Below are 70435 nucleotides of genomic sequence, written 5' to 3' on the forward strand. Positions count from 1 at the left end.
TTGGGCTGGAGCAGAGCCTGGCCCTGAACCAACAGCTTTTCAGTATTTAGACCAACCCCCACTTCTCCAGGGCCAGCCCCTTGAGGCTGGGCTGTGAAAGGCTGTGTGGTCAGCCAGGGTCAGAAGTGGGAGGTAACTTGGCAAAGAGCCCACAGGAGGCAAAATCGGACAGAGAACCAACAGGGAAGAATAATTAAGGACCCTGGACAATAACAAGATAAAAATCATAGACCCACAAAAAGCCAGAGCTGGGGGGCAGGCAACAGGAAGCTGTGTGAGAGCCGATGCCTAGACCTGTCAAAGTCAACAGACCCCCAAATCCAGATTGGGGCACAGAGTTAAAAACCACTAAGGACTCCAGCCTCTTCGTGTTTTTATGCACTTCTAACGTTAAAGAGATCTTTTTGGAAATACGTATCATCTGGTAAAATACTTATGCAAAGTTCAGCAGTTGTTTCAGTTTCATGAAAAATTATTAATGCACAATTAACATTAAAATTAGCTTCAAGAAAAGGATTCCATTTTTATAAAATATCTTTTATCTGTTCTATGTTATCTGTACGTTGAAAGATGTCCACCTAATGCCACCATTGCTGGTCTCTGGGTGACGGGACTGCACTGACTTCTTTTACATTCATATGTGCACTTTTCAGTACTGTTGGAATTCACTTATAACAAGCATGCATTATTTTTACAAAAATATTTGTGATTTTTTTTCTTTAAATAAAGCCAATATGCAAAGACCTTGCAGTGGTTAATGCTGAGCAGAGGTAATCTGCATGGATTCTCCTCTTGTGTTTTTCTGTATTTTTTTTTTCAGTTAAAAAAAAAAAAGGCTCATGGAGCAGCAGGTAGGGTCTAACTGGTAGCATGAGCTTAATTTTATGATTTTTATTTCCAACAATGCTTCTTCAAACAAAGCCGGGGTTTGGGATGGGAAAGAGGAAGGGGCGGTGCAAACGCCCCTCAAAATGGCAGAGCGGGGGCTTCCCGGCCCTGCCCCCTGGCGGCTCACACCTGCTGGTGTCCAGCAGCCGGCACTGACCTCCTGGCCTTGTTCTCCACTGCAGCAAGTGGGAAAATCCCCAGGCATGGGGGTCAGACCAGGCCTTGCATTGTCGTGCCCTCCGTCCCTCTGGTGCCAACAAGAGTGCCGGCCCCTGACATGGCTGGACCACCGTCCACTGCACCTGCTGCCCCGGCCCGCTGTGAACACGGAAGATCCCGTCTCCCCTAGAGGTGAGAACACACGTTCCCCTCTGGCTGCCACACTTGCCTCATCCTCCGCCGTCCAGCCTCCCCCACTGGCCGCCCTGGCTTGGAGAAGCTCTGTGGGCACGCCCATGGAGACCTCGTGCCCCCAGGCAACCGCTCCTACTCTCCCCTCCTCACCCAAAGACACCACGACTGGGGTCCTTCAGGCTGCCTGTTGTCCCATGAGCAGACTGCCCTGAGCCTCTCAGTGACTCACCCCCAGGTCCCTGCTGGGGGGGGTCGTGGGTGGGGTGTCTTCCCTGGGTTAGCAAGGACATGGCTCTGCTCGGCCCCTCCTTCGGAAGCAGGAGATACAAGTGTCCGGTAGACCTGTGGACGACGACACTGGACAACCCCAGAGTTCTGCCAGCTGCAGTTCACAGTTCTCGCCCTGCTTTCACAATTTCATTCACACATCTGAGCTAAGCACCAGAAACACAAGAACTGAGTAAGGCACATGGAGTCTCTTCCGTTGGTCCTCAGCTAGACAGGTGAGGGCGGACGGGGAGCCGTGGGTGAGAGAACGGGCATCCAGTGGAGCCACGGCCACACTGTCCCCTTCTGCCAGGAGCCGGCCAGGCAAGTGGCACCCTCCAGGGCTCTGGCAGCAGGTCCAGAGAGCTGGCAGGAGACTCTGGAGAAGAACTTTAGGCCAGCGGTTCCCGAGCTTGTCCACCAAAAACTCCTTTTATCATTTTCACAATCCCTCCCTTCCTGCCCTTCTTTCTGTCCCTGCTTTTCAAAACTTTCGTCAATCAGGAAAACGGTCCAAATTAAGCAATAAGAAAACAGCCAAAGGCATACAGCACTGGACCAACCAGAGCTGCCCACACAGACTGATGAAACCCGGCCCCAGATGGAGAGATCGCCCTTCTGACCAGGCCGGATCCCCTCTCAGGTCTGTGCCTCCTGAAATATCTAACAAGCTCTGGGCTCTGATACCTATGAAGTTTCCGTCACAAGTTACAGCCCGACTCTAACGAGTTCAAGCACCTATAAATGAGTGGTCAGCAGGCAGACTTGTGGTGTGAAAGAATCTGGTCCTGGGGATGGTTCCAGAACAAGCTATCCTTGGGCTCTGCTCTCTCCATGTCGCCTCATTCTCAGGCTTCCTGTGGTGCCGAGATGGCTCCCAGTTGCTCCAGGGCGACAGAGCCTCAGGTTTGAGTCCAGAGACATGGAGCATCTTCAGCCCCCATGTGTGGAATCACTGATCTGACCGACTTGGGCCACGGGCCCTCCTGAACCAATCACTGCAGCTGTGGGCATCCATCTCCTGACCAGCCAGAACCCTCTAGAACACAAGTACAGGGAGGCTCCCCAAAGGGGGACCGGGTACCAGTGACCCTTCAGTGAGCCTTGGTGGACACTAGCTGGGCCCCACAGTCTCAAGTCTCAGGAGGCTGTGAGCCCACCTCGTCATGCTTCTGCGAGGACACACAACCAATGGCCACCCCCCAGAGAAGCGGGAGTCAACCCTCATTTCTCCCCAGTTCTGGGCCACCCTCCCAGGAAGCGTGTTCTCTGCTGCTCCCGGGCTGCGGCCCGACCCAGTGCTGTGAAGGCAGCCTCCGGTTCCAGGCTTCATGCTGCCATGGGCCCTCCCTGCTTCCCAAGGGGGTTCTGGGTGTGTGTCTGTCACCTGCACCCTGTGGTCCCTGGCAGATCTCACCCCTTCTGGGTATGAAAGCTGCTCTTGTCACTGCCTTGGGAGGTCACCAGATCTGCTTGGGTCCTGCTCACTGTTGGTGACAACCAGCAAATCTCTGGCTCCTGTACCCCAGAGGCCCTGTTGATTTTATTTGATTCCCTATGACCCTTACGTTCCTGGGAACATGACACAAGCTGGGGGTGGGGATCACGCAGAGAACTCAAGAGATGGCATCAGGCACTGGTGCTTTCAAAGACACTCCCCTCCCGGCCTTTCCCTCTCAGAGAGCACGATACACTCTCCCCATCCTGAGGGCTGCCAGGGAGGTTGGGGGCAACTTTTCTCAGGTTGTTTGGGAATCTATGAACTCTGGTCACCTTGCCCACGCTGCCTCTCCCAGGAGGCCCACGGGCCCTTGAGCCAATGGAACACAGCTGCACTGCTCAGACATCTCCACATCTGCAGTCAGGAGGGGACGCGGTCCACACCAGGGCCTTCCTCTACCTTCCCTCCTCCGAGAACACACCCAGTACAAGGACAAGGCCCACAGCCCCCACACTCCATTTTCCAGAGAAAGAATGAAAGCATGAATTTTGGCAAAACCATTTTATTGTTTAAAAAATAAATGTTACATTTGACATACAAAAAGGCATTTTAAAAACAGTTCTGAATGTGTCTCATTCAGAGGCATTCAGATGTCTGAGGCATCTTTGAGTCCAAGATTCCCATAAAAACTAGGGCAGTTTCTCACTGCAGAAAGGCAGGGCACATTCTTGCTGCAGGGCAGGGGGTGGTCTGCATGCCCTCTGTCTCCCCACCGTACGAGGGAACGGACGGTCCCTCTGAGAAAGGAGTTTCCCCATCTCTCCTCTCCTCGCTTGACAGAAGCCCAGTCCTGAGTTCCCAGCAGGGGACAGAGAATGCAGGGACACTATCCAGACTGCAGCACATTCTCACTTCAGGGCTGTCCCCACACTCCCCATCTAGTCTCTTGCTGGCCACAGCCCCTAAGCACTGTACCAACTTGGCCTTCCTGGCTGGAAACAAGGCCCTTCACTCAGGCACGGGCAGTAACAGCTCGTGGACCCAGCAGAGGCCCTGCTGTGTCTGTTCTCACTGGTTCTTCCAAATGACGGGACTGGGAGGAACAGACTGTGCAGGTCACATCTCAGAGAAGTGGATGCAAGCTGGGCCCTTGATTACCGGCTAGTCCAGGGTCCCTTCCTCTTAGAGCTATGGACCTCATGTTTCATACCTGACCCCTCTAGACTTCTGTGGGGGTACCGCTAAGGACTAAAACTGACAAATTCATGTAGTTCTGTTTATTTCCACTATCAAAGCTAACTACTAGCCATTCAAATATATTCCATACAGCTTTCAGCAAATGAAAATGTGTTTATCCCTCCGCATGCCAGATGGACAGAAAAGATGCAGAGAAGAGATGCAAGTCTTAACAAAGGCCATCCTTGGGAATCAAATAAGCAGAAGCATAACTAATTTAGATCTCCACCCTTTCCCGTCTATGGCTCACACACAGACATACACATCCCCAGGGACCTGCTTTGCAAACAAATGCACTCCCAAAATTGGCTGGAGAGGAAGCTTCATCAAAGAGATCATTGTCCCCCAGCTTGCTATAATCTTAGAAATGCCTCCTTGAATCTCTTGCCGTTTCTGTCTTGGGCTGATGACAACATTAGTAAGTTTGCACCTTGCTCAGCAAGGAGCTGAGGAATCCTCAGAGTCTCTCACTCATGCCCCCACCTTGAGCTGCTGACTGGAGAATGCCTGAAGCGCACGCCCCTGGAGGAGGGTCTGTGGATGCTCCTGGAAGACATCTGTGATCGCACGTCTTCCAAGAACACATGCTGATTTGGGTTCCTGCTCCCTTCACGCTGTGTAGGGAAGGCAGATCTAAAGGGAGATAGCGTTCTGCTCTAGAGCAGAAGGGGCAGGAAGGGCTTTTCATTTCATGGAGACTGCGCGGCATGCAGCAAGGGAAGCAAAGAACATGGCAGCGCCCAACTCAAACCCTCCAAGCGAGCAACGCAAGATGGACATTGGACCACACAGGCTGACACCTGCGGAGACACTTGCCGATCGGTAGGCAGGGCTATTAAAGGAATAAACCCACACTTCCAACCACGATCCTCCAATTACTGCCACTAAAGTGCTCAGGGGCCCCGAGGGCAGGGCAGCACCACCAGAGCCGTCCTTACTGTGACCAGTCCAGATGCCCTCGGATCTATCAGCAGCTGAATGCTGATGAGGCTGGAGGACCTACCCTCTGCCTCATGGAAATGTCCCCTGCACAGTGCAGGCAGCACCTTAGCACGGGCTGCAGCTGCAGGGTCTGCAGTGCCCAGCGGAGCGGCCATGGGGGAGCTGTGGGGAGCAGGTACACTGCAGTAGACACACGTTCCTCAGTTCAGCAAGCAGACAGCTGGGGAGAATGGCGCCTCGTGGGCCTCACGGCCTGTGACGCTGGGAGGCAGCAGCCTCTCGGGAGTCTGTCTTTTGCAGGGCAGGCAGGTGGGTGCTGATCGTGTTGGCCTGCCACCATGGCCACCTCGCCCTCATGTCACCAGTCTCCAGTGGCATTTCCTGTGACTTGTTCATTCTCTGACGCTGACATGCTGCCAGGCAGCTTCTCTACAAGTGGACCAAGGTCTGCAGGGCCCCATCTGCTTAAGATAAAAATAAAGCTGGGTAAGCTGATGCAGAGGCTGCTTGTGTGAGACTGCATATATCTTTGTAGAAAAAAAATTTTTTCCTAAAAACTAAATTCTAGGAAATCGCCTCTTTTGTGGAAGCTTCTCCTTCCTTTCTCTGCCATAGTCCCCAGCTCTCAGCATGGGCTCTCTGTACAAACAGGAAAAGGAGGGAGCCCCCAGACCAGGGAGACCAAGCCTGTCCATTCTGGAAGGGATATTGTGAAATACTAGCCTACTGGCAGAGCTGTGATGATGCTGCTAGCGTGGAGGCCCGTGAGTGGGAATAAAGCACTGTGTGCACAGAAACAAGGAGGAGGGAAGATCAACGAGACGAGACTCCTCTAACTTGTGGTTAGCAGAAAAGGCTGCTCCTAAATCAAAATCAGAATCTAGCTTACAACAACCTGGAAAGTCCCTCCATTCTTTCCCTACAACAAATGGTAACAACGCTCACTCTAGAGATGCTGACGGGACGAGGCCTCCTGGAGGAGGGCCCTTCTGCCTTTTACCAGTGCTCAGACGCTTCTGACTGGAGTCCTCTCCCCACTGGGGGAGGCTGGCCTCCAGATAACTGCCGTGGCTCCGGCACCCCGGGGCTCCCTGGAAGAAGGGGGCGTGCAGGGTGGCTGGGAACATGCGTCTAGAATCCCAAAGAGCTGGGTTCTAAGCCTGGCTTAGAACAACTGGCCTGCTACCATTAAACAACTTGGGTTTCAGTTTCAAAATCATCAGTAAATGAGGATCCCTCTGTCTACCTCAAAGGGTTGTTGAAAGGATGAGACAAGACCAAGTTTACAAAACGTTTAGTATCAACCTGATGCTTATCAACCCCTCCGGGAAGGACACGCCACAGTCACCCCTGCAAGCTCCAGGCTTCTGATTAGTCTCTTCCTCGCCCACTGCTCCCCCTCCCTCATCACGAAGGAAGCCGACTGCCCCATCATGGAGAAGCAGCATCCACGCTGGGACCAGCGCGGCCCTCCTGTGCTGGATGAGCCCGGGGGGTGAAGCTGCAGGAATGGAAAGCCCGGGTTCCCGTCCCAATGTGGTCACGAGCGTCCCCTGTGTGAGCTGGGCACATGGGCTCCCCTCCAAGCCTCGGGGTCCTCAGATTACATAACAAGGCAAAGTCGGAGTACAGCAGCATTCTTCAAACTATGTATCAACTCAATTTAGCAGACTACAAACAACATTTTTTAAAAACGTGAAAAATAGAAAACAGAGGGTATCTCACATTTTAAGGGTAAGAATTCTTTTACAAAACTTTTGCTTGAGACAGATTTAAGCACAAACGAGAGCACTGACTCATGATATAAAGTGTTTCCTGCTGTGGATCATGATTTTAAAAGTTTAGAAACTGCTAGCCGAGGTGGCCCGGTTCTGAGACTCTCTCCTCCGCAGCAGAGGACATGGGAGGGAAGCAGAGGAAGATCGACGATGTCTCCCAGTGGACTTCCCCAGGTGATTTTAAGGCAGCACGAGATTCTGGAAACTTCATCTTTGGCACTTTTTGCCCCCACCCCTACCCCCACACACACTCTCCACACAAGAAGGGCACATTCTGAGGCCAGGCACCCCTCTGAGAACAAGACATCCAGCTCAGGCCCACAGTGACTCACAATTATTCAGAAACCGTGACATCATGGCCTGCTTGCCCTTTATCCTAGAGTGATACTTGGGCACGGGGTGGAAGGGGCCCCTTTCTCTCTGGAAGAGTTCCTAAACAACAGATGGGGGGGTGCTGGGGGCCAAGGCCTAGAGAGGCAGAACACGGAAATGCAAGAAATCCAACACAGGAGCCTGCCACAGAGGGGAGTCCTCCGCAGTCAGATGTGGAGACCACAGGGATGGTGCAAGAGCGCCCCCATGTGGCCACACGTGGCCCCCAGACTGCAACCACCTGTGTCCATTGGCGAGCACCGGCCACCAGATGCAAAAAAGGGAAACGCTGACCCCTCAATAGGGAGGAGACCGCCTAGCCCTGGCACTGCGGTCAGCTCTGCCAAGGTTAGCTCTCTTGGTCCAAAGAGAGAGCTCCTGTCTGGGCCGGGTTGTTGGAGGCCAGAAGCAGAATTTTAACAGGAGTGCCTTCATATGGAGAGCCCCTTCTTCAAGGGTTGAAGGTGTGAACAATCAAAGGTAGAGAAATTGATTCCGTGATGCTCCTCTCACCAAGGAGAGTCGTCTGCGTGACGGGGGCCCTCTGCATCCGCCTGACACACAGTGTGACTGTAAGACACGGGGAGCAGTCACAAGGAAAAACCCGTCACGCCTTTATAGTCACATCTTGGGGGCACGACTATGGGGGAAGTTGAAATAGAAATTAAATGTGTCTTGAGAACTTGGATTTTATTTTTCAAGAATTTCAGAGACCTCCTTTGAGGGTTTCAGAAAAACAGGTATAAGTGGCCCACAACTTCTCAGCAGAGCACCCAATCTATTCTGAAAGAGAAGCTGCGCCCTTGTTTTCCCCACGGCGTCAGCAGTGCCCGTGGTGAAGTGGGAGGCGGTAGGCTCGATGTGGTGCAAGGTAGTGTGAGAAGGGCGGGCTGTGGTCTGTCCCCACTTGGCACTGCCAATCAGCCAAGTCCCTGAGAGGGTCGTGGGCAGCCACTGCTGCCTATGAGCTGCAGCTGGCCCGCCAAGGAGGCCCGGCTCCCGTCTGGTCAGATCTGAGCACCTGGAGGGTCTGGATGACATGGCATCTCTCTCCTCGAATGAGTTGTCACCATCAGAGAAAGACATAACTGGATCTTTGCTGGTAAAACAAGAGGGGATACTGAGAGTGGAAACGTCCACTGGAAAGTCCCCTGAGACGTAAAGGACCCTCTTCTGAGTGATCCCTGGAATGGCCTGGTCATCGACGCCCAGCGTGTTTCACAGAGGGAATCGGCTAGAGAAAGGAGCGTGGGCAGGGTCAGGGGTCCGCTCTGAGGAAGCCGGGGAATAATGCCTCCTCGCTGCAGAGAAGTTCAGCTCCGGAGAAAGCGAGCTCCCAACAGTCGCAAGATCCCTGAACTGTCTTAACAGCCTAGTATTTGTTGCTGCGTTACTGTCATCACCCTTCATCCGCCTATAAATGGACAGGTTGAAGGACAGCGAAGAAACAGAGACAGGAGGGGAAGACCTCCCCCACCGTTGGGACTGAGCAGAAAGGAGCCTGGAGACACGGAGCAGGTGGAGGCAGCCACGTGGAGGACAGGACAGCAGGCTGAACGTCAGGTGCTCGGGAAGGGGACAGACAGAGGAAGGAGGGGCTCGACCAGCTCGAGGCTCCGGATGGCTCCGGCACCCTGCTCTGCACAGGGCCCTGCGTGTGCCCTTCTCTCTACCGTCCATGCTCTTCTCCTTAGGAGCCAGTTCAAGGGTCTCCACCTCAAGGAAACCTCCCGAGTGATGGCAGCCCACTGCCTTCCTTCTGAAGTTGGAAGCCTCATGCCGTCCGACTCTGTGCCAGGTGATGTCAGTGTGTAACTGCTGCAAGCCTTTTCTGAAGGTGGATATGTCTCTCCTGACTTGAATTTGAAGCTTCTCAAGAGCAGAGATGCCAATTCTCCCTTGTTCTGTGTCTACTCCCGACACCTAGACAGGGACTGTCACAGGGGTTGGGATGAGGCCTTGTCTTCCCTCTCTGCGAGCCTGAGCCTGAGGCAGCAGATTCCAGAGAGCCAGGGCTTTGGAGCAGGGGGCAGGACTAGGAGGGTAGGGGGAGGGCAGGTGAGAGGCGGCCCAGGTGAGAAAAGGGCGAAAGTGCCGTCATCCCAGAAATGCCTCGTAGTCCATGTACCACACCAGCTGGCCAGAAGCAGGCAGGACACCTGAGATGGGCCACTTCTTGGGCTCATAGCCCACACGGCTCACTAGTGTGGTGATCTCCCGCTTCATCCTGCCCATGACCAGGACCGCCACCTTCCTGGCACGGTTGATGAGGGGCAGACTGAGGCTCATGCGATCGTACGGCCTGAAGGGGCTCTTGGTCAGCACGACCAGCTGCTCGCCGTCCAGGCCAGTGGGCGACTGTGGGAAGAGGGAGGCCGTGTGCCCGTCGGGACCCATGCCCAGCAGCACCAGGTCGAAGCTGCTGTTGGTCACCAGGGCTGAAATCTCCTCGGCATAGGTCTGGGCACCCTGGTCCTCCTCAGCACAGAGCCGCTGGTGCAGATGCACGGGCATGGGGTGGATGTTGTAGTAGGGGACCCTGACATGCTGCAGCAGGTGAGCCTGCAGACCCTGGAAGTTTGACTCAGGATCCCAGAGCGGGACGCAGCGCTCGTCTACCAGCCACAGGTGCGTGTGGGCCCAGGGGAAGCCATAGTGCCCCATGGCCAGCTGCTGGAACAGGTCTATGGGGCTTGAGCCACCTGAGAGAGCCAGGTGGAACTTGCCAAAGCGCCGCACTGCCTGCACGGCTGTGGCCTCAATGTCATTGGCCAGCTTAGCGATCAGCTCCTCGGGCCAGGCTGAGATGAGCGGGCTCTCTCGGTACTTGGCCCTGAGAACCTGGAAGTCACTGGGCTTTGGCACAGAACCTGGCCCTGGCACCAGCTGCTCCAGCTGCTGCTGGGAAAAAGATAATTGGTTGCCACTGAACTCAAAATCCAACAGGTGTCCATTCTCAGCTCCTCCTGGGTAGATGCGTGGGACCTCGTGGACCAGGCTGTCCAGCAAGGGAGTCCAGAAGACCCAGGAGGCCAGCAAGTTCTCTGTGGTGATGAAAGAACCCTTTCGGCGGTGGAAGATATGAGATATGAGGATGGAGTAGGCGTCCTGCTCCCTCACGGGGCTGTAGACATAGTAATCGGACAGAGGGCGGCCAAAAAGGCGGAGCCCGGGCTGGCCCTCCACTTCCTTCCAGCTCTTGGAGGGTAGGGAGGGCCTGAACAGGTTCCGGCTGACCAGCACGGCAGGGCTGCCCAGCTCGCCGTGTCCGATGTAGAAGACGATCTGGCGAGGCAGGCACTGGCTCTGGTCTGTGACCCAGTGCTTCTCACTCTGGGCACAATACGCCCGGTTCTTGAACAAGATCCGAACGTAGCCCACTCTCTCATCCAAGGCTTTGCCGGACATCAGGATGAAAGGGACGCCCTCCCAGCGAAGGTTGTCCATGTGAGCGAGGATGCCTGAGGCGACAGGGGACAGTGGAGGTGATGCTCCAGCACAGAGAACCCGGGAGAGAACCCAGGACTTGCTGCCAGCCAGCCCTTCTCCTCTCCAAGCCCCACTCCAGGCCCCCACTGCCTCTGGAGGACCCCTTGCCTTGCTACACTCACCCCCACCTATCACCCCTCCTGTGACCTTCTCCTCCTAGTCAATGCTCCAGAAGCAGCCTCTGCGGCCACCTCAGACTCCACCTCCCTTGAGGCACCTCTTAGAGTCACAGTTCCCCAAGCAAAGGAAAACTGGGCCGAGAGTGTCCAGCCTGGAGACTCTAAGAGAAGTCTTACGGTGGGGCGAGGGGAGTGGTCCTACAGAGAAGGGCACTTCCCTACTGTTTGTAGAGCGTTCAGGACATGCCCAAGCAAGGTCAGGTTCGGGGAGGTGAGGAGGGGGGCGAGCTCTCGGCTGCAGGCCCGCAGGTGGCGGTGTGCAGGTAAGGAGGCCTGGGGGGCCCAGGGGTGAGAGCCAGACACTGAGCACACTCCTCACTAAGTCCCAAGCCTGGTCTTCCCGTGGACATCTCTGCACGACCTCGGGCAAGTTCCTGCAGTTCCAAGAGCCTCTCGTTTCCTCGCCTTCAAATGGGGAGAACAGTCACACCTGCCTCATGGGCCTGTGCGGGTCAGGATCCAAGGAGACAACGTGTACCAAGTGCCCGGACACAGTTAGTGCCTGATAAACGGCCGCAGCTTTGGGGGTGGTTATTACCTGCAGTCTCAGGGAGCAGCCCTCTCCCGGAAAGCTCTGAGCCTAGGGAACTGTGCGGAGGATGGCTCTGGTGGGCGTCTGCCTGACCAGCAGGGTACTTGCCCCCTGGAGGTACCCTGGCTGTGGCCAGGCAGGTTTGAAGCCTCAATGGGGGGCTGTATGTAAGCTCCAGGAGGGTGGGAACCAGGTCTGAGCCCAGCTCAGAAAGCCCTGGAAGTATCTGTGGATGTGGAATAAACTACGACCACCACTGGGGTGTCCTTCACCCAGAGGAAGCCAGCAGGTGACCTGCTGCTTTAAGCTGGTGGAAGGCCAGAGAGGCAGGGCAATTTCTCCCTTGCCACTGAGCACTCTTGTGAAAATCCCACCTCAGGTCCCTTCCAATCCAAACCAAAGGGTGTGTGAGTTTGGAAAGCAGCTGCTGGCCAGGGGGCAGCCCCGCAGCTGGGGCCCGGCTCCAGAGCCCACCTGCGAAGGTTGGCGTCAGGCTGTGGAAGCTGTCTGGCTTCTGCAGCTCTCTGCGCACCTGCTTGCTGTAAGCCTGGTACTGGCCCAAGACAGCGCTGCCCTTCTGCAGGCCCCGCAGGGCTTGGAAGGCCTGAAGCTTGCGCAGCAGCACAGCTTCCCAGCTGCTGACGTTGTGGGGCAGCTCCATGGCCACGAGGGTGAGGATCTCCGTCAGGTGGTTCTGGAGGACGTCGCGAATGACGCCATACTTCTCATAGAAGCTAGTGCGACCTGAGTGAGAAGAGAGGGAGGGAGAGGTTGTGAAGAATTGGCAACATGTCCCACTTCCCCGATGGACACCAAGACTCCCACCCTGCACCTCTGGTCCTGGCATCTCATTCCCCAGTCCAGAGAGCCTATAAAAACAGTTTACGCCACAGCAAACCTCAACAAGAGAAGGAAAGAGTGTGTCTTTGAGACACCTGCCTTCAATGAGAACCATTCCAAGAGAAAGTGTCAAACTCCTTGGGCCTCTCCAGGAATCTGTGTGGGGAAGGTCCCAGTCCCAGCAAAGGCCAGACTGCATTTACAGATATTCAGCTGGACTCTGGCCCTGCCCCTCCCTGGGCCTCGGCCAGCAGGTGTGATGCTGCAGGGACTGCAGCATCGTGGTGAGGGTCTTGCTCTGGGGTCTGACTGCCGCTTACTAGTGTGTGACCCTGGGTGTTACCTGACTTCTGAGTCTCTGTTTCTGCATCCTGCCCTTAAATGGAGCTAACAAGTGCATACATGGGCAACACAACGTGCAGGTGCCGAGGAGTCAGACAGGTCCTCGCCCTCAGGGAAAATGGGAGGGAGAAAACAGTCAGTCAATACAGAAACTATAGACAGAGACTGAGACAGCGGGTAATGGGAAGGCCCTTCTGAGATCTGAGGAGTCAGCCCTGCAAACACCCGGGGAGAGAGCACTGCGGATGGAGGGACCTTCAGTGCAGAAGCCCTGAGGCAGGAAAGAGCTGGGCTGCTAGGGTCTAGATGAAGGTGAGAGGAGGGAGGAGACGGGAGGGCAGGACTCCTGGCACCAGGTGAGGAGGAGGGAGGAGACGGGAGGGCAGGACTCCTGGCACCAGGTGAGGACGCCGGACTTGTTTCTAAGTTCAGGGGAAGCCACTGGAGGGTCTGAAGCAGGAAAAGACAAGATTTGATGCACATTCAGAACAGATCCCCGGCCCGCCGTGGGAAGAACAGCTGAGGAAGCAAGGAGGCCAAAGAGGAGACTCTACAGTCGCACAAGGAGAGACAGTGGGGCCTGGACCAAGGGGCAGTAAAGGAGCCGGAGGGAATGGACGATTCATTCTGGGGTCAGAACTGACCATACCTGCTGACGGACGGGGGTAAGCAAGAACAAAAAGCACAACCAAAGATAACTCCTTGAATTGGGGCCTAAGCAAAGGACGGGCAGTGGTGGCATTTACCGAGATCGGGAGACTACGACAGGAACCGTTGGATGGAGGGGGAACCAGGAGTTCCACTTTAGGTGTGTTTAATCTTAAGACATCCAGGTGGAGACATCAGGCTGGCAGGTGGACAGCGTTATGTGATGGTAAAAGAGAATAACGTACAGAACACAGTCACAGAACGCGGCGATGACAGCACGATGCCACTGCCGGCTGGCATGGGGCTGAGACGTTCCACGTGCCCTCCTATTCACATGCACAGGAACCTAGTCACATGCTGTGCGGGAACCAAGATTATCCCCGCTCACACTGCCAGGTCCTGCACGGCGGCCACCATGATTATCCGCCCTACACAGGAGGGGAGAGTCAGAGGCCGACGGCTAGTACCTGCAGGGTCAAGAGCTGGTTGACCACACACACACTCTACTCCCTCCTCCAGAGCTGAGTGTGAGCTCTGATCATCAGTGACTTGAACACACACAACTCAACAGTCTTAAAACTTGGGTTCAAATGTACAACACCGCACACGATGGGGTTCATATTCTGCTGACTTGCCAACACCCGGGCCAGTTCACAGCCTTACGTACACAGGAAGCCTGAGGTCAGGACAAGAGGAGCAATCACCCCTCCAAGGCTTTATGAGCATTATCTACAACACGGGATCGGTTCTCACTCAGCCAATTCCTCCCCGTCCTTCAGGTCTCAGTTTCCAGGAGATTTTACTGACCTCTCGGCCTCCCCTCCTGGGGGCCCTGTCTTCTGCAAGCCCACCTGACTAACTCAGTGCCCGTTATCTCTCTCCCCTGCTACACCTGAAGCTCCATCAGAGCGGAAGCCACACTTGTCTGCTCGCTGCTGCATGCCCAGCACCTGATGCAGCGCCAGGCACGCCGCGGAACCCTGTACCGCAGAGAAGACACACACGCACGCACCGTCACGGATCAATCTCCAACACACACTGTCGAGAATAACAAACATGGTGGCTTTGATGAAATAAAAATTAACTTTAGAAATAGTATATAAAATGGCCAGAATAAACAAAACTTCGATAAATGAAAAATACAACTGGGAATTAGCAAGTCAATGGATGGGTTTTATGGATTAGAAACAGTTGAAAAGAGTCAGTTATCAGAAGACAAATCTAAAGAGATTATCCTGCAAGTAGGATAAAGGGACAAAAGACGGCCCCCCCCCTCCCCCGCCCCCGCCGAGATACACACAGTAATGAGTCCTCTTCAAAATTAAACGACAGGTTGTTCAAGGAATCGACGGCCACAGAAACACTAAGGAAAAGCAGTGGAATAACCGGCCCAAAACCTGGAGCAGCGAAGGAGAGGAGACAGGACAGAACTCGGGGAGGGACACAAGGAGACAGCACGGCTCTTCTTCAAGAACGGGTTGGTAGGTACACTGGTATTTGTTATATCATAGTTCTGTATATTTTACATGTATTTTGTAAGAATTCTTTTTTATCTAGTCAACATTTAATTCAAACAAACAGAAACAAGCAGCTCCTCGTTCAGCCCTGCTTGGCCCAGCATAATCCTTTACAGCGGCCACTCTGGGTCCTCAGCCCCAGTCCTGAGCCACCTGCCCTGACTGGGCTGCAGTGCTCACTCCGGCCAGCTGGACGGTGAGCAGGACCCAGGCCGTGACTGGCGGAACCCCCTGCCCTGAATTCAGCCCAACATGCCACGCCTGATGGTGGCACCAGGGTTGTGGGGCAAGAATGAAGCTGGGGCCTGCTCGCAGGAAGGTACCCTTGTCCTCAGTGGAACAAGTCTGACTCTTTTGTTCTCAACCAGAGCTCGAGGGTGCAGCTCCAGCCAGGGATGCTAAACCCTGAAAGCGCAGGACAGCCCAGCCCAACTGTGCAGCCAAAATGCCAAAAGTGCCCCCATTGAGAAAACAATGGCTTAGCTCCCCTAGCCCCACAGGGTTCTGGTCTTCAAAGTTCTTAAAATACTGTTGAGAAGACATCAAGAAAAAGATAACAATAACAATGTATGTATATCAGTCCATTTACTCCTCACAATAACGATATACAAGGAAGTCCTACTGTTACCCCATTTTAAAATATAAGGAAACTGAGGTTCAGAGAAGTTAGGTAACTTGCCAAAGGTCACACAGCTGGTAAAGGGGTAAAAATGAGTTTCTAACCCAAGCAGTTGGCCTCAGAGCCTACAATTCTTACCACCAAAACACTTCCCTTTTAACTTCTTACAACTCCCATTTAAACAACCCTAAAACTGAACACTAAACTCGGGTGTGTGCAGAGCTGAGTGGCATAAGCATCAGCGGCTTTCAGAAGTGGTGCATAATAATGGAAGAAGCAAGCTGAGCCAGGCTTTAGGAGGAGGAATCTAGGTCAAAGGTCAGGGACCCCAAGGCCTAGTGGGCCAGAAGTGGGAGGAGGATGGGCAGGGCTTGAGTCCCTCAGTAAGTTTAAACGCTATGGCACCTGTAGTCTGTAGTCAGGTGTGGCCTCGTAGGCGTGTGGGCCCAGAGTAACTAACTCTTCCGATTTTTTAGGAGAACATAAAAATTTGGATCATTAAGTATAATCTCATGATTTTTAAATGTATACAAATAATTCAGATTTCAGAAAATGTTGTGTGTCTCAAAGAAATATCCGTGTGGGCTGACTCTGCCCCTGGGCCACATCCTAGTCGGGATGAACAGCATAAGCCAGAGGGCAGAGGCCCCAACACACAGCTCAGATGACAATGGTAAACCTGGCCTGGCAGGAGCAGCCAGCGTGCGATTCCAAACAGCAGAAACGGACGGCAGATGCAGAGGGCCTTGGAAACTGAGGCGCTGTTAAAAGTTCCTGACCTCAACCAGTTAAACAGAGTTACCATATGATCCAGCAATGCCACTCCTAGGCACATACCCAAGAGAAATGAAAACCTACGCCCACAGAAAAACTTGACATGAATGTGCATAGCAGCATTATTCACAATAATCAAAAAGTAGAAACAGCCCGAATGACCATCAACTGATGATAAATAAACATCCACACAAGAGAAGATTACTCAGCAGTAAAAGGAGACGAAGTATCAACACATGCTTTGACATGGATAAAGTTTGAAAACATTATGCTAAGTGAGACAAGCCAAACACACAAGGCCATATGTCGTACGATGCCCTTTACATAAAATGTTCAGAAGAGGCAAATCCACAGACAGAAAGTAGATTAGCGGTTGCAGAGGTCTGTGGGGAATGCGGATGAGGATGGCAGCTAAGGGGTACAGGGCTTCTTCTGGGGATGATGAAAATGTCCTAAAATTGATCGTGGTGATGAATGCACAACTCGGTGAATATACTAAAGTCCATTGAATTGTATGCTTTGAATTGTGTGATATGTGAATTATGTCTCAAGAAAACGGTTTTTTAAAAAAGCGTTAGAGCAGGGAAGTGGAACCATGAAAGAGGCGCTGGGGGAAGATTAAGCTGTCTACAATCTGCAAGAGGAACTGACAGAGAGGGGACGGGTGGTAATGAGATCAACGAGGCAGCATTTGCTGCAATCAAAGGAAGTGACAGAGAAAGCACAGAGCTTACTCAGCGGATGAGTGAACAATGCGTGGTGACTGGCTGGATTCTTCAAAGGCAGTTCAGAGTCGGGATCTGGAGGGTGGTCTCAGGAGCCACGCTGCGTGGGTTCAAGTACCCGCTCTGCCACTTGTCAGCCCCCTGACCCTGGGTGAGTGGCTCTATCTCACATACGAAGGAGGAACAGTCACGGCCCCTCCCTGGTGGGGCTGCTGCGAGGATCAGTGAGTTAACACACACACTGGGCTTGGAACACTGCCTAGCTGAGGAAGCACTGATAAATATTGGCCAGTATTTTTATTACTACAGGGGCTGCAAAAGCGGGGGCTACCAGTCAGGCAACTCAGAAAAGAGTCACCATCTGGAAACAAAGAAGTTAGAAAAAGCAGTTGGTAGTTCATGAAAAAAATGCAATGATGGCTTAAGTTCTAAATCAGCTGTCTGAAGTGGTGATGTGACATCCAGCGAAAATATCTAAAAGGAGCTGGAGGTATAAGATTAGGGCTTGGAAAGACAGTGACTGCTGGAGATGTACTGGATTTCATCAAGTTGAAAATGCCAACGATGGTGAAAACATCATTATTTTATAACCACTAAGAAAGAAATGGCTGCCAATTCAACTATGTCACCCTACTAATGGTAAACCCAACTTCGGAGACATTCAAATATGAAGAAAATGTCTGTTTTAGAACCAATGAATTACAGTAGGTTTAAGAGTATAAAGAGGCTAGTTAAAGCTTTGAGAACAGATGAATTTTTGATGGCGAGAACGCAGCGGAGTCCTTAAAAGCCCTGCTATCTGCTTACTATTCATTAGTTCAGCAAATCCCTAAGTGGCCCTTCTCCTATTTTTATCCTCTCTCAATCAGTGGGGAGGATGCATTTCACAGGTTTACTAGCCGCTGTGTAAAGAGAGCTTCCTTTATTCCTCAATTTCAGGCTTCAGGGGGTGCTCCCTGTCCAGCACAGCCCACGGACTGTGGACTTTGAGCCTTTCCTGGTGAGCTCTGTCTTCGCAGAGTTAACGTGCAGTGACCGGGCCTGGCACCCGGGGAAGAGGTTGTGTGCCTAACCATAAGGACAGGAAGGTGGGGGCCAGGCCTCCTGATGACACCCAAAAACTTGATTTTTTCTGGTTACCACCACTTATTGCGGACTGATTTTTCCCGAAAATGATCTATATTGACTCAGTATCCTCTCCTAGGTTGAAAGTTGAGGGCTAAAAACCCACTGACATATGAACAAGGATTAAAAAAAGCACGACTAGGTTGGACAACTGGAAGAAAGACCCCATAAATTTGGCCTCCAAACTGTTCAGGTGCAGAGCTCGTCCAAGATCACAAGATCAGAGCAGGAGAGATCTACCGCCTTGCCCCTCGGTCGTGCTGCCCCTCGGCTGTGACCCACGTGCCTGGAAAGAGCCGTAAAAACCTACCAGACTGGCTGGAAGAAGGGAGACAGCAGCACCCGACGCGGGCAGGCTGCAGGAATGCTGCTAGGCACCGATGCTGCTGTTGCTGGAAAGTTCCCGGAAAACAGTCTGATAAGACGTAACAACTATAAATGAGCTACAAAGTAGTTTTTACCCTCTGGCCTAGCAATTCCACTTCAGAAGTATACTTAAAGGAAAAATATATTTTTAAACGCTCATAAATACTCTAGAATTAGACAGTGGTTGCACAACTCTGTGAATATATTAAAAACTACCGAATTATACACTTTAAAAGGGTAAATCTTATGGTATGTGAATTATATCTTAATTTTTTTTTTTTTGAGGAAGATTAGCCCTGAGCTAACATCTGCCACCAATCCTCCTCTTTTTTCTGAGGAAGACTGGCCCTGAGCTAACATCCGTGCCCATCTTCCTCCACTTTATATGTGGGACGCCTACCACAGCATGGCTTGACAAGCGGTGCTTAGGTCCGCACCCAGGATGTGAACCTTGGGCTGCCGAAGTGGAACATGGGAACTTAACCCTTGCGCCACCAAGCTGGCCCCTCTTAATTTTTTTTAAAGCTTGCAAAGTGCTATTGAAAACAGCAAAAACTGGAAACAACCAAAATGCCTAATAATAGAATAATTCATATTCTGTGGCATAAACAGAATTGAACAGAAACATAGAGCTACTAAAAGGTATGTATCATGCAGATTGTCAATACATGGAAATTTAAATACGTATATAAGTGAGAGAGAGAGAGAGATAATATTAGGTGAAGAATGGACATAAAAGAGTATGTACAAACCAATTACGGGGCTTTTATGACCCAACACAAGTCACATGTAGGTCACGTGGAGTCCAGGGGCTGAGGACACTGCTGCTTCCTGTCCTCGCCAACTTGGAAGGAGAACAGCATTTCCATTTGCAAAGTATTTCTGTGGACACTATCTGATTTAATCTTAAAACAAGCCTGAAAGAGGTGGCAGGGGTCATCATCATTCTACAGAGACTGTGTTGAAGACCGCAGCCTTCAGAACTGGGACCAGAAACCCCCCTCTCTTGCCTCCACGTTGTGGGAGATCTGGATTTTCCCCACAAGAACACGAGATTTAAAAACAAAACAACTGAAGGCTAGCTGTATCCCCACCAGTACCTCCTGGGATCACTAAAAATAAAAAGGGAGGAGGGCCAAGGAGAGAGCACTCGGCTGGCTGGCTGGCCGGCTGGCGCTCTCTCTGGTCAGGAGGCCTGGCAGCTGCCCTGAGCTCACCTTGCAGACAGCCCTGCCGACGTGGGAAGGGGAGCCAGCCCTGCTGAGTGAGCTCCTAGCCCTTCTGGCACACCAGGCTGGAAGGCAGGACAGCTGCTGTGTATCTGGAGGACCCTGGCTGCCTTGGTCCCTTGGTGAGAGGCACTGAACAGTCACTCCAACCCTCAGAGGTCAACATGCATCATGCTCCTTTCCCCAACGTTGGAACAGGGACCCTCCCAAGCAGAGACAGCTACACTGTCCTCAGGAAGTCTCCTTTCTTTCTCCTGCCAAAAAAAACACCTTCTACCCAGAGGGGAAACTAGGGCAGCAGAGAGACGGCCCCGAGCACATCCTGGCAAGAAGGCCACCGCCGAGGGTCTGGACAGACTGTGAAGCTGTCGGTGCGGTGGTTAGAAGCTTGGGTTCTGAGGTGCCACAGACCTTGGATCACACTCCAGCACTCCCAAGAGAAGGGGCAGCCCAACCAGGACAGTAAGCCTTAGTCCATTAAGCACACTGCCCCCCTTTCAGCAGAGCCTTTCCCAATGGCTATGATGAGGGCCAGCAGGGGTCATCTCCACACCGGGGCTAAGTGGCCCAGCCAAGGTCACTCCTCGTATGGCCCCCGGTGCCGCTTCAGGAGACCCCGGCCTGGGTACCCGGGTTCTGTGACTCTTAGGGCTCACTGCACAGGGACTCCCCAGAGGAGCACCCCAGGTGAGACTGAGAGGGAGCTGGGTACTGGGGCTGCAGGAGGTTGCCTCTTCCTTCTCTCCGCCCTTCTGTCTCTCTCTCTCTCTCTCTCCCCCTCTTGCCTATGCAGCAGCCTTGACTCTGCAGCAAACTCCGCTGGGCCAGAGGCTGCAGCAGAAAAGGAGAAAAAACCACTCACCCAGCCGTAGAGGGAGGGAGCCGGGGAAGCCGGCCTCCACCCACTGGGATGTGTGTGAGTCGGGGTGGGGGAGACAGACAAATGACCTTGCAGCTCAGAAGTCCCTTTTCCAGGGCCTGCAGCAGCTCAGACGAAGGAAGCTCCATTTCGCAGGCCTGGCTTGCAGCCCCTTCCCTTTCCAGCACTCAGGGTGCAGTCCAGGTTGCCACCAGGAGCTGAGTCCCTCTGTGCCCACTACATAGGAGTTGGCAGGGGCAGGACCTGGAAGGGATGGGGGACGAGGTGGAGGGAGAATGCCAGCCACACTGTCTTTCTGCTTAAAGGTCAGACTGCTGGGCTCTGAATCCTTCCTCGGACACTTCCTGACCATGCTCGGTCCCACTGCAGCAGGGTGTTTACTAAGTTCACCAAACCACAGCAAGGCACTGTGACCCCAACTCCAGGAGAAGGCACAGCTGAGGCCCTGATGCGCTCAGCACAGGGCTTACTGGCCATAGTGGGGTGGCTGCAGGGTCCACAGTGCTATCCTTTTTCTCCAATCTGAACTAGAGTCTATAAGGGGCCCCTGAGGGATGGGCTCCAAATCAGGACTCGGAGAGGACAGTGAGGATCAGTGCTCGGGCCACCAGAGCTACACCAGGTCACCTCAAGATACAGAGAATGCTTGTCCTTCTGGGTCCCCAAGGCCCAGGAAAGAGAGAGAACTTACTCTTCTGCTAACAGACCCCGGTCCAGAGGCCCCACTTGCTGTGGTGATGTGCACAGTAGCAGGAAGTCATCCCCTGTCATACACTGTGTACGCAACTGGCAGGCGAACAGCCCGACCAGGGAGATCCAACCCCCAGGACAGCTGCAGTCCTGCTGGCCCCTCTGGCCACACTCACACTGGCTGCAAGCCCCTCAGGGCTGGCGGGTCCCTGGCGGCCTGCCCTGCTCTGTGTCTCCCTTTGCCTCTGGGCTGAAGGGAGAGCTGCTAACACTTTTCCTTCACCCTGTCACCTCCTGCCCACCTTCAAGAAGACCATGGGAGCTCAGATTTCACAATGCCTTCAGGCCGAATTCCACAGTTAGTGGCGTGGCCCCGCCCCGTCTCCCTGTGCCCAGCTCACTCATCTGCCCCCAGCGGAGTGAGAAAGTACTGCGCTCTGGGGCTTCGCAGCTGTGAGACTCTCCCCTCAGGACCCACACCGCACATGCCACTGGGCCTGAGCTTTGGTCCCACACAGCAGCCCTGAAGGCAGAGCCCTGGTGCCCTCCCTTCTGGACCTGGGCCATCCATCAGTTGCTGTCCAAACCCAAGGGTCTCCCTGCCTCAGGCTTGCCTTGGCAAACAGACCTGCCCAGGCCTCTGCCCGCCTTTTGGTCTTGCCTTCTGTTTTCCTTTCTCCCAAATCCAAAAGCCCCTTTGCTAGGATAAGCAGGCCTGCAGTTGGCCTAGCCCTGGCTCCATAGGGATCCTGCAAACAAACCCACAAATAGCATCAGATAGCAAGAAGGAAATGGGGTGGGAGGGTTGCTAGAAATACGAGGCAACAGTGCCCACTGGTAACATCACAGCTCTTCCCCAACCCAGGGGGGCACAGAATGGAGCTGCCCAAAATGGGGGAGGAGAGGAGCCCTGGGGTCCCGGCCCTGCCAGTGACTGGGCCAAGCCCAGGCAGCCGAGGTGCTGGCTCCTACCCTAGCCCGCAGCAGGGGTGGCAGTGGCACCCTCCCCTTCCGCCCCACGCTCGCTCAGCACCAGAGCTGAAGTTCATCTCTCTGTAGACGAAGGGCAAGGCCCAGCACTGCCACCAGGACGTCAGGCACACACAGGCACAAGGAGGAAACCCAGGTCTGAGCCCTCGCTGCGGATGGGAGACGTGGAAGGCTCGGGAGCATGCCCAAGGCCACAAAGGCTCCCTGCAGTGGGGAGAGGACCTCTTTTCTGCTAAGAGTTCCAGACTAGAGTCACCCACTCCTCCCAAGGACAGCAAGGCCCTCTGAGGTCTGGCTCATGAGGTCCTGCCTGATCACCCAGCCCACCATTCCTCCCCTCTCCTGCCTCCCACAGCAGCACCTGCCTGCATCATTCATTCTGGAGTTTGTCCCATTATCTCCCCCAATGAATCTGCAAGGCACCAGGGGACAGAGGCTGGGTGTCATGCCTCTCTATATCCCCACAGCCCTGGCACAGAGCTTCCAGCACTAAACACACATTCAAAGAGGAAAGGAGAGAAAGCTAAAGAGAGTAACCAAGCAAAAGAGAAAGAAAAAGAGGAAAAGGCAAAGGGAAACAGACAGACCTCCTGGCCCCCAACATAGGCCAGAGGAGTGGGGGCCCTCCTCCACCCAGGCACACACTGTGGTGTCGGGACAGTGGCCTTGGCACTCCTGCCCCGGCTGCAGAGGGCAGTGGCAGGAATGTCCTGGAGGAAGTGGTGCAGAGCCTGGTGCTGCAGCCAGACAGCCTGCCCCCAGGACCCAGCCCCACCACTTCCTGCCATGTGACCTTGGGCATATCATCAAACCTTATCTGTAAGTGGAGGCTAATAATAGCAACCATCTCATACAGCTATTAGGACACAGTAAGAATCAGCTTTTATTATTTTGGGTAAGAACCGATGCTTTGAACATACACAGACAATGCTCAAAAAATTTGATGAAATCACAGAATACCAGAGCTCAAAGGGACCTTAGCTGTTCTCATCTACACAACCTGCTCATCTCACAGACGACGGAAGTGGCGTGCTGAGGTCACCCAGGTGTAGGCAGAGATGGGGCCTACCACTCAGGTGTCCTGACTCCCAGGCCAACACTGCTCATTCAGTTGGAATTTATTCAGCACTTCCAAGGTGTGTGCCAGGTGCCAGAGCACAAGTGGCCTGGAACCTACAGTCTGGTGGGAGAGACAGACTGGGCAGGGATAAGATGAAGAGAAGAGTGAGGAGGGGCAACAAAGGGCGGCATGGGGCGCTCTGATAGCGTCACGGGAGTGGACCTTGTCAGGACGGCCAGCAGAGGCTCCCAGAGAAAGTGACAACTGAGCTGAGAACTAATGAACGAGAGGGATCGGAAGGTGAGGAGGAGACGAGGAGAAGCATTCGAGGCAGAGGGTGCCGCCTGTGCAAGCAGGAAAGTCTGAGGAGCCCTCAGGCCGCGCTGACGGTCTCCACCACACTGACTTGGTGAAACCCAGGTTAACCTCCGGCGTTCACTGCTTGCCAGTTGTTCCAGCATCTGGGGCACGTTTACGTACCTGGACCACCTGTTTCCCCCAAGGGCAGCAGTGACTATTTCGGGTGTGCCTGCAGGCACCCTGGAGTTTAGCACGGTCCAGAGCTGCACACAGCAGGCCCTAGAGAAAGACACCTGCAAAAACTCCCCTCTGGGAAGCACTGGCCAAGGCGCAGAGGCCGGGCTGATCCTCCAGCCCTGCGGGGCCCAACACCTCACCAGACACGGCGCGGCGGGTGGGGGGAGCTGAGGAGCCTCGGAGCGCAGGACCACTCACGCACCTTCTGCATCCACCGTCTCCTTCATGATGATCTCCACCCGCTCCACGTGGTGCCGGTTCCACAGGCCATCCAAGAACTTGCGGTTCTGGTCTCGGAAAGGCAGGATCTGAGCCACGGCCTGCCAGGAAAGGAGACTGGTTGTGCTGCAAGGCTCTTCTCAGGATGAAGAAGGAATCTTGACTCCTAGGAAGGGCCCAAAACCTCTCTACTCCCTGCTCAGAGAAGACGCTCTCTGGAACAACGGTCCCTGACTCCAGAGCTTCACAGCCCAGTGAGGACTCCAGGAACTTTTAAGTGACCTCCACAGGGTTACGGCTTTTTATTTTGCCAAGAAAGAAAATAGTTAAGATTATTTCTCTTCTATTACCATCGACTTTTAATAAGAGAAAGACATTTTAACACCAAAAATAGAGCAAGAAAAGCTTCAAATGGAATACATTCAGCATTTTCTTCTCATTTCCCATAAACAAGGGAAAAACCTTCCCAGGACAGGCACTGGTCTAAGGACCACTCTCTGGGAATACGACAACTCCACATGGCGCTGGATGGAAAGCAATGCCTCTGTCCCAGATGGTTAGGTGCTGCCCACCCACGTGGCCCTGGCTCACCAGCATGGTGGGGCCCAAGAATACAGGTGCACCTTCTTGCTGGGGTTTCTGGAAACAGATGTCCTGAGGGGCTTAGAGGGCACGTTCAGAGTGAACTGGCCAGCTGACCTGCATCCCCCAGGAGGTCGGCCCCATCCTCTGTCACAGGGCCTAAGAAGCATGGACTTAGGGTCCCTGTTCAGGTTTAAGACCTTCTTACCAGCCTTCTGGCTCAAAACAGAACTCAGGAAGAAAAAGATATTGAAACAAGGCAGGTAGGTATGGAATAAGAAGGTTAACTGCATTCCCACAGCAGGCTCAAATGGAAGCCAGGCCCAGATACTAGAGTCTCGGGGCCACCTCTGCAGAGGCTGCAGGACCCAGACCCTGGCTGGAAACAAAGAGGACAGGATGCACAAGAGAATAAGCGGCTGGACACAGGGACAAGGGGCAAGCAGTCTGGCCCTTGCTGCTCACCACTTTTCCTTTGCTCTCTCACCTCCTGCCCACCTTCAAGACCACCACGGGAGCTCAGATCTCACGGTGCCTTCAGGCCTAATTCCGTGGTTAGTGGTGTGGCCCTGTTGATGGGGTCTACATGTGCCCAGCTCACTCCAACCTGGCAGGCTCCTGGCTGAAGCTCACCTGCTTGCCCAGGTAATGGTCCACCCGGTACATCTCCTCTTCTTGGAAAAAGCTCCCAAGTTCTGTGGCCAGCTGCTGGGCTGAGAGGAGGTCATGGCCAAAGGGTTTCTCAAGGACAACCCGCAGCCAGGCGCCTGGGCCTGGACGGCAGCTGCTGTTGATGTTACGGGCAATGTCTGCATAGGCGAAGGGCGGCACCGAGAAATAGAAGATCCTGCCAGCCTCCCAGAGGCCTTCGCGTTGGACCCGTGCCTCAATGTCCTTGTTCAGAGCCAGATAGTCCTCACTCGTCTTTAGGTGGCGGTACTGGCTCAGCTGCTGGAACTGATCCTTGAGCTCAGCACAGCGAGGGGGTGCTACGTCCTTGGGGCAGGACAGGGACTCCAGGACCTTGGCCATGAACTCTTGGCCCTTCTCGGTGGTCGTCAGAGCACTCCCATGGAAGCTAAAACTGTGGCCCTTCCCTGCCTCATCCAGGTAGAGCTGGAATAGTCCCTGCCATAAGTATTTTTTGGCCAGGTCCCCAGTTGCTCCCAGCAGGATTATGGAGACATGTCCCTGGTGCTCCTGGGCCTGCAGGCAGCCCAGAAGGGCCATGCAAACTGCCACTGTGAGCATCTTCCAAAAGCCTGGGTGCCTGGGAAAGACAGACAAGGAAGAAGGAAAGATCAGACACGGCTCAGGTGGCTGTGATGTGGGGGTAAATTCACTTCTAGGCCAACAAACATTTCCTGCCTGGCAAGAAACAGCCAAGTGTTCCTCAGAAAAACATTCTAGGACCACAGCTTCCCCCTCCTCCCTCAACAGCTTGGCTCCTGTGCCAGGAAGCCAGTGGGTAGGAAGCCTGCCCTGTGAACAGGGCCCATGCCCAGGAATGGGGTAGGCCACTTGCTAGAGACGGACCATTTTGCTGCAGGAGCATGGGAAAGTGACACAAGCCACCAGGGAGGCCCATGGGACTGCATGGGATTTGAGCTGTCCACTTTACGAGCAAGGCCAGTCTCATCCATGGGCACAGGTCGCCTCGACCACCAGGGCAGCTCAGAAATGGTAGCAGGACCTTAAACGATGGCGGGAACTGTGACCACCTCCTCTCACTTCTCTTTTTGCTTTTCTTATGTTTACTGGGCTCCAATCACAAAATGACCACTAATAACTGCCACAGCACAATGAGTAAAAACACAGACTCTGGAACCAACTGACTGAGTCTGAATCCCAGCTCAACCCCTTACTAGCTGTTTGACTTCGGACAGTTATTTAACCTCTCTGTACCCCCGTTTCCTCATCTCAAACACAGGTAATAGTGGTACCTACATCATAGGGCTGTTATAGAGATAAAATGAGTTAATATTTATAACATGCTTAGGACAGCACCTAACACCTATTAAACACTATATAAGTGGTGGCTCTTATTACAGGATATTAATAATAGCAATGACTACTGAATGCTAGCATGTGCCAAACACAGAACTAAGTACTTCTGTGCATTAGATCTCACTGAATCTAGACAAGAACCCTGAAAAGAACCAGTGGAGTGGGTACTATTAGGGTCCCCCTTTTGCAGACAGAAAAGCTGAGGCTCAGGCAGGTAAAGGTTCCATGGCGAGAAGGTGGGGGAGCCAGACAGGTACCAGGCTCCCTGCCTCCTGGGCTGACACGTGGCCATTGCAAGCTGGGCCTCCCTGAGGGAAGCTGAACACCTTGGCTGGTTTTCAGCCTAATCTGAAGCAGCTGACAGTTCGAAAGGCGAGAGGCCTCGGACCTGTCACAAACGCACAGAGGATTTGCTTTCTCTGGACTTCTGCTCTGATCAAGGCTGTAGGGCTTGATGTGCCAATTCCTACCCCACGGCTCTCCCATTCTCCAATGTCCCAGCAAGGCCAGTGCTTGGAGGGAAAGGTAGAGGAAGTGAGGAGGAAAGGAATCATGCCAGCGACGACGGGGCTCTCAGAAGTTGATGGGGGAAGTGGGGCCCAGCCTAGGGCACGGGAGGGAGTCATGAAGAAGGAACTAAGATTACTGATTTGGCACCTATTATATGGCAGGCATTCCACCACATAAAGAATTAACAAAATCCTCAACAATGAGGCTGCTATACAGATAGGGAAATTGAGATTTAAGAGATAACACGAATCTACAAAAGGCTCTGCAGACCTGGCCAGGTTTCCTTCCTGCATCCCTATATCATCCCCTACATCGAGGGACCAGAGCTACCCCGACTCTGACATCAGAGCCCCTCCTTCCACTTTCCCTTTGCCTCTTCCTCATGTCTCTTGTGGTCCATCCCCAAGATGGCCCCAGTTACTGGCCAAACCAAGAAGAGGATCCAACAACAGTGTTTGCAGCAGAAGCCACAGGACACCAGACATTTCCACTATTGGAGCTTTAACTGGAGGATCAAGGGACCACTTGAGTGGCCTCCAAGCCTTCTTCCACTTTCCCTTTATCGGCTCTCCCCCCTAAATCCACAAATGGACCACAGGACCATTCTACTTTCTTTTCCTGCTTTCCAATCCCTGTCCTTGGCCGAGCATTTCTTTCACAAGTGGCAACTGCCCCTGTCTGGAGGGAAGGAAAAGCTGCAAGGTCAGTGCGGGAGAGAGGCAGCAAGAAATGTGAAGCCCAGAGAACAGCCTGGAGAAGGAGGAGCCGCCAGCTGGCAAGCTGCATTTCAGAGCTCCTGACGGGATACTGTGGCCAGGGCTCCGGACGTGCCTGGTACAAGGGGAGGAGCTCAGGAACCTCAGAGCGCCTGGCGCAGGAGAGGGAGCCCCAAGGGCCCACACCTCTACCCCCAGCCAGAAGACTGCAGGAAGCCATGATGGATGGCTGCCTGGCCTGAACTCCGATGCCGGCCCTCTATTTAACCCCGTGCTGACTCGGAAGTCTGCTGCAGTCTTCCCTGACCAGTGCTGTTCCAGGTGCCCAGTGCTCAGGTTAGCTGCTCTTACCTATTGCTTACATCCCCTATTGCTTACATCCCCAGAATTCCTTTAAACAAGTACAAATCCGCAACATCAGTTGTTGTAACGTGGTTGCTTACTCTGTGGTGCTAAATAACCAGGCAACAACTCTTTCCTAAACCGTGTGGGTGGTGTGTGTGCACATTTCGTCTTTCTATTACCATGTGTTTTTTGTGTTTTTTTTTTTTTTTGAGGAAGATTAGCCCTAAGTTAACATCTGCCACCAAACCTCCTCTTTTTTCTGAGGAAGACTGGCCCTGAGCTAACATCCTTGCCCATCCTCCTCTACTTTATACGTGGGACGCCTGCTACAGCATGGCTTGCCAAGCAGTGCCATGTCCGCACCCGGGATCTGAACCAGCGAACCCTGGGCCACCGAAGCAGAACGTGTGAATTTAACCGCTTCACCACCACCGGGCCGGCCCCTTTAATACCATGTTTTTTAACCTTAACGGTGTTTCTCAAACTTCAACGTGCATACAAATCTCTTGGGGATCTTTTTAAAATGCAGATTCTAATGCAGAGGGCCCAGGAGGTAGGGGCCTGAGGTGCTGACAGCTCATTCAAAGCCACAGTTTGAGGAGCAGACTCTGGGTTACTGAGCAGTGGCTCCCACCAGAGGGGGGCATCAAGATCAACTGGAGGGTTTTTCAAAATACACACACCTGGCCTCCTACCCGCTTCTCCAGGCACTGAACTTCTGACTCGGTAGGTCAAAACATGAGTATTTCCCACCAGCCTCGAATGCTCTAGACCTGCCCATCCCCCTGCAACAGCAGACTAACTACTGAGAGCCTAATAAAAACACCCAGCGTTTACCGAGTCGTCAGCGTGTCCAGAGGATTCACAGGCACTGTCTGAATCTTTCCTCAAAACAGTTTTGTGAAGGGGGCTCAGCAACGATGCCCAATCTACAGATGAGGAAACTGGTAGGTGAAGCCGACTGTCGAGTCACAAAGCTCGAGCCCCCCGTCACTGTAGCTTCCTTAGAGGAACATGGCATTTGGGTCAGAGGACCCGGGCTGAGAGCCACCTCCCAGCTGTATGACCTAATTAAGTCACCTAGTCAGCTTGGGAGCACGTTTCCTCATCTATAAACGGGGCTAATACCACCAAACTAAATGGGGCGGGGGGGGGGGGGGTCGAGATTAGCTGAGGGGATACATGTGACAAAAACCCTATCCGAATGTTAGCTAATTAAGTTAACCCACCGTAAAGTGGCTCCTGGCCCCCAGGGGTGGCATGACGCCATCGCGGCAAGAGGAACTGCAGTTCCCGGATCTCCGGGGCTCCAGAGCCGGCCCTGCAGGCAGCACCCCTGGCAGCACCCCATAGTTACCTAACGCTCACGCCCCGCCCTCGAGCACGGAGACTGCATGGTTATCCTCCCCACGGCCCCAACAGGGAACCAACCAGGCCCGGAGAGGCCCAGTGGCGTCCAAGGCAAGAGCAGGGCCCAGCCGGCCCCTGGAGCAGAGATGAGGTCACAGGGAAGCCAGCCGGCTCCAGCCTTCCGCGCCCCCACTCCTGCGGTCTACACCGCTCTCCTGCTGCGAGGCCCTGCTTCGGAGGCTTTTCTGAAGCGCTTCACCCGCCTCCCTTCTGCTCTGAGAAGAATGGGCTTGTGAAATAACTCTTCTAAAATTACATCCTCGAAGCTAGCCCAAAGCACGGAAGTGGCATTCCAAGGGCTGATGCTGCTATAAATCGCTTCTATTTTTAATAAATAACTAAGAAAACCCTTCGTGAAAAGTTTGAGAAGCTCCGGGACGGAAGGACAGCGTGTGAGACTGTGAACTGGAGCGCGTGGTCAGTCTTCTCCAGGCCCGGCCTCCAACACTCGCTCACCCTCGCTGGGCCTCAGCTCCCTCACCCGGGAAGGCGTCTAAGGCCTAGTGTCCAGGGAAAGGAGACAGACAACCTCTCTGGCTCAGGGAGACGCCCGCGGCCTTTCTGTAAGGGCAGTGAAGTGCGCAGAGCCTGCGGCCAACGCGGCAGGGCAGGGGTAGAGGACGAAAACATGAAGCAAGGGGCGTGACCGGGTGCCCTCCAGAACTTAGGGTAAAACTTTCTGATGCTCTAACTTCAGTGTGTGGAGGACACAATCTCATTTACAACAATTCTTAATCCAGATACTTGCTGGAAATACACAAGACTACAAAACGCGGTGCTGGGGGGCATCCTCCAGGGAGCCACAAAGACGATCAGCCAACAGGCTCAGCGCAGGGTCAGGGCTGGCTGGGCACGTGTCCACATCCAGGGCCCCTTTCACTGCCCCCAACTCCAGGCTGAGAGACCTCCTGGGAGGCTCACCTGTTAAACTGCGGCTCTGCTAACATCCTCCAAGCTGTGAACACTGACCTGGCCAGCCAGAGGGCCTGGGTCAGAATCGGGGTTCCAGTCTCTGTTTCTGCCCAAGGGGAAGAGAAAGATGTGGGGAGCACCCATGCAGCCGTGCCTGGCGTCCTAGCTGAGCCAGCTAGTGCTGGCACGCCGGCGGCACAGTGGCTTCCGGTGAGCCTGGAGGAGCAGCTCTGGTCCTCGACTCCCAGCAGACGAGGGTGGGAGAAAGGAGCAGGCAGGTGAACGTCAGAGGCTGGGGCTCTTTCACAACACAGCACCGGCACCTTTGACCTCTGCCTTCTATTTGCAAGGCATGAAGGAAGAAGGGAAATTTTCTTCAAATGACAGCCTATAAGCTTGGAATTTTTTACTTTATTTTATTTTTTTTGGTGAGGAAGATTGTCCCTGAGCTAACACCCGTTGCCAATCTTCCTCTTTCCTCTTGAGGAAGACTGTCCCTGAGCTAACATGTGTGTCAATCTTCCTCCATTTTGTATGTGGGACTCTACCGCAGCATGGCTGGATGAGCAGTGCATAGGTCCGCGCCCAGGATCCGAACTCATGAACCCTGGGCTGAGAAAGCAGAGTGTGTGAACCCAACCACTACGCCACTGGGCTGGCCCTTAGCTTGGAATTTTTAAAAGAATATGTGGGAGTAAAACAAGAGTTCAAACTAAGATCATCTCTAGCTAAAGTACAAGGGGATGTGCCCAGTCCCTTCTACAATCACAAACTCAAGTATCTCTCCTGCACTCTTTCCTTCTTCTTCTGGTCCATGTGTGCCAAACACACCCACGCAGAAGCAAGTCAAACCCTTCTTCAGAGAACTGTCATCTGCATTCGTTCCCCTCAGGGCTAGACTGGACACAAAAGCCACGAGATCACAGGCTCTAGCGCCCTTTTTCCTCCCTAATCTCGGAGAATCCTTATTCCCATCACCTCTTTAGATACCCGTCTTGGGTCCCTATGCCCCAAATGGAGTGCTGGAGCCACCTCATACCTGCGCACAAGATTGGACCGCTAAATTTCCCAGAATTTTTCAAGACAGTTGTTAAACAGTGCCATTATTAAAAGCCAAATGATACAAATTTATAACCAAATAAGTTATATTAAAAACAAAGGTAATAAACCCTCAAAACTCATCAATGCCTAATGATTTGACTACATTTTGCTGTTACGTATGCTCTTGACTTTATTTACATCTATTGTATCCGTAAGGTGAGGATACTCTACAATGGTGTCCTTGAACTGGCCAGCACGGGAATACTTATCTCAGGTATTGGCAAATGCTCCCCACCCCATGCAAAGTTAGTTGTTAAACATTCACCAGCACACAACTGCCTACACACTAAGTCTTTATTTCCAGTCTGGACTTTCTCCCCCTAAACTCCAGATTCATAGAATCAACTGTTATTCGGACATCATTAGCTGGATGTATAGAGGACCTACTGTGTTCAAAATTGAACTGACTTATCTCCCAACCTGCTCCAAATGCAGATTTTCCCCATCCTCAGTAAATGGGAACTCTATCCTTCCAGGTGCTCAGGCCAGAAACCTTGGAGTCATTCGGTCTGTCAACAAATCCTATAGTTTCTGTCTTCATAATTTACCTAGACTATGACTGCTTCTCACCACCTACCACCACTCCACTCGGTCCTGGCCACCATCACCCCTGTCGGAGTTACTGTAGGAACCACCTAACTGGCTCCCGTTTCTGTCTTTGCCTCACAGGGATCACAGGGATCTTTTCACAGCATCAGTCAGGTCAAGTCATTCCTCTGTTCAGTGGTCTGCAGGGTCTACACATTCTGGCCTGTTACCTCTTTGATTTCTTCTCCTGCTACTCTGCCCCTGTCTAGGTTCCAGCCACCCATCCTCCTGCCTCAGGGCCTTTGTACTTGCTGTTCTCTCTGACTGACCTACTTTACCCCGCAGATGTCCACATGGTTCACTGCCTCACTACCTTCAATTCTTTGCCGAAATGTCACCTTGTCAGTGAGGCTTTCTCAGCCCACTCTGTGTGAAACTGTGAACCTGCCACCCCCATTTCATCCCCTGCCTTACTTCTCTCCATAGCACACATCACTTTCTAATATACTGTATGTGACAAGTATATTTACTTTGTTTATAGTCTGTCGCCTCTCCCCTCTAGAATGTAAGTGCCAATAAGGACAGGGGTTTTTGTGTTTTGTTCACTGCATATCTCCAGTATCCAAAATAGGGCCTGGTACACAGAAGGCGCACTATAAATATGTGCTGAATGAACAAGTACATCCCATTTGCACAAGACCACTGTCACTCGTATATGAGCTACCCGGATTTGAATGACAGCACAAAGGAATAGATCTCTAACGGTGACTTCAGCACTGTGACACAGCACGCAGTGGCAGCGGCTTACTACTTGCAACAACACCATTAATAAGAAGAAGTGTTTATAAAGTATTTAACTACATGCCAAATGTGAGGCTAAGAGCTTGACACGTACCGTGCCATTTAATTCTCGCCACAACCTGTGAGGCAGGTGCTATTAGCAGCCTCATCTTAGAACGAGTAGGGAGGACACTAAGGTGCAGAGAGGCAAAGTAACTCACCGAGAGGCGGGCGGCTTAGAGGAGACGGGATCTGAATACAGGCAGACTGGCTCCAACGCTCACCTCCCACCTTCCTGCAAAATGAGTGACGACAACCCCATAGGGCAAAATCTAAAACACGGTATTAAGTGCGGACACTGACTGCTCCTCCAAAGGCGTGGACCCACAGTGGTTTAAACAGATGGGCTATTTCTCTCACGTAAGCTGGCCAAGCTGCCAGGCAGCTCTGCCCCCTGAGGTCGAGCTGCCCTGAACACTCACTGCAGTGAATGACCCCGGCCTCACGTGTCCACTTCGCCTAACAGTGATTCACTCTCCTTCCTTCTGACGTCATGAAGACCTGCGTTTAAGCCTGAGTTGCTTTGCTAAAACTGGAAGGCCCCGGGGGGTGGGGGGAGGAGAGCGTGGCTAGTTTCTTGGAGAACTGTTTAAGTTGAGAACTTGAGTTCAAATCTTTGCTCTCCCATTTAGTAGCTGTGTGACCTTACACAAGTTATTTAACCTCTCTGTACCTCAACCACAGAGCGGAAAAACAAGTCGATAAGAAGCACAAAATGAGATAATCCATCTAGAGCACTTGGCACGATGCTTTGGCATACAGTAAGCACCCAAGAAGCGTGAGCTTCTATCATTAAACCAATGGCATCATGAATAAAGGGACTTTTCTTGTTAGCTTCTTGGAACTGCTGCAAAATCAGTCAACCATCCCACAACAGAAAACATGCCAAGGAGTAGCTCCATCGACAGCTTCAAGACCTTCCAGTTATAGAGGAAAAACCAGAGGGACATAACGCTGAGTTGGTTAGAGTCCCCAGCCCAGCCCTAGAGGGGTTTATCATGTGGTCCAAAGAATACGGGGTAAAGAGGAGACCCCCAACTCTGTAGGCCTAGGCCTTCCACTCAACTGCTCAGGGCCTTTTTCCAGCTGTAAAATGGGGGTCATCCACCTCATGTTAATGTCTGGCAAAAAAAACACAGATTATGGCTGTGAAAATACTCTGGGAGGCTATGGAGGTGAGAACTCTCCTGGACAAACTGTCACCTGGCTCCCAACTCAGGGCAGCAAAAAGCAAAACCAGACTCCCTGCTCTGCCCCTGGGTTAGGGCCTGGCCCGGCCCAACCCAGGGTGAAGCCCGGGACACTCAGCCACATTTTGCCTCATTCAAATTCCATCAATAAAGTGAGAAGCGACAAGACCACAGAGGACCAAAGGTGCCCCTTGGTTTCCCTTTTAAAAGGCCACCTGACTGGAAGAGTCACTCAGCAGAACTCCAGTCTTTGGATAAAAATAACGTTAATGTTTGCCCAGAGCGGTTACTGGTTGAGCAATCGTGGACCTCAAAGAAAGTTACACAAAGCACTGAAAACTGAGCTCTGTTCAGGCCAAACACCGAGCATTTTTATCTCAGGCTCTCCTAAAACTTTCCAAAAGATTAGCCTCATGAGATCAAAATATCCATCAGCCATCCATGGCTGCAGAGAACGTAGAACATAATTTAAAACACGCCCACTTTCATCAGTTTTGCCTCACTTGCTGGGTCTCAGGAGCCACGGCCTGGCGTGGGGAATGGGGGGTCGACAAGGAGCTTAGGCTTATGATTTTTTCCACAAGTTCTCATTTCCGGCTAAACATTCAAGTTTGAGCGAGCTGCTTTGCAGGGATGCAGACAGCTCACTTCTGGAACACCATTCCCTGGATGCGTGCATTGGAAACGCTGATTGGAACCCGAAGGCAAATGCCAAAGATGAAGCAGATCTCAGAAAAAAAGCCCTGAATTCCCCCTCTCATTGAACTGAACTCCCGAATTCAGACCCTGATCTGGACCAGCCTCCAAGGGCCGGGCTGCCTCCTGCCGCCCGCATCCGCAGGGAGGAAGTGGACGACTTGGGAATCGGGGCGGGCTCTGCCCGGCCGGGGCCCGAGCTCGGCGGGAGCTGGGTGGTGGCCGAGGTGACACCTTCCAGCAAATGCCCGAGGCTTTTGCAGCCGCGCGTGGCCAGCCTCCGGGCCGGCCGCCCGACCCACCGACCTGGGCCGGCCCAGCGCGGGCGCGCGGCCGCTGTTGGGCTGGAAACGACGCCCGAGGCCAGAGGAGCCGTGGAGAGAGGGGGAGGCAGCTTACTTCATCTCGCCCGTCAGAGCCGGCCGCTTCTCCGGGAAACGCTGCGGGCGGCGCGGCGCTGCGGGCCGGGCGCGGGCCAGGCGCGGGCCCCGCGCATCCTCTTCCGCGGGCGCGGCCTGCCCGACAGGTGCGCGTCACGCGGCCCCGCGCTGGACGCGCGCTCGGGTTTCGCCCGCCGAGCCGGGGGCGCGAGCGGGGAGGGCGCGAGGCCAAGGCCAGTCCGGCTGCCCCTTCCCTGCCCAGCCCGAGCCGCAGGAGTGTCCGGAGCTCCGCGGCCCCACCGGCCCAGGCCTCAGAACACCGGCGCCGTGGCGCGCGCGCACTGGAGCCCCTGGCGAGGGGTGCGCGCGCAGGGGGGCGAGGGGCGCGCGGCGGAGACGGAGGCGGAGGTGCAGGCGAGACCACGCCCCCTAGCTCGGGGTCGCCGGGGTAGTAGGCGGGGCCTAGCGAATGATTCCTTGGTTCGCGTGGGTCGGCGGGACTTCCGAGTGAAGTGGGCGGGCACTTGGCCCGCCTCCCTCGCAGCCGCAGCCCTTCTCTCCGGCCCTGCGTTTTGCTGTACATAGTAGGGGCTGTCTTCTGCGACGCACGAGGGCCCCAGAAGTGGCCCAGGAAAGTAGTTGTGTCGTGGAGGAAACCTGGAGCCGGGTTGCTGGCTCCTCCCCAGGACCTGGCATCAGCTGTGGGACCTGGAACGGGTTACCTGACCTCCCCAGGCCTCGCTTTTCTCCATCTATAGAACCAGCGGCTTACTTCATCCCATTTTCAGCGTTCACAAGTAGTGATCGAGGTGTCCCGGGAGCACACTATTGCCACGCCTCCACCAGACAGCTTCAAATCTCTGCTTACACCCTGTGACCTTGAAGACGCTAACCTGAGACTCTCTTCATCTGTACAATGGGTGCGATGGGAGTACCCGCCTCAGGGGTTATCTTGGCCTCTGATAAGTGCTCGGGAAACGGTAGCTTGCACCTGTGCGGCTTTAATAGAAATATAGTACATGGGAATAAGGCCTTCTCTGTAGGGCGCGGTGAGGTGTATAAATGAGATAAAATGGTCAGCTGCCTCTCACGGCACTCAGTGGATGGCAGGACAATCCTCTTACCCGCTCCTACCTTTATCATGCAGTGTGTGACCCTCATCTTGCAGCAACCTTGTGCCCACTTTTCTCCCAGCCCTACGGTGCTGTCAGTGCCCCCAGTGGGGCCTCAGCTATTAGGGAGGCAGCTGTTCCTTACTGCCGTGGCCCTTTCTCTCAGAAGCCCTGAGTGACTGTGGGTTTGTTAACGCAGGGCCACTGCTGCACTGACCAGCCAGACCACCCAGGGCCACCTCCTGGACCTCCCTACTCCTAGGGCATCTTAGATGTGTCCCTTCTCCAGACCCACCTTCCTCCCACCCCGGAGAATGAATGCATGGTCACCTCTGCTGACGCTGGGCCGCCAAAGAGAGGGGAGTCTCACCAGAGAGAGAAAATTTATAGCAGCTTTCTATTTCATGAAGCTTCCAATCGAGCTAGGGGCGTTGGCAACCAGCAGAGGGAACTTGGCGGTGGCAAGCAGAACTAAGTGGAGCCAACAGGTGTGATTAGCACACAGGATGTTGGGCAAGAGGGTTCCAGGAAAGCTGGAGAGCTGAGGGGGCTGGGCCCCCATATCACCAAGGCCAGGGGCCATCTGAGGGCCTGTAGCGGGCTGCTGGGCCTCAGAAAGGATTTGGGCCATACTGGGTGAGACCTGTGCAGAGGGTCAAGGAGCTAGGTGCCCGCTGGGCTGCCTCCACGCTGCAAGTAGGCAGGAGGGTTTAGGGCAGGGGCCAGCAGAACCGGACTGGGCGATGCCAGGACTCTCGGCCGAGAGCCCTTCTCATGCTCCATAACCCTGGGTGCACCCGGCACCCACACAACTATGTAAACTGGGGCCTAGGGAGATGGGAGGAGTCAGGCGCGCAGAGACTCAGATGAGGCAAGGGGACTTTCCCCAGATCCCTGTGCAGCCATCACAAGGCCATCTTTTAAAATATCCCAAAGCCAAGTCAACTGCAACCAGCTTATTAAGAAAATGTGTGTGTCCCCTTAGGTGTCACTTAGGTGGGGTGGGTTTTGAGGACTGACGTGAAATGAGCCTAGGTGTCACAGCTGTTCTCCTCGCTGTTTCTTCCACTCCCACACATCATGGAGATGTTTTCATTTCTCTGCCCTCCTCCCTCACCTGAGTGCCAATCTCAGTCTCCCCCCGACTCTGTACCTTCTGGTCTGATCCGGACCATTGTTTTGCTTTCTTTCCATCATGAAAACAATTTGGTCTTATCCAGGTGTGAGAGTATTGCCCCCCAAAATCTAAAACCTCGTGCGTGTGGGCCTTGTGAGTGGCTTCAGCACATTTGCCTACCTGAAGCTTTTCTCATTTCTGCACTAAGAGTAGCTGCAAGACATGCCAGGCCACATCGCAAGGATCTGCGTGTGCCCCAAACCCTCTGAAGGAAGCCGGAAGAAAGATGCCCCTTGGGGGTCCTGTGACCCGAACTGTGTCTGTGGCTTATCCCACACTTGTCAAGGAGCACCCTGGAGCTCTCCTCGTGAAGCTATTTTTCCTCCTCCTAAACTGCGGGCTAGGCAGGAGTCAGGGTTACCTCAGCCTGCTTCACAGACATGGAAAGTGAGACCCAGAGCGATGAATGACTCACAAGAGATGTCTGCAGAGTTAGAAATAAAATCACGTTGCAGTTTCTATTTTCAGGCACCACTCACTAAGTCAGCTCTACTACTCGCTCACTCTTTGCTTTCTGCATGGGGTCGGGGGGAAGGAGAGAACAGGCGCTGTGGATTTTCAACCACAAGTAGGTCTTTTTATCCCCAGACATGAGAAAGCTCAGAACTCTTCTTTTTTTTTTTTAACATAGGCTTCTAAAAGTCTACATAAAGTAGCTATGTATTAGTTTTCTATTGCTGCCATAAAAATCTACCACTATTTAGTGGCTTAAACAATGCAGATGTGTTATCTTATAGTCCTATAGATCAGAAGTCCGATGTGGGTCTCACTGGGCTAAAGCAAGGGGTCACAGGGCTGCATTCCTTTCTAGGGGAGCCCTTTTCTTGCTCATTTGGGTGTTGGCAGAATTGGGTTCCTTGCGATTTGAGGACTGAGATCCCTGTTTCCTTGCTGCCTGTGAGCTGAGGGCCATACCCAGTTTCCAGACACTACCACGTTCCTTGGCTTGTAGCCCCCTCCTCCATCTTCAAAGCCGGCAGGGAAGGCAGAATGCTTTCAGTCTCTTCTCCTTCTGTTGCAGCTTCATCTCTCTGACCCAGTGGGGAAGGGCCTCTGCTTTCAAGGACTTGCACGATTAGATTGGATTATCCTCAGATTATCCAGGATATACTCACCATCTCAGAGTCCAGACCCTTCACCATACCTGCCAAGTTCCTTTTGCCATGTAAGGTGACATGTTCACAGATTCCAGACATTAGGGCCTGGACATCTTTATGGAATCATTATTTTGCCTGCCACAAATTATAAGTTTGTAGCTTCTCAAACCTCTTAATTGTCCAGGATCTTTATCACATGAATTTTTCATAACAGCTTTACTGAGATATAATTCACATACTGTTCAATTCACCCATTTAAAGTGTACGATTCAATGATTTTTAGCATAGTCACAGTGTTGTGCAACCATCATCACAATCAATTTAGAACACTTTCATCACTCCAACAAGAAACCCTGTACCTATTAGCAGTCACTCCACATTTCCTCCCAACCTTCTCAATCCTAGGCCACCAGTCTGCTTGCTGTCTCTGTAGATTTGCTGATTCTGGACATTTCGTGTAAGTGGAATCATACAATATGTGGCCTTTGTGTATATGTATGTTATATAGACACACGTATGTTATATATGTGTTATATAGACACATGTTTGTTGCATAAACAATGTTTCTAAGGTTCGTCCATATTGTAGCATGTATCAGTGCTTCACTCCTTTTTATTGCTAAATAATATTTGATTGTATGGATACACCACGTTTTCCTTATCCACTCGTCAGTTCATGGACATTTGGGTTCTTTCCGCTTTTTGGCTATCATGAATAATGCTGCTACAAATGTATGTGTACATGTTTTTGTGTGGACATATGTCTTCATTTCCCTTGGGGTTATACCCTGGAGTAGAATTGCTTGGTCATATGCTAACTCTATGTTTAACCTTTTGAGGAATTGCCAGATTATTTTCCACAGTGGCTGTACCATTTTACATTCCCACCAACGATGTACAAGGATTCCTATTTCTCCACATCCTCACCAATACGTGTTATCATCTGACTTTTTGATTATAGCCATTCTCTTGAGGCTGAAGTAGGATCTAATTGTGGTTTTGATTTGCAATTTCCTGATGGCTCATGACATTGAGCATCTTTTCATGTGCTTATTGGCCATTTGTCGATCTTATTTGAAGAAATGTCTAGTCAGAGTCTTTGCCCATTTTTCAATTGGGTTGTCTTTTTGTTATTGAGTTGTTAGAATTCTTCGTATATTCTGGATACATGTCCCTTACCAGGTATACGAATGCAAAAGTTTTCTCCCATTCTATGGGTTGTCTTTTCACTTTCTTGAGCGTGTCCTTTGCAGCACAAGAGCTTTTAATTCTGATGATATCCGATTTATCTATTTTTTCTTTCATTGCTTGTGCTTTTGGTGTCATATCTAAGAAGGCTTTGCCTCATCCAGTGTCATGAAAATTTATGCCGTGTTTTCTTCTAAGAGTTTAATAGTTTTAGCTCTTACATTTAGGCTTTTAATGCATTTTTACTTAATTTTGGTACACGATGTGAGAGGTAGGAGGTCCAACATCATTCCTTTGCGTGTGGATATCAGTTGTCCCAGCATACTTTGTTGAATTGTCAACAAAGTGTGTACTCCAAAAACATCTACTTGGATGACTATGCAACAGTGACGTGACCAAAGTCCCTACCCGGTCCAGTGGGACAGACCCTGGAAGACCAATGCCTGGCAAACAGCAGACCCTCAAAAAATGTTTGTCAAATGAATATGGTGCCAGGTGGGGAGCCAGAGCCACCAAGCTTAAGTGCTTAAGTCCCCTTTGCTCCGCACGTGGCTATGATGACTCCAGGAATATTTTCTCCAAGTGGCCACTTACAATCTGAAGAGGTGCGTTGGTTCCCTTGGGCAAAATGGGAAAACTCGCAGTGCTACTACTGCCTGAGCTAGATCTCAGAAAAAATCCCAAATTTTGTTTTGAGGCTGCCCAGGGGACAAGGGGTCAAGGGAAAAGAAGAGAGGACACTGGGGAGCAGCTGGCCTGGACGGGAACCAGGACAGAGGACCTTGAGTAACAAAGCAACAGACACCTGTACTCAAGGTCAACATTTCTTGCCTTCAGCTTCAAGAGGCAAAAGCAGGGAAAAGCTCTTGGCTGGCAGAAGAAATGAAAAGATAAAAGTGCTGGCAGCCACCCAGACATCTCTGCACCAGCAAAAGCTGCATCAGATCCTTCAGGCCAAGTGGAGACGCAGCCTGGGGACAGCAAAGCTTCTGGAGCAGGCAATGGGTAAGCCTGGGGTCTGGGGGAAGGATGGGGTATGCTTGCAGGGGAAACGTGGTGGTCAGCAGGACCTCAAGACACGGAGGCTGGCTTCTCATTGGCTTCTCCAGGAAGCAGACACTGTCTGCCTTTCCCGGCTCTGACGCTGCAGTAGCCTGGTCTCGGGCCAGGAGTTTGGGAGCCTCTGGTCAGCCAGCAGCTCCCAAGTGGCTGCAGGGTCACAGCAGGGGACAACTGGGCACTCATAAGCCCCTTCCACTCCTCCCTTCTCCAGTCCTGGAGATACAGGTAAGGTACTCCTCATTCGTTCATCCAATACCACACGCCAGGCTGTGCTAGACTCAGGGGACTTGGCTGCAAACAAGGTGCCTGTTCTCAAGGAGCTTATAGTCTACTCCAAGTTGGGGGGGGTGTGGTGGGGAGATGGACAATAAACAAGTAAAAGAATAATTACAGAGTGACAAGTGAGATGAAGAAAATAAAACAGAATAACGGAGGAAAGTCTCTCCAAGGGGTGACATTTGACTGACACTAGAGGGAGAGAGCCCAGTTGTGCAAGAGCTGGAGGAAGGATGTTCCAAGCCAAGAGAATAGCACATACAAAGGCCCCGAGGCAGGAAATAGCTTGGCATCTCTGAAGAACTGAAAGGAGGCCAGTGCGGCTGGAGCACTAAGCAAGAGACAGCCCAAGAATAGGTCACGGAGCTGGGACACACAGGGCCTTGTAGGCCGTGGCGAGGAAGGTGGATCTGATTCTAATTTGTAATGGAAGGCTCTGGGGAATTTTAAATAAGAGAGTGACAAGACCAGTTTTCACTTTGGAGAAGTCCCCTGGGCTCCTGGGCCGTGGGCCTAGAGGAGAGGCACATTGAGTGGATGGGGGTTATCAAAGGGTCCAGACTGGCTAGTGGCAAAACTCCAGGGTGTTTTGAAATTCTCACAGTTCCCAAGAAGAGGGGGCACGGCACACCACCCACACAGTGCCAAGGCGGGGTACCAGGGTCAGCCATGAGCAGAAGGAACCAAGGGAAATGTGGGGAAGCGCCTTTCTTGTGGCTTCCGTGGGAAGGCACAGGCAAGGCAGGGTAAGCAGGTAAGTATTGGTTAGTGTGAATAGTATCACCAGGCTCCAAGGCATAGGGGCTGCCCCCGAATTGTCTGTTACCTGGTGATGAGGGCAGGTGGACAACAGCCCTGAGTTCGAGAGCCTGACAGAGGAGGGGTTGGGATGTGGGTTCTGGATTGGATGGTTTGCATATGAAAGGCACACTCAGGGTGAATCATTTCCTATCTCTAGGAGTTGGCTGGCCCTGGGAGGGGCAGTCCCTCAAGGGTCAGCAAGGCCCGACTGTCAAAGCATCAGAAACAAACACATGGTTAACACACAGGGGCACCTGTATTCTGTGGAGAGAGGCTCAGGAGAGGAAATTGACAAGATATGCTAATGGGTTAGGTGTAGGTGATGAGGGGGGAGGAAGAATCAGGGATGCTGCCAGGCTTTTGGCTTAAGCCAGTAGGTCCCCTCAATCTTGAAGAAGGTGTTTGAGGAACCAGGAGACATAGCTACCCTCAGGGACCTTAAACTCTCATACAGGAGGCAGGCTTCAAATAGGGACAGTTGTCAAGTCAAGTCAGTGGCATTAGGCTCCCTGAAGTATGAGCGTAGCTTGCCTTAAATAACAGAAATGCGGCTGAAAAGCAATACATAATGCAAAAATTTATACTAATCATTTAGAAATCATGTTTCCCCCATGTACTTATATGATCATTTCGACAACTGTGATTTCTGATTGGCTTTCCAATCCCAGGCCCTGGACCCTTCTGTGATGAGGGTTTCTGCTGCCATCATCCAGGAATTTCATGCTTCTATAACCCCATCTTATCTGTGTTAGAAAATGTCTTCATAAGAATTTAAGATGAAGCCTTTCAAAAATATAGACTCTTTTGACCATGTAAATAATTGCCTTTTAACGTTTTTGTTTTGTAAGATCTAATTTCATTAAATTCAATTATATGTAACAGTAAATAACTCATTATTATTTTAAAATCAAGATTAAGCAAACAGGGCACCCAAGACCTAAAGTAGGTCACTAAAATAGGTGCTCAATAAAAAAATTTTCTGTGATTTGATTTGATGGTGCAGCCTCCACGAAAGGGGGGGACTGGTGATGCCTTCACGTCTGTCGCAAAGGCACGTGGAAACTCTCCCCCAGAATATAACCTTGACCTGGTAAGGGACCAAGTGAGCTGGGGATGTTATAACAGCTAGAGTTAACGTTCTCGAGTTCTTGCTAACTCAGATGTCACACAGCATCTACTGTGGTGGTGGATGTATTGATTGCTGGTGAGAAATCTGATTGTGTCGTTTGGGCCAGGTGATGACAAGAGTTGTGTCGCTTTCCCTGACCAACCTCCCTTGATGCTGGAGCACTCTGTCATATCAGCTGGAATTCACACGTTTGGGACAACCACAAACATCCGTTGTTATTGTTTTCCAGCCTCTCTGTTTTATGGGAAGCGTCTTGTCAACGGGACTATAAACACTTTGAAGGTGAGCTGTCTGGTGGCTGTTATATCCCATGAACATAAACCCCTCCCCAGCAACCAGCACGAGGTTCTTCTTAATACTTGTTGGTTAAATGGATGAATTAACTAATATAACATAGTTGTTAGCTGGCAGATCTTTGTCAGACCACTTATTATTTTTTACATTTGCAAATAGTCACATTTGGTTGTGCATCAAAGGACAGTATCAGGAGACTGAAAGGACAACCCACAGAATAGGAGGAAATATTCACAAATCATATGTCTGATTAGGGATTGATTTTCAGAATATGTAAAGAACTCTTCCAACTCAACAAGAAAAACCAAACAGCTCAATTCAAAAGTGGGCAAAGGACTTTGACATTTTTCCAGAGAAAATATACAAATGGCTAATGAGCACATGAAAAGATGCTCAACATCATTAGTCATTAGGCACATGCAAATCAAAACCGCAATGAGACACCACTTCACACTCACTAGAATGGCTATAATCAAACAAAAAAACAAAAAAGGGAAAATAACAAGAGTCGGCAAGGATGTAGAGAAACTGGAACCCTCATGCGTTGCTTGTGGGAATGTAAAATGGTGCAGCTGCTGTGGGAAATAATTTAGAGGTGCCCCAAAAAGTTACACATGGAATTACTGTGTGATCCAGCAGTTCCATTCCTGGGTATGTATCCAAAAGAATTGAAAGCCGGGACTCAGATGCTTGTACACCAACGTTCACAGTAGCATTATTCACAACAGTCAAAAGGCGGAAACAACCCAAGTGTCAGTCAACAGACAAATAGATAAACAAATGTGGTATATCCACACCATGAAATATTATTCACCCACAAAAAGGAATGAAATTCTAACACATGCTATAACATGGATGAAACTTGAAAACATTATAAGTGGAAGAAGCCAGACACAAAAAGATAAACGTTGTATGATTCCATTTATATGCAATGCCTAAAATAGGCACATTCATAGAGACAGAAAGTAGAATGGTGGTTGCCAGGGGCAGAGGGAGGGGGAAATGGGGAATTGCTGTTTATTGGGTGCAGAGTTTCTGTTTGGGAACATGTGAAAAGTTCTGGAAATGAATTGTGGTAATGGTTACTCAACATTATGAATACTTAACAAATTGTACTCTTAAAAATGATTAAAGTGAGAAGTGTTACGTTATATATACTTTATCTCAATAAAAACAAAATCACTAAAAAGAACAAAACAGTCACATTGGGACAGCATCCCATGGTTGAGGAGCTAAGAGGGGCTTGGCTTGTGTGGTGTCACTTAACCCAGGATGCTGGCCTGTCTCTGGGGATAAGGACAAGCCAGTGTGTGTACGGGGAAGGTTAGACACATGGAGGTTTATCCCTGAGGCTCACACCTGTCAGAGGTGGGACAGCAATCAATGTCTACGCAGCAAAAACAGAACCCCTTCAAGGGTCCAGATCTTGTCTCCACTTCTGTGTCCTTCTTGACTCCTCAACGACGCCTGTCCAGCTGCAACTTTAGTGTAAAGGAAAATTGTGTGTTAGCTTAAGTCAGACACTTGGCCTTAATTGTCAGTCCAGCACGGAAGAATGTTGAGTTCCTGTGAGTCCCTGTTACAAATTAAAGGCATGTGAAATTCAAACACACACCAGGGTCTCTGGAGCACGGCACTCCCAGAACCCGTGCAATTGTGTAACATGACAATGATGTTCTCCCAACTCTTCTAGAATTAAGCCCCTCATGGATGAGGCCCCAAATGCGCTTATCTGTATTAAGTTTCAGGATGTTGGGTAATGTTAGAGCGAGGCTCCCAGGTACTTGAAGAAATCCAGATTACAAATAGAATTCCAATGAGTGCAGCCGTTAGAAGAACTAGTATTTAGAGGTGAGGCAGGAAGTGTAAATGGAGCCCTAATTAATGCATGTGCTGATTGTGCTTTTCCGCAATTGACAGACCAACTCTGACTTTTTTGCAAAGCTTTTGTGTGTAGTTGGTGAACAAGGGGGCTCGTTGGATACAAAAGAGAACAACTTCATCTTCCCCCGCTGCCGGTTCACACCTGCCAAGATGCTCCAGCTCCACCCTTGGACCAAATCTAAGGGCGAAATATGACTTTCCTGGCTTCTCTCTCCACCTGGGATTAAAATGTCGACTCTCCTGTAATAGTCAAAACCCCAAAGTTACAGCTTTTCCCCACCCCACCCCAGCTCCTGGTGGGGAGGGGCTGGGACACCGTTTCTCCGCGGGTGCGTCCTCAGCTTGCTGGCTGTAGTCTCCAGGATGGCAGCCGGGCTGGAAGAAGACACAACAAGGGGACATCTGCGTTTTACGTGGACTGGGAGGTTGTGCGCTGGCATCGCTGCTCCCCAGGCTCAGCAGGTATTTCAAGCTTATCACACCAGGCGCTTTGGAGAAGCGCTCACACCTGCTGACCTTCTGATTCCAGGGGCAACACCTTCTCTGGCTGGTCTTCTGTCATCTGTAATTCCACCCCGGCCCTCAGAGATCAGACCCCTTCCTCTGAGGTTGCCTTCCTCCTCCAGGCGCCTGTTGCGAAGATCTAAGACTCTCCAAGACCCACACCTGCTCCCCAGAACCTCCCACCTTAGACTGGCTGTCAGGGAAAGGATGTCACCGCCAGGGGCCACATAGCCAGGCGCCCCCTCCCCACCTTTAGATTTCTCAGGTGGGAGTTGAGCCCCAGGCCATTTCGTCCCTGGCCCTGGGGGACAAGTGCCTGCTCCCTGAGTCCTCTCCATAAAGGTCCTTCCAGTCAGCTGGGGGTGAGGGAGAGGCAAGCCCCTGCTCCTCCACGCCTGGGTGATGCTCACGAGACACCCACCACTGAAACACCTTCTTTCCCTAACCTCAAATGTGCTGCATTTTCTTACTTCCTCAAAACAGTTATTGAGCTAATCGCTGCAAACTGTCACTTGCCTCTTCCTTTGCGTGTTCGTCCAGTCGTCCACACCCCCTCTGGAGTGGGAATGGTGGCCTCTAAAGACTGGGCCCGAAACTGAAATGGATCCCAGGCCCCATTTGGACGTCCGATGACACATGTCTTTAAGGACCAAAACACTGAGAGCAAAGCCAGGATTTCTTTTTCTTGTCTTTAAGAGTTTTGCTTAATATTAAGTCTAAAAGGTGAAAAATTCTCAGCAGGACTCAGGGGATCTATACAAATCATTGAGTGACTTCAAGACGCCCAGAAAATTGCTCAAAAACACGTCACTGGTAACAGCTCCAGCAGCTAAGGAAGGTCCTTACGGCCCCACTCGGAGCATCAACAAACCAGCATTCTCCTCCATGAGACCATTCCATCCCCCTCTCCCGCACCGTGCCTGGCACATAGGATCTAAACAAAGCCTGAACTGCGTTACAATCTAAGGATAAAGCAGGGAGACCCACAGAGACCAGGAGTTTATTCTTCAAGGAGTTCACTCTTCTCCTTAAAAACATTCTTTTAAATTAGATTTTAGACATTAAAAAAATCAATCTGCTGCTTTATTTTATTACTCTTCTCTTATATTAAATTGTGCCCTTGGTGGCTTAGAAATATAATGAGTGAAGTCTATAAAACAAAACGGCAGGCATGTTAAACTTGCCTATATTTTTAAAAAGTGGGCCCCTAACATCCTCCTGTAGAAAAGTCTGAGCGTCCTGAATATACGAAGAAGGAAGACATGGTGTTCAATTGAGCCTTCTGGCCTACCCAATATCCTTTTCTCCTTTTTCTAGTAACAGACCCTTGATTTTATTCAGTGTGGCAATGTACACAGCTGTAACACTACATTTCCAAGCTTTCTTTGCAGCTAAAGACGGCCACATGGCTAAGTTCTGGCCAATGAGATGTAAGCAGAAGTTGTCAAGTAAAACTGATGAAAAGGGAGACAGGTGGCTGGCATGTGCTTTTTCCACATTCTTCCTCCAGCTACTCCTTGCTTCCTGCCTAGAATGCTGATATGACAGCTGGGACTCCAGCAACTCTCTTGGCTCATGAGGTGACTGTGAGATTGGAAGTCACATGCTAAGAATGACAGGACAGAAAGGTAGCAGGAGCCTAGCTCCCTGTTCTGGTGCTGGGGACAGCAGTGAATGAAACAGCTAATTCCTCGCTTTGGGAGAGGTTGCATTCCAGAGCAGGGAGACAAATAACAACAAATAAACAAGTAAGTGTACAATCTCAGATGCTGATATGCCTGCTCAGAAGAGAGATAAAGCCAGGCAAGGAAGATAGTACTTGTGTGCCAGGTTTTTAAATTTATTTATTTTATTTTTATTTTCATTTTCATTTTCATTTCTTTTGCTGAGCAAGATTCACCCTGAGCTAACATCTGCTGCCCATCCTCCTCCTTTTTTTGCTTGAGGAAGATTCGCCCTGAGCTAACATCTGTGCCAATCTTCCTCTATTTTCTATGTGGGATGCCACCATAGCACAGCTGACGAGTGGTGTAGGTCTGCACCCAGGATCCGAACCCGAGAACCCCAGCCACTGAAGCAGAGCATGGGGCTGGCTCCTGGTGTGCTGTTTTTAAGAAGGGAGGGACTCTGATAAGGGGACATTTGGACACAGACCAAGAGATGTGGGTTCCATGGGCAGACTGAAAGGTGCTTATGGCCAAGGTCGTAATTTCAAGGACCCCAGGAAGGCTTCCTTGCGCTGAAAATACTTTTCATCTGACTGCCAGGGTCTGAAGGTGCCCTGTCACCCTCTTGCAGTTAGTGTCTTCATTCTTCTGGGAAGAATCTTAGCTCAAACCAGTAAACCTCCAGCGTCGAGGCAGAGACACATAACAAGCCGTAGCTTTAGTCCAGTGTGGACAGGGTTTGTCTCTCTCCACTGCCCTGCACTTAGTAGGTGCTCAGTAAACACTTTTTCAATGAACAAGTGAGAAAATCCACAGAGTGCATATGTCAGCTCACAGGTCTAATATTTGAGCATTTATGGTTCTGTTTAAATATACCAAGAGGCAGATTGAGAGGGTAGGAGATTGCCATCCCATAGCTGATGATGAAGAAGCAGAAGGAAGAAACAATGAGACTGTTCTGGGTGGAAAGATTCTGTTACTGCACAAAATTGGGGTTCTCTTGCCCAATGCACGTAAAAAAAAGCCAATTATGACAGCATCAGCTTTTGGGAAAAGAAAACAGCTTTATCACCAGATCGATCTGCAAGGAGACAGGGGCGCATGCTCTCAGATCTGTCTCCCTGATCCAGGGCTTGGGGCAAAATTTATGGGATGAAGGGCAGGGCTGTCTGAAGAGCGGAGATAGATGATTAAAGGTGAGGAGTGAGGTAATCGATGGTCTGCCAAGCATAGGGGGCTCCAGGGCTCTTCACAGGACGCCTGTTCACGAAATGGCAGCATTACCATGATCTGAGGGGGGAATTTTTAGCTTCTCGACATGGCAAAGGTCGCATTGAGCATTTGCAGAGACCCAGTTAATGGGTTGGTGGTCTCAACGGGCCTGTACTGGACAAGAGGGGGACTCTCCATTCCTGAAAGACAACTCTTAATTACTTTATTGATAAGATGGGGTCAGTTGAACGGGTCCTAGAGGGTCCGCGGTTACAGTTCTTACCAATTATAAAATGCATTCGGCTCTGTCTTCCCTGTGTCCTCTCACGGCATTGCTCAGAGCAGAATGAACTCCCCTCGTCGCAGTTATCAACATAAACAGTGGAGCAGCTTCAAGGCAGGAGAAGCCTCTGTCTTCTGTTGAAGACAAAAGCCGCCCTCTTGAACCCCTCCCTGGCGACGGTGGTTTTGTGTCAGTGCAGAAAAGGCCAAGCACATGGAAGTCATCACAGAAAGCTTTACTCATCCAGAAAGAAAAGCCCCTGTGATGTGTTCAACGTTCTCCAGTCCCAACCCAGATGTTTTGCTATCTAAAGGTCGAGGGACTTTTTATGATTTAAGAGGCAGGGAATCTCCCAAGTCAGATGGCCATAAAGAGCTTCTCTCCAGGCAGCACTGCTCCGCGCCCTTCAGGGTTTCCGCCTCATCCTCAGAAAGGGAAAGACCCTGAAATCAGCTATAGGGTAACATTTTAAACAACTTCCAGGATGAACACGTTCCATAGGTTTAACCTAGTTTTCTCCTGCTGTTACTGAACATAAGAGACAGTGGGATTGTTGCCTATCAACTCCACATAAGGGAGCCAATGGCAAAAACTGGGACCGTGTCTGCCTTCCACCCCCCGTGTATGCTTGCTGCTCAGTGCCAGTGTAGGAGACTCAGCCAGTACGCATTTTTTTCAAGGTCTAAGTCGACAGGGTCATTGGCATGCCAAAGCTACAAGGATTTAGGCGCTAAGAAGAAATCTAACATGTGTTAGAACTTGTTCTTGAAGAAAGGGAAAGGATATGAGATTTGCTAAAACAGCATGGGAAAGAACAGGTAAAAAACAAGTACCATAATGTTGGCAGATCCAAAAGACCACTGTTGTTCCTTCTTCCTTATTCCTCCATTACTTCTTCCTTATTGACTTAAAAATGAATGCTTGTTTTGTGTTAATTATTAACCTGACAGGTGTTTTGTTAATCACTAGTGACAGAGTTAGATGTGTGGTGACATCCCCATAGGATGACCTTGTGCGCTTATCTGCACAATTAACTTCACTGAGCCCCCATGTGTGTCTAAAGGCTGGAGGAGCCGTCCCTGGTAGGGAGGGCAAGGGATGATGCCCGAAGTTAGATCAGCACAGAGCACACATCCAAAAATGCCCAATAAATATCCGTAAAAGACACAAATCAGAGATGTGGGTTGGATAGAAAATCAATGGTGTCAAGTTGAGAGAGGGAAGAATCTGCAACCCCAGCACAATTAAGCAGAAGCATGGTTAGGAGTACAAATTCTGGAGCCAGGTGGCCTAAATCCTGCCACTTAGCAGCTGTGTGACCTAAACTTCTTTGGGCCTTGGTTTCCTTGACTATAAAATGGTGGTGATACTGACAGTACCGGCCTCAGAGGACCGTGGTAAGAATGGAATAAATCAACATGAGAAAGCACTTAGAAAGACACCAAGCGTTCTGTAGACGTAACTACTAACTTTGTCTAACCAAAGGGACCCAGCTTATGGCATCTTTAAAGATGGAGGTGGGGCTGCGGCCATCACATTTCTTTGCTGTTGGCTCTCATATGAAAGCTTTCATTGGACGATGTAGTGGGTTGAATGACAGCCCCCCCCCAAAAGATATGTCCAGCTGGAATCTGTGAATGTGACCTTATTTGGAAAAACGGTCTTTGCAGATGTAATTAAATCAAGGATCTCTGAGATGAGATCATGCTGGATTAGGGTGAGCCCTAAACCCAATGACACGCATCCTTACAAGACAAAAGACAAAAAGAGAAGGGAAGAAGATGCACAGAGGAGAAGTCCATGTGAACACAAAGGCAGGGATCGCAGTGATGCGTCTACAAGCCAAGGAACACCAAGAACGGCCGGCGGCCCCCAGAGGGCCTGGGCTGGATTGTCGTCAGAGCCTCCAGAAGGAGCCAACCTGCTGCTGCACGGACTGCAGACTTCCGGCCTCCAGACTGTGAGACAATACATTTCTGGTGTTTTAAGTCACCCAGTTTGTGGCAGTTTGTTACAGCAGCCCTAGAAGATGGATGCAGGTGACATTCTGGGTCTCAGAATTGGAGGAGACTGAAGAAAGCCTACTTTGGATTCTCAGCCTTATGTATAGTCTTGTCTCTGGCAACAAGAAAATGACTTGGTATTTTTCCCACATTCAAAGAGTTGAATGAAATTCCTTGGCCTAAGTCTGCATATCATCAAGGGAGGGGAAATTGAGTCGAAGAGCAGAGGGGTGATCCTCATGGTCATGTGAGGAAGTGGCAGAGGCAGAGGGCTCACTTAAGAGGGGGTAATGACAGGTATGGCAAGAAGATCATAAAATGAACAATCTGAAGACCCAAATTCTAATCCAGGTTCTGCATCTTACTAGCCGGCTGACCTTGGGTGAGGCCCCACCATTTCTTGGGTCTCAGGTTTCCTGTCTGTGAAATGGAGGGATGGGCTGCGTGCTCTCTGAGGTCCCTTCCACTGCGACACTCTGTGAGTTTGTGTCCACCCTCCACCACAGCTGGGGATGCAGCACAGAGGAGGAGAGCGCTGACAGCCCCACTGTGGCCGGTCCTTGGCTCTGTCCGCCAGCATAGCCCTGCTGCCCATCCTTACCTGTCTGCCAAAGCCCGAGAGCGAGGAAGGTGGGTGAGGGCGGCCGGCAAGATGCGGTGCCCACGTCGGCCGTGGTGCACTGCAGCAGCGTGGCCGCGCGTGTCCCAGGCAGGATGCAGGCAGCAGAGTATTTCCTCCCAGTCTGTTTAGAAACAAGTCACACAGCAGCTCTTACTTCAGTAATGAAATGTACACGAAATTGATGCAGTTGGTCCTTCTGACCAATTTATTTAAAAGAGGAGTCTTAGTTGCGGTGCCCCGACTTTCTCCTTTATTGTCCTTTCTCAGACTCTGAGTTAAATTCAAAATCTGGGAATACCTTCTTGTCTCCTCACTCTCTCTACTTTTTGGTTCATCTATTCTGCATTCTCTCTTGTGGATTATATTAGGATGCACTATTTTAACCGTATCTGTAATTTAAAGCGCTCCTCTCTCCTGGAATTTTCCTAATTAAATCCCTGGTTCAATCTTAAAAGATATTAAGTTACATAGAGGCAGGAGCAAAAAGTTTAGGAATCACAGACACGTCAGGACAAAATTTACACTTTCTGGCCATCTTGTACATTTCATAAGCATGCAGATTTTATAAATGGGATTTTCTTGAAGGAAAGCAAAACTAAAGATTTCCCCAAACTGTTGAAAATTTGCCAGCGGACAGAGAGGAATTTTCCTATTCTTTTCACCCTGGGTCTACCTCTGTCCTTTTTTAGTAAAGTGATGGTGTGGACTTGTCTGAAGCCAAGCAGACGGTCACTCATTGCCTCTGCTCCTTCCTGGGCATCAGGCTGCAATTCTCAAACTTCTGAACAAGTCGCACCTTCTCCAAAATGTGGTCCCGGAAAGGAAGGAATTAAGAATTCTGCAATCCCAGTCTTTTTTTTTTTTGCAAGAAAAGCATCTTCAGGTGAACAAAATGTGGGAGGTGGGGCAAAGCGTTGGACCTGGTTGTGAGGAAGTGTGGGGAGGGAGGAGGTTGTCTGGAGATGTGTCTTTAGGAGCGGGCATCTTGCAGTGTCAGGGGCTTAAATTAAACTGGGGGGAGGGGGAGAGACCATCCCGCCGCCGCCTGCAGCGTTGTCTCCCGGCATCATTTCGGTGCAGGGACCCAGCTGACACTTCTTATTTCGGGTCCTGCCTCCCCAGCAGCAGTCTGCAACTTGCCGGCATCCAGGCAGGACGGCGGCCACAGAGCAGAGGAGAGAGGTAACTTTCAGGGAGGGGTGTGTTGATTTCTTGATGCTAGATCAGTTTGTTTTACTTGCTCCCTAGGCAGAGAGCAGAAATATCCCCTTTTCTTTGGGTTTTTAAAAAGCTTTCTCCTCCAAGAAGCTGTGGCCCTCTCCCTGCACTTTGCAGAAACTCTGGGCTCCGTGAAGTTCATCCAGGTCCTTCCCCGCATGGCTTTCCAGCCGAGCAGTGTAGGGAAAGCTGAGTCAGTTACTAACAGGAGTACATTTTTCAAAATAATTTTTAAATGCTGTTTGAATTATTATTTTTTTAATTCTCATGTTGGTTTCGTGTTTGCACTTTGTTTTAATTAAGCTACAATGAATATAAGTTTGTGGAGGAAATTCTGGTGGAGGTTTTATGATAAAAGAAAAAATTCTCCTCCATTGCGGTCCTGCTGCAGTCCCAGCAACCTGGTCAACTGCAGAGGCTACCACGGTGCCGTCGGCTTCTCCTCTTTACCCTTGCTGGAGTCTGAGTCTCTGATTCCCGCCCGCCTGGCTTCTCCAAGCTCCCCGTCCCCCATCTCCTTGCCCACCCACCCTCTGCAAAGGACCCCGGTAAGTGAGCTGATGTCTGTGACACTTGGGGTTTGAAGGAGAATTTGGACACTGCAGCTTTAAGAATGCCGTACTGCGAAATCTTTCTCCTTCAAGTGACTGCAGAACCGCAGCAGCAGCATGGGGAGGAGGCAGGAGGAGGAGGAGTATGTGGAGGAGGAGGAGGAGGAGGAGAGAGGAAGGGATACCCACTCCCGGGGTCAGCCCGTTGGGTACCTCGGACTGGGGAGCGCTCAGCCCCAGGCAATATCCAAACGCAATCAGGACCTTACTTTGGGTTGGTTTCCCTCTCCCACATGCTTGGGGCGGGGGACTCCACAGACTTACTGAGGAGTTTAAGCTTGGTCCTTGCCTTGGTGCGTGCGTTGTCTGGTGACTGGCTCTTTTCAGCCCTGTGGAATTGGGCTGGAGAATTCGGGTCTGATCTCTACTGTGATCTTTCCAGTCTGCCTTGAACTCTGGGAACACAGACGCAGTCTTCACTGCCTTATTAATTGGGGGTGGAGGTTTTCTTTTTTTTGGGTTTAATGAGATGAGCTTTGGAGGGAAACTCAAAACAAGGACTTGACTTGTGACTATGGGGGCAGAGGCTGCAGCATTTCAGAAGGGATGAATTTCCTCTGTGTTAGTAGTAGGTGTTGAATGATGGTGCCTGGGACGCCAGGCAGTTGGGGGTGTGCTCCATAAGGGGCTCATTCAGATGGAGATTGCGCAGAGGCAGCAGAAAGCCCACTTTGGGCAGCAGCTTGTTTTGGGGAAAGGCACAAACAGCCCAAGGCCCCTGAGCCCTGGTCTCTGGGACCAGACTCCCCCCCCTACCTGGCAAAAGGGCTGCCCCAAAGCCAGTTGCTGCCTCAGTAGGTGCCTCCTGGAAGAGCTCCCAGTCTGGCACTGCTGGCATGGCATTTCCAGACAGGCCGTGCTTGGATCCAGGTCTGCACTGGGGGTGACGTTATGCAGGACCAACGTGGCATCTACCCAGGTGGTCCCAGGCACTGGAAGGGCTGAGCTCCTCAAAATTCCTTCTCAAGCAAAAATGTGTCTTTTTACCAAAAAAAAAAACTTTCGGTCTTGCAATAAATCAGCTTGAAGGGTGTGCAGCAAACCCCTCAGATAAATTATCCAGGCAAGGCCCCGAAACAGCAACTGGGCCGAGGCTGGCGATGCACCGTGACCTCCTTGGGTTCCTGCACTGTGTTCTGGTCCTTGCTGTAGAGCCAGACTTGAAGGCTCATCTGGAGAGAACCATGCCTGTACTCCACCTGGGGCTGCTGGTGTTGAAGCTCCTTGGGGCGTGAGAGGTGCTCCAATCAAAGCTTCCGTAGCCATTTGGAGAAATGCGGGCTCATAGACAAATATTTTATAGGGTCTTAGACAACACAGTTGCCTAGACTGGGAGAACCCTACAGGATTTAGGAGAGGCAACCCCTATTTCCCTAATTAGGAGTGTCTTTCTACTTGCCACTTTTGCAGTCCCCATTCTGTCCCTCACAACCCTTTGTCTTGATCCACCCATTTTTTTATACATTCCCTGTATATTTAAAACCATCTTTGACCTCTGCTCGTAAATCTGTGGCGGGTGTTTGCAGATCCCCCTGAATGTTATGCGGAACTCTAATTTTTCAGACTACCATCCTTAGATGTGAAAGATTTCATGTCCAGTGCACCCAGACAGGTCATCAGGGTCCCACACCCCGGGGTCTTTGAGGTCAGCATCACGTGATATCTGTGAATTTGTGTGCATCAGGCAGAGCTTGACCCCCGACTCTAGGAAGCTGCTAGGATGTGCCGTTTGGACAAACGATGAGTCTCCCCTCATCAGTAGGATGGAGGTGTCATGGCATTGCCACCCTGGGGAGCTGGAGGACAGGGCTGGCATGCCCAAGCACATTCATCTCCCACTCAGTGCCTCCCTACCCAGCCCGGATGACAAATAATCATCCTTTATATCTGGAATTAATTCCTTTATATCTGGAATTAGCCAAGAGAAAGACCTCTTGTCAATGACTGCAAAGCAAATGCTGCTGTTGGCCCCCAGCATCCTGTCCATGTCCACTGGTCTCTGGTCCCCTATGGGGAGGTCAGGTGAGACAGGAACTTCACAAATGTGCTGTGAGGGGGAGCAGGTGACCCCTGAGCCCAGCGCTGTGACGTCACTGGAGCTTGTGAAATGAACTGCACACACTGCCAGGATGAGCTGAACGAGAGGCTGCCACAAGCTTCCCAGCTCCTTCCCTCAGGCAGGCGCTGTCTGGACCAAAGGGACCACTCAAGACAGCCGGGGAAGAAGCAGCCAAGGTGACACAGACCCTCAGGGGTGGATAGGCGGAGGGAGGGCCTCCGCCCCTGCAGGCCCCTGGATGCCCTCATCTCTCAGGCCACAGAACAGGAAAGCCAGCTTGGGAGGAGCTGGTAAGGCAAGAGCTGGCCCTGGACGGCGAGGGGCCAGCATTTCCCAGGTCATGCCAGGCAGAAAATCCAACGCATTGCTGACAACCACCACACCCTGCTATTCCCATGTCAGAACCACTGGGCAGTGAGGACAAGATTTTCCCCTGGCTGTCCGCAGGTCAGATCCCCATGGCCTTGTGCCTGCCCCACAGTAACATCCAGGAGGTGATAGGTCTTTAAAAAGAATTCTCTATCTTTCCACCCCCCAGAGTACTTGCTGCAGGGCACATTATTATTATCCAGTAATTGCTGAGGGGAGAAAATGAGGCGGGCCTGGTCCTGGCATTAGGTGAGGGTGTGCTGGAGGGGCACGGAGCGGGGTGTACGTCTTGGTCCGAGGCTCCTGGGCACCTCGCAATGCACCAGTGCTGACTCAGGGCTGCTCTAGCGCTCTCCTCTCGCACCCCATCAACTGCCCCAGCCTTGGCCAGCTGAGCCCGTGCTGCCGGTTCTTCGGTCTCCTTGCGCAGGGACAGTTGGAACCCAAGCTGCTGCGGGCCCTCCCCCGCCCTCCTGGGCCAAGTCAGCAGTGCTGGCGGCTGCGGGGCTGCAGCGGCGGGCGGCGCAGGGGCCCTGCACCACTGCTCCGGGCTGCCGGCGGCGCGCTCACGTCCCGACGGCCACCTCCCGGCGGCTGCGCGCAGCCCGCGCCGAGACAGGACCCCGTCCCTGATTGGTGCGTGAGTGAGACTCTGGCTTTGTTTATACAACGATTTCTTCACGACTCTACTTCACCGGAGTTGAGGGCTGGGGCAGGAGGCAGTCTTCCACGGCGCGAAGGATGACAAACGGAGCTCTTGTACCGACTGCCTTCGGGCGGGCATCCTTGGACGGGCCGTTTTCTCAAATGCTTCTGTATGGAGCACCCACCAGGTGTGGGGCGTGATTTTTGGGAACCTCGGGAGAAGAACAAGATGTGCAGCTCCTCGGAAGGGTCAGGAGGGTGAAGGCTTTGCGAGGAACCCAGGGAAGCTGTGTCCAGGGCCCTGGCTTTGGACTTCCTACTCTGAATCGTGGACGCCAGTTTGGAAAGCGGGGCTGCCATTCCAGTTGGGGGGTAAGGAAAGGATTCCCAACTCAGGCATCCTCTTGGGTGAGGGCAAAGGGACCCTCTGGGACCACACCCTTGAATGCTCCCACTCAGGATTCCTGGGAAAGCCTATGGAGACAGTTTGGGGTACAAAGGCGGTGGGAGAAGGTTTTGTCCCCAGTGTCATGGAGTTAGTTGTGGAAGGTTAAGGTTGGATCCAGAGGAAGTCCAGCTTCCCCTGCAGAGGGAAGCTGAGCCAGCAAATGTGGGTGGGGTGCAGTAGCTGCTGACCCTCCTGGGTGATGTGAGGGGCTTAGGTGGCAGGAGCCAGGGGCCTAGGGACAGAGAGAGCAGCCCCAGGGGGTCCAGACTGCACCTTGTGCCCTGAATAGCAGCCTCTGGTGCAGGTCTCAATTATGCCAGCAGCATGAAAATGCTGCCCGACTTGTCCCCAGGGGCTGGTTCCTTGGCAGAAGCCCTGTCTCCCGACAAGATGGGAAGTGATGTCACGCTGCGCACAGGAGCTTGCTCTTCTGGGGATGTTCACGGGTGTGACACAGTTCAGAGACTGTTGCCTCTCACTGACCTGGACCTTGGACTTCCACAGGAACAGCCTTGGCACTGGCGGCCGCTTCTTCCCATCGCTCGCGTTAGTGTCTTCACCTTGGAGGCTGCCCTGGGAGCCTGCATTGCGCTGGGAGGGGGAGGGAGGTCGAAGCGGAGAAGGGGCAGGGGATGGCAGGGGTCGTGGGGCCTGCAGACCCTGCTCTGTGCTGATGTCATTAGTTTTTTAGGCCTGTCCAGAATGACACCAGGAGCCCTCCTGTTCAACCTGGGACAGGCACAGCACTGCGGCTGCCAGTCTTCCTGCCAAGGACATGGGGACAGGCCGCTCTCCAGGGGACTGCCTGCACCCTCCAGGCAGAGCCAACTGGCCAGCCAAGTCCCTGTGGCTTCTCCGGGGACTAAGACATAAGAAAAGGTGAGAGCCTTGAGAACAAATGATGGGCCTGGGCATCGACTGGAAATGGGACACTGGTGATGCTCTCTTGGCAAGGTGGCAGCACCCTGAATCCCGAAGACAAGGAGTACCAGGGAGGCAGGTGGGGGAGGGCAGGAAAAGGCTCCAGGTGCTGCTGGGATCCCAGGGCTCCAGGGCCGGATCCTGACCCATGACACTTCCCCATGGACTGTTTTTGCTTTTCGCCCAATGCAGAGTCAGCAGTTTCTCAGCTATTCTCATTCTCTGCAGATCTGACTAAGGATCAGAACCTGTCTTTCCTTTTGTGCATGTGAACTTTAACCCCACAAATGCAAGATACTTAGAAATCATCTGGTCCAAGGCCCAGAGTCAGAGATGAGGATGGTGAGGCTCACAGATTAACTGACTTGCCCAAGGACATGGGACGCTCAGGGCAGACCTGGGAGTCCCTGGAAAATGTTCCGACCTGGCATGTGGGACAAGGATGAAATCATCAGCCCTGGACCCATCAGGCGCCCCAACTCAGGTGAAGTAGGACAAGGTAAGGAAATTGGGCACTGGGAGGTGACACGGACCTGGGGTGCTAAGAACCAGAGGCATAATTTACAGGACGTCAGGTAGTTCTGCTCTGAGATCTGAACAGTGCCCTTGAGCAGGTTTGCAGCACCTCTGGTTTACAACTCTCACTGCACAAAGTCCCAAGAGGAGAAAACATGGGACTTCCTTATAGTTGTTCCTCTTTTCAATTCTCAGAAATCCGGGCCCCTTGAGTCTGGGGGCTCCCGGGTGGGTTATTAGTGCTGTAATTCAGAATTCCTCCAGCAGAGGGCTCCAGAGGACGCAGGAAGGAGACCCAGTGATCCCTGCCCAGCTGGGTGGTTTGCAGAGCCCGGGTTTTAGCTTTATTTAGTTCCATGCGTTCAGGCAGAAGAATTTTCAACTGGTAAAAACAGAAAGTTTACTTAGAAATTTCCTTGCCATTCAGGATGTGTGTCATCTCCTAGGTCACTCCACATTTCATTTTGGCCTCTTATAAAGTTCTGTTGAACACACTACAGGGGTGCGCTGTGGCTTTCATTGTCATCCTTTCTTTGAGTAGGCTTGATGCGTCATTTGTACATCTGTTATCTGAGGAAATTTAGCAATATTCCCAGGGAAGGCTGGCCATCCTTGAACAGGGTACCAAAGGACAATTGGGATGGGCCACCAGCAATGCTGACCTGAGCATTCTGGTCCATTTGCAAGGTCTTCAGGCCACCTTTGGGTTTCGGGTTGGGCCTTGTGCCTGCCTCTTGCTTGAGGAGTGTTACAGAAGGATGGTCGCAAACCCAGACCTTTGGATCAGCCACTGGGTTTGGTCCCCTTCTTTCCTACCAGCCTCCTCCTTGGTGGTCTGCCTTTCTGTCCTTGTTTGGGGGTTTCTATTCGGAATCTCAGCTGGCTTTTGTGCCCAGTGAGTTCCTTCTTTCCTCCCAAACAGTTCCTCTTGTTTAACATTGATTTGGTGTTGTGAGTAGAACAGATTTGAAGACCCTTGAAGCTAAAATGCTGCGTGCTCAGACCCTTCAGCTACTCGGGGGGAATTTCTGCCATTATCCAGAAGACAGCCTGTTTTCCTGTATCATGAGATTATCTCTCTTCTCCATGGTAGAATACGTTTTATCGATTGCTCTTGTTTCGTAGATTATGTAGACCATACAGGTGCTAACTCCTTAGTCTTCCAGTTTAGGGCAGTACAAGGCTGTGTTGTACGTGTTCGTGTGTACACAGCAAATGCTTGTCGAGGTCATTGCTGCAGAGCAGGGGAGCTCCCAGACCCCTTGTGGTGATGTAGGTGGTGTTTAGGTTGACTCGACAGGAGTGGAGAAAGTTAACCAAGAAATTTGACGAGGGTCGTCTCAAATGGGACCATAGGCAACCTATAGCTTTTTGACTCTCTGGCAGTGTAAAATCATTAGATTTGCCAAAGAATTCTTTTTTTTTTTTTTTTTGAGGAAGGTTAGCCCTGAGCTAACTACTGTCAGTCCTCCTCTTTTTTGCTGAGGAAGCCTGGCCCTGAGCTAACATCGTACCCATCTTCCTCTACTTTATACGTGGGATGCCTACCACAGAATGGTGTGCCAAGCAGTGCCATGTCCGCACCTGGGATCCGAACCGGCGAACCCCAGGCCACGGAGAAGCGGAACATGCACACTTAACTGCTGTGCCACTGGGCTGGCCCCCCAAAGAATTCTTGATGGTACCTTCTTGATAATTCGGTTCAACCTAACAAGCATTTATTGGGCATCCACTGACGTGAGAATGTGGGCTGCGAGTAGGTACGAACAGTACAGGATATGGTCCCTGCCTTTAAAAATCAACAGCATTTCACTGTGTGACAGAAGGGTGGCAAAGCAACAAGGCGTGGGGACACTTCTCAATGATAGAGCTGACGGTCCCAGTTCTGCCTTTTCCTCCTTCCTCTTTGAGCCAAGTCCTGGTCAAGAGTGGACACTTGGAGATTGGGCCAGGGTGCTGGCTCACTTGAGTTTAGAAGCATCGCTAGTTGCCCCATCCAGTCCTGGGGCTCAGGGTCCTGTTGCAGGGCCAGCTGAAGGCCTGGTGCTCGCTTTCTTGGGGCATCTTGCTTCAGGGTCTCTCTGCTGGGGGGTGGGGTGTTTGGCCTGAACTTCTTGTCCAAAAAGGGCCTTCAGATTTTTTACACCATTTCTAGTAAACAGCACGATTCTATTGTATTTGGATTGTGTGTGTGCGCTAAAAGCGTTCTGTTTTTAAATTTTAAATGTTTAAAATGTGCATTTTTCTAACCCTGTTTTGATATTTCTTCACTTTGTAAACTCCCAGGTCCGCTAAGACATGGCCGTAGCCTGGGTTTCTCATGCCTCCTGAAGGGCCCTGCCACCGCAAGGCATCGCCCCTTTGTGGTCTGAAGGTCCCCTTGCCCTGCGGCCCAAAGGTTGTAAATGGTCCATTCAAGGTCTCAGGGATATCAGGCTTCCTTCTGTGTAATAAATAAGCGCTTATTTCACAACAGTGTAATAAATAAGTGCTTATTTCACAACAGGGAGTGAACCAAGCATAAGTGTTGTTTTTTTTTTAAAGTACAAATTTGTTTTTCCTTCAAAACGGGAGGAGTAAGATAAGGCTGGTTCGTGATAGCATTGTGAAATGGGCCAAGCTTGTCTCTGATGCTCGCCTTCACCCTGATGGCCTCCCAGGCCACCCCGTAGGTTCAGAGGCACCTCAGGTCACCAATGAACCTCTTCTGAGCACCTCTGCTCAGCCTGAGCGCCACATTGTGTCGTGTCTGAGCCATCTCGTCCCTCTCTTCTGCCTTAGAAGTTTGCAAATTCTATTGGGGATCCCAGTGCACATAAGCCCCTGGAAGGCACAGGCTCCTCTCAGCCATTTCCTGAAGACTGTAGTGCCTTGACTCGAAGGAGAGGTTCCTACCAGCAAAATCCCGCTTTGGAGTGAAGGCTGCTGAGGGATACTTGAGCAGACCTGCCAGGTCTCCAAGCCACCTCCTGTGCAACTGGCCCTGGAATTGGTTTGCTTTTCATAACTGCTTTTTTTCTTGGCTTCTTCAGGTCCCTGGAGGCCGAAAGTGGCTGCTCTCCCAAGGTGTTCCCTCTAGGCAAGTGGAAGAGACACGGCTCCAGCAAAGAAGTCCTGTGAGTGCCTTATATCTTTCAGCCAGGAATCTGGATGCCTGCAACACACAGTTTTCTGAGGGCTGTGCTAAGCATTCTTCCTATTTCTAGAAAGACCTGGGTGGTGCTAACCCGCAGCTAACTACAATGGAAGGGGCAATGACTACAAGTGCATAACTTGGTGGCGTCTGCCAAAAGGATTGAGGAGGAGTGTTGATGTGGCTGCGTAGAGAAAAAGGGGTTCCACCAAGAACACTGACCTGCACCATTCATGAGAATCATCCCCATGGTCCTCATGGTGGAAATATTTATATACTCTAGGATCAGGGTGCCTTTCTTTCTGGCTCTTTTTCTGTTGGCCTCGGCTATCTTTTAGAGTAGACTTACCTTAGATGGACAGCCCAGTCCACCAATTACTGTGTCTCTTTAACATCTGCCCTGTTTTGCAAGGGCCCCAGCCGTCCTTGGCGTTTCTATAGCATTCCCTGCTCCACGATCGCAAAGCCCAGGTTTGGAATTCTCTTCAACCCACACTCCAATGGATGACCCTCTCTTCCATAGAACAATCCACATTTCCTACTGGCATGGGTTACTTTTCCTTTTTTTTCTTCTTTCTGATTAATCAATAGAATAATGTGGTTATCTGCAATAGAAATAAAGTGTTTATGTTAATATTTTCTGAATGAGGAGAGGATTGTTACTTGTTGCCTCTATAGCCCTTTGGCTGTAAGAAATAAGTATTATAACCATGGGCCTAAAGACCTCCTTAGTATTGTTACCTCTGATGTCTACCTGGGGGCCCGGGATGGAAACTGGCTTGATGGTTACAGCCTCTGGTTCTCACTGCGCGTGGTGATGAGGAGGTGGTGACTAATGATGGTGCATGTCAGCCCCCAGGGGCCTAGTGCTGTCTCTTTGGCTTCAGGGAGGAGGAGAGGACTCCTTGGTATGTTCCAAGATCAGCAAGAGGCCGGTGTGGCTGGAACAGAGTAAGCAAAAAAGAGCAGTGAGAAATGAGGTAAAGTTAGTTGGGAGTCACGTCACAGAAGGGACTTTTTAGGCCACAGAAGGGACCTTGGCTTTGACTCTGAGCTGAGTGAAGAGCTGCTGGAGGGTTTTGAGCAGAGGAGCGATGTGATCAAACTTCATTCTAAATAGGTCACTCCTGGATGCTGCGCTGAGGACAGACTTTGGGGAAAAAGGGCCAGGTGAGGCCATTTGGGAGGCCGTGACATTCAGGCAAGAATGACAGTGGCTTGAACATCAGTCATCCAGGCGAGAGTGACAGTGGCTGGACACGAGTGGAAGACACGATATGATGAGAAAAAGCCGAGAAAGGCTGTATTTTGAAGGTGGAGCCAGCAGGATTTGCTGAGGGACTGAATGTAGAGGGAGAGAGACGCAGGTCAGGGGTGAACTGCAAGGACTTTTGCCAGAGCAAAAGGAAGGATGGAGTTGCCACGTATGGAGACGGGGGAGACTTCAGAGGAGCATCTGGGGAGTCAGGGTGCAATCAGGACTTTAATTTGGCATATATCACATTTTTCAGATTCCTAGTCCACATCCACAAGACTTTGAATTGGCAGTCAGCCATCAGAGTCTGGAGGTCAGCAGAGAGGTTGTGGCTACATATATTAATTTGGGAGTTGTCAGCGTACAGATGTGATTGAGAAACCATGAGGCTGGATGAGATCACCCAGGGAGTGTGTACGGATGGGCGGAGCCGTGGGGTCCTCCAACCCCAGGACAGTAGAGGTGAGGGGAGGAACGGGCAGAGGAGACTGATAAGAAGTGGTCGGTGAAGTAGGTGAGAACCAAGAGAGGGTGGTATCCAAAAACGTAAAGGAAAAAAGAGTTTCAAAGATCAGGGAGGGACCAGTTGTATCAAATGATGCTGATGGGTCAAGCAAAATGGAGACTTGGAATTGAGCATCGGGTTTAGCAATGTGGAGGTCATCGGTGACCTTGACAAGGTATGAGAAGAACGAAAGCAAGCTTTAATGCTGCCTCCCTGGACCCAGTAGGCAAGAAAGAGGATCTGTCAGACTCAGGCTCGTGGCAGCAAAAAGCAGGTGGCACTGGCCTAGCAGCCTTCAGAGTTTGAAGGGCTCACAGTCTCAGGGGAAGCCCATCGCTTCTGCATAGGTCTCAGCAGGTGCAGCTGCAGCGGCAGGGCCAGGGTGCCTGTCCTCTTGTCTCCAGCGATTGCAGAGAGACAGCCCCCAGGCCGTTAGTCTACAGGGCTAACCAGATCTAGTTCTGGTCCTATTGTGAGCTGCCAGGCATTCAGAACTGGGCTTCCTGGCACAAGTGACCCATTAGACTCTTCAAAATATTTTGCCCAAACTCAGTCACACCACTACCTTTCAAACACTCGTGTTCATATGCAGACAGCTGCATTATAACCAAAGCACATTGGCTGGCTTGATACTGAAAGACCTTCAACCTTCAACAATTAGTTGAAGGACAGTTTGGTGGCCAAATAAAAGTCTCCTTACCATGTTGCATTTGGGGATCCCAGACCCCAAAAGTAGATTGTCATGGAGAGACTCTTACCAAACCTATTATGCTTCATAATGAACAGTGTCTTACAGCAAGCACAGTGGTGGGAGGCTGCCGTCCTAGGGCTCTTTCTCATAAGGCCCCTCAGTGTAAGCCAGTGACAACAAGCCAACCTGTGACATGGCCCAGGTTTGCAATTTTCTGATGATTCAGGATAGACTTCAGAGCTGCATTGGCAACTACAGTAGCTGCTACCCACACGAGCTGATGCACTGAGGAACTGGACGTTACATCTATTTAGTTCGTTATTCCGATAGTCACATGTGGCTGGTGGCTGCCGTATTGGACAGCAGACAGAACTTTGCCAGCCTTACAGAAGTTCTGTTGGATGGCACCACAATGTTTTTAACCTTTTAAATTTGTCGGGAGGAGGGGGTCGGGAGGAGACAGGTGAGGAATCTTCTGAAGCTGTACATAAATTTTTGTGTGATGTAAGTTGGTGTTTTTTTTTTCTTGGAAAGAGTTAATAGCTTTCATCAGATTCTCAAAAGATTATGTGACCCCAAAAAAGTTGAGAACCACCAATCTTGAGCAATAGATAATATATATACACTTAAACATGTATATTACATATAATATGACATGTGTTATATATTATGTAATAGATATTATCCTATATGTTGTGGGACAGTACCTGGTGAGATAGAACAGCCCTTTTTTGTTTTGTTTTTTGAGGAAGATTAGCCCTGAGCTAACTACTGCCAATCCTCCTCTTTTTGCTGAGGAAGACTGGCCCTGAGCTAACATCCATGCCCATCTTCCTCCACTTCATATGCGGGATGCCTACCACAGCATGGCGTTTGCCAAGTGGTGCCACGTCCGCACCCGGGATCCGAACCGGCGAACCCTGGCCACTGAGAAGCGGAATGTGCGAACTCAACCAGTGCGCCACCGGCTGGGCCCCCCAGCCCTTTTTATTTAGCAAGAGAAACTGCTCTTTAAAAGTTGTGTGCTGCTTCTGTTTCTGGCAGGGGAGTCCTGCAGCTGTCTTGGAGCAGGCCGTCTTTGTCACAGGAAGAACCACTCAAGCGTCCCTTTGACACTGGGTTCTGAGGACAGGGGAAGGCTGGAAGTGTTTGGCTGAGGAAGGGCTGTAGCCAGGTGAGCTGCGTTCCCTCCCCCAGTGAGAAGGTGACTGGAAATTTGAAGTGGGGCCAATGGGCCTTGGGAAAAAGAAGGTGGAGTCCCAGACCTTGGACCATCTTGGATAGACTGGGATGGCCCCGATGTCAGCCGACAGGAGGCAGGGCACCTCAAAGGGCGAGGTGTCTGGCGAACGAAATCATCTGAAGCCAACCCCAGGGACTCAGCACCCTGGCAGCATTTGTTGGTGATTGACGGCAGACTCTGAAGCCAGACTGCCTGGGCTCACAACCCAGCTCTGCTGCTAACTAGCAGCATAACCTTGGGTGAGCTCTGTAACCCCTCCGTGCCTCAGTTTCTTTATCTGTGAGACAGGGAGAATAAAAGCCTAGGGTTACTGTGAGGATTAAACAAGATACTATTGTAAGCACTTGGGCCCGACCTTGGCCAAGAGAGACCCCTAATCTGTGTTTGTTGAATCGTCCAATGTGTGGATCGGCAAGACTCATGTCTCCAAAGAGCTGTGACACGGAGGGCTGTGGGTTGGCCCTGTCTGGGACAGGGGGACATCCTCCTCCATTACCCTGCCCAACTGCACCTGGGAAAACCAGCCGATTGCTACCTGACCATCCCAGATCTCTTCTGAAGGGACTGTGGGGGTGATAGCCACGACTGGCATCCTTGGGGTGAGCTGCTGCTCCCAGAATTCTTTGGCAGCTGGGATCCTCGACCTTCCCACAGTCCTTAGGGCGGGACCTTGGGACCATCAACAGTTTGGACATTAATAGGATATTGGCCCTATGTTCCACTTTAAGCTGGAGAAATGGGAGGTAGCAGTCACGTGTATTTTTGAAAGCTGCAGCAGCCAAGAGACCTGGGCAAGTCTCACTTCTCCGCACGCAAGGTCGGGGAGTTTTCACTTGTTCCAATAACAATGGAGGAGTTTCCCACGGTGCAGGCCACCTTGTCAAATCATGCTCCTGTGTTCTGAGGTTAACCACCCTGCCTTTGGGATTCAGCAGAGGTCCAAATCCCAGGTCTGTCGCTTTCAAGCTGTAGGACCTTAGACAAGGACAGGGACTGAAGCTTCTCTGAGACTCAGTTTATCACTTGCTAAACGGGCCTAACACCGGGGGTTTCATAGAGCTGCTGGGGACTGAAGGAGAGCAAGTCTGCAAAACCCGTAAGTCTGTCACACGCATAATGAGGACTTGACAAATGGGAGCTAAATAATGATGTATGTATATGTATTAAATAGCTGTAGATCGGTCCATCCATGTATAGATAACTCCTAAGAATTGATCTCTCTCTGTCTTCAGTTAGGAAAAAGGTTGATTTGATGCATGAGCCAAAGAGTGACTTTAGGAGCTGGAAAATAAACAGAACCTTAAAGCTATGTTTAGTTGAAATGTCTAGTCAGCATAGCAATGAGGAAATACTTCAAAGCAATTCTCCCCTTTATACAGCATTTTGACTCTTTACATTTATTTGTTATTTTTAATCCGGTGGTGATTTCTTCACCAAGCTGGGCTTCCTTCTTCAGAGATGGGGCCTTGAAAATTGCGCCTGCCAACACAGGGCTTTGTCAGTGCTAGGTGGGCTCCCTGGAGCACCCCCCCACCCATGCCACATAATACACACTGGCCCGTACACCATCACCCCACGGAGTAAGTCTCTGATGTTGGGGCCACAATGAAGAAAGCCCCAGCCCGCAAGACCCCTTTCTTCTGCAGGGTCCGGGCCGAGGCCCTGTAGCTACAGTCCCATCTTCAAGGGCCTAAGAGACAGGCTGCTTTGGCCTCAGGGCCCTGGCCGAAAACCACTGCAGCCATAGGATGCTGACCCTCCTGAGTCACCCACAACCAGGATTCCATCTTCTAAGTGAGGGAGGTAGCGTTGACCAAGGTGCAGGGCTTTCCGTCCTGCCGGCTTCATGCCGAGTATGTCTAGCCAGTAAGGAGGAATGGGGGCTCCTTTTTGTTTGTTTGTTTTCTCCTGAGATATAACTCACATGCCATAAGTTCTACCATTAAAAAGTGTACAATTCAGTGGGATTTATTATATTCACGAAATTGTGCAACCATCACCATGATCTAATCCCAGGACATTGTTTTCCTTTTTGTCATTCACATTTTTGGACGCGATCCATCGGTAGGTTGACTGGGAAGCAGGACTCCTCGGGTCTCTGTGGTTAAATTAAGACCTGAATGCCTCCTGGGTGCCCTGTTTCACCGCTGGGTCTGGGGACGCAGGTGCAGCGCCCCGCGGGGGGCAGAAGTTGAGGCTTGTCCACGCTACCTCCGTTGCTCTCCGGCTTGTGAGTCAGGGGCGTATGTATGTCCACGTGCTGGATGGGTTCTAGAGGAAACACAGATGGGCTGTGCACCTGGCCGGGCTGGGGAGAGACGAGACAGACTTTGGCACAGAGAGAGGCCTTTGTAAAACAGTCCTCACGCACACAAAAATGCTTAAAGAAAAAAAAATGAGGCCTGGATGTGGTTTGGCTTCTCTGGATGGAAAAGTGGATAGGACTCTGGTTCTTTCAGTTCTGTTTGCCAAAGTCTGGTGTCTCCAAATGCATTCATTTACCTTTTTAGCTGTCCAGGTCAAGGCATTTTGGTGGCTCTGAAAGGAAAGCAAGAGGAAAGGACGAAGGAGGGCAGAGGCTCTCGGACGTGAACGCTGCCAGGTGTCTACACACATGGAGCAGAGAACCCAAGCTTCCTCAGGGCCCAGTGCCCCAGAGTTTCCTTAGATGAGCTGGTGAATGCCTGAAAGTGCCCCATGTGTGCAGACGCTCTCTCGAGCGCAGTCCTTACAATTGCCTTGGGGGGGGGAGGTGGTCATTCATTCATTCCGTATTTATTGAATCCATACCATGAGCCTGACCGCTGTCTGCACACATGAGGACACCGGGGCCTGGAGAGGCTAAGCAATTTGCCAAATTGAGGCAAGATGGCAGGTGCTTAAAGAGTGAGGCTTGGGGATCTGAAAGGCATGGGTCTGGGTCCTGGTTCCACCTCTCTCTCCTCCTTGTGATGGCAGCCAAGTTTCTGAGCCTCCATTTCCTCATCTGTACATGGGGCAGTGCTAGGACATCTCCCAGGACTGTTTTGAGGATTGGGTGAGATTCCCTGGGCAGGGTTTAGGATGATGGCAGGCACATAGGGTGCTCAGGGCAAGTTAGCTGTTATTATTATTACTGCCCAAGGTCACACAGTGAGCCAGGTTTAGAACCTGCTTTTCCCTTCCCTCGCCATGTGCTGCCTCCAGAGCCACCTGCCTCACTTAATCCTCCTGAGACTTTGAGGATCTTCGAAGGCTTTCTCCACCCCATCTACCCTGTGGTGATGGCCACCCCGGGAGGCAAGGGTCGGTGGGGAATTGTCCCCTCCCCCGCACTGCTGGTGGTGGGGAAAGGTAGGCCTGACCTGCAGCCATCCGCCTGTACCTGGACATTCTCACCTGCCGGCTGGCTCTCTCCTTCTCTAGGACTGTTCTAGAATCCCTGGAAAAGTCTGGGAAACACGAGCTCCACACAGATTCATCCCTGTGAGCTTCGGGATCCTAATGTGTCAGATGCGGCAGCTCACACCTGGCCTCCACTCGCTCCCTCCGGTGTGCCCAAATGGGATTACACATCTGGCAACAGCCCTTTCCAGTCCTCCTCTCAGGACCGTTTTCTCTCAGTGCAGGACGAATGAGTTTCCGCTCTCCCTGCAGGGAGCCCTTGCCTCCTGAGGCCAAGGAGGCCTTCGCCCTTCAGTTCTGTCCGTGTGGAGGAGACCGTGCCTGCCGGGTCGCCGGCGCATCCCGCAGACTCCCGCGAGTGTGTGTAGGTGTGCGTCTGCGAGGAGGGTCTGCTCCTGATGAAGCGGTTTCTGTCCTACAACAACCCCGAGGGCAGAAACACCTGGAGCAGAGGGAGACCCGGGGACTCCTTGCCCCTTCGTACCTGGGCGCTGCGGGCTGCGTGGTGGTTTGTCTCCCAAAGGTCCCGAAGTCCCGACCAGGTCGGACTGGGTGGGATCTGTGATGCTTGAGGGCGGGATGACGGCTGGAGACCCCTCTCCGCACAGCGGGGCGGGGGGCGGGGTCTGCAGGGCCGCCCCTGCACGTGCGTCCCCACCAAACCCGAGGGCGCCCGGCTCCACGCGCACGGTAGCGCGGAAACGGCGAGAAATGGGAGGTGCGCATCTCCCGCGCTGCCGGGTGCCTTCCTGCGACTTCAAGTTTGGGACCCGCGTCCGCGTTTTTGTTTCCGGGAACCTTTAGGCGGGTGCGGGGCGCTTCGCCAGGGCCCTGCCCAGCTCACGGACCCCGCCTGAAGCACCCGGCTCCCCAGCGCCGCGCCTCGGCCGTGCCCCACGCCTGCTCCTGCGCCCCGGGCCGCACGGAACGGTGTCACCCCAGCGGCCCGCAGCGCCGGAACTTGGGGGCGCGGTGAGTGGGGGCGGGGCGCCGGGCCGGCAGGCGGTGGCCGCGTGGGGTGCCCGTTTCTGGCACTAGAAGTCCTTTCTCATCTCCATGAATCTGGGGCTGCGTGGGACCTTTGAGCTCTCCAGGCTGACAATGTCGTGGAGACGACAGGTCCAGACCCGGGACACGTCCGTCACCCGCGCCCGGGACGCAGGTTTCTTCTTCCCTGTTCCCGGGGAGAGGCCCGGGGGCTGGGCGTCGCGGCGAGCGTCCCCGTGGATTCCGTTTGTTTTCTTACAGGACCCCCTCGGCCCGCCTGGGCTTCGGTCCCGCCGCGGACAGGCGAGGAGCCTGCGCAAGAGTCGCGATGGCCGTGGAGCCCCGGACATCGGCTCTGGGAGGCGCGCCCCGGGACTCGGCGGGGGGCGGAGGCGAGGGGCGCTGCGCAAAGTCGGCGCTCTGGCCAGGGAAGCGCCAGCCCGGGCAGGCGGCGGCGGTGGAGGGGCACGGGGCCCGGACCCTGTGCCCGGGAAACCTGCTCCACGGCCAGGCGCGCGCCATTGCCCTGCAGCGCGCCCCGACGCGGCGGCCCTGGCCTCCGGCAGTGAGCACACCCATCCCCCGACGTGAGCCCGGCGCCCGCTGCGCCGCCACCCCAATCCCGCGCGAGCTGGCGCCGCCCCCACCCGCTCCTCTTTTCCCTACCTGGCCCTTTTTCTTTTCTAGTGGAGGAGATGCCGGCGCCCCGTCCCGGGTGCGAGCTGACTCCCCGGATCTGGGCGGGCGAGAGGCTTCTCCCTCCCCGGGCCCGGGTGGTGAGCGCAGGAGGGAGGACCAGAAGCGGGCTCTGCCTGGGCTTGCCTGGGCTTGTCAGAGCCGGCCTCCTTCCCACAGTGACCGCGCAGATCTGGGGGGATTTCGAG

General features: G+C 51.9%; 1 protein-coding gene and 1 long non-coding RNA gene across 3 annotated transcripts; one reads left to right on the forward strand and one right to left on the reverse strand.

The window, feature by feature from the left end:
* Window positions 1-3496: 3496 nt before the first annotated feature.
* Window positions 3497-35640, reverse strand: H6PD (hexose-6-phosphate dehydrogenase/glucose 1-dehydrogenase). Of its 2 annotated transcripts, XM_046661174.1 has the most exons (6): window positions 35276-35640; window positions 33152-33225; window positions 25255-25891; window positions 24023-24140; window positions 11953-12222; window positions 3497-10739 (listed from the first exon to the last, which is right to left on the reverse strand). In XM_046661174.1, the coding sequence occupies exons 3-6, from the start codon at window positions 25870-25872 to the stop codon at window positions 9376-9378; spliced, it is 2370 nt and encodes a 789-aa protein (XP_046517130.1). In that variant the 5' UTR covers window positions 25873-25891; window positions 33152-33225; window positions 35276-35640; the 3' UTR covers window positions 3497-9375. The 2 variants fall into 2 exon arrangements, with proteins under 2 accessions (XP_046517130.1, XP_046517129.1); XM_046661173.1 differs by lacking the exon at window positions 33152-33225.
* Window positions 35641-40679: 5039 nt separating this feature from the next.
* LOC124239376 (uncharacterized) lies at window positions 40680-46498 on the forward strand. Its single transcript, XR_006888616.1, has 3 exons — window positions 40680-40834; window positions 43204-43379; window positions 45336-46498. It is a non-coding gene; the product is annotated as an uncharacterized LOC124239376 (long non-coding RNA).
* Window positions 46499-70435: the final 23937 nt, after the last annotated feature.

Source organism: Equus quagga, chromosome 5 (assembly GCF_021613505.1).
Source record: "Equus quagga isolate Etosha38 chromosome 5, UCLA_HA_Equagga_1.0, whole genome shotgun sequence".
NCBI classification, from domain to species: domain Eukaryota; kingdom Metazoa; phylum Chordata; class Mammalia; order Perissodactyla; family Equidae; genus Equus; species Equus quagga.

Excerpts from the sequence above, each read along its gene's own strand:
- H6PD (XM_046661173.1), bottom strand. Across the intron at positions 12,223-24,022 it reads GGAGACGGTGGATGCAGAAG|GTCGCACTAGCTTCTATGAG; the intron begins GTGCGTGAGTGG and ends CTTCTCACTCAG. Across the intron at positions 10,740-11,952 it reads CCTGACGCCAACCTTCGCAG|GCATCCTCGCTCACATGGAC; the intron begins GTGGGCTCTGGA and ends CTGTCGCCTCAG.